This window comes from Spinacia oleracea, chromosome 4 (assembly GCF_020520425.1).
Source record: "Spinacia oleracea cultivar Varoflay chromosome 4, BTI_SOV_V1, whole genome shotgun sequence".
NCBI classification, from domain to species: Eukaryota; Viridiplantae; Streptophyta; class Magnoliopsida; order Caryophyllales; family Amaranthaceae; genus Spinacia; species Spinacia oleracea.
The window spans coordinates 114,096,097-114,157,625 of record NC_079490.1 but is presented as its reverse complement, the minus strand read 5'-3'; the positions used below and the strand labels follow the sequence as shown (position 1 = coordinate 114,157,625).

Genomic DNA, 61,529 nt, shown 5'->3' with positions numbered 1-61,529 from the left:
ATTTAGAACATGTTTGAATATGTTTTAGAACATGGTTGAATAATTTTAGAACATGCTTGAATAAATTTAGAACACTGTTGGATGAAGTTAGAACATGTTTGAATAAATATTGAACAAGGTTTAATAAAGTTAGAACATGCTTAAATAAATTTGGAACATGCTTGACTAAATTTTGAAACATAGTTGAATAAAGTTAGAACATGCTTGGATAAATTTAGAACACTGTTGGATAAAGTTAGAACATGCTTGGATAATTTTAGAACATGCTTGAATAAATTTAGAACACTGTTGGATGAAGTTAGAACATGCTTGAATAAATATTGAACATTGTTTAATAAAGTTAGACCATGCTTAAATAAATTTGGAACATGCTTGAATAAATTTTGAAACATGGTTGACTAAAGTTATAACATGCTTGGATAAATTTATAACATGCTTGGATAAATTTAGAAAGGTTGAATAAATTTAGAACATGCTTGAATAAATTTAGAACATGCTTGAATGGATTAAAACATGCTTGAATAAATTTAGAACATGTTAAGGTAGATTTGAGAAAAGCATATGATTATGTTGAATGGCCTTTTCTCTTCATGGTGTTACAGGAGCTTGGCTTCCCTGGGCAGTTCATTCAGTGGGTGCACTCCTGTGTTACTTCTGTGAGCTATTCAATTCTTGTTAATGGCAAACCTATGCTGCCTTTTCCTGCAAAGAAAGGCCTTAGACAAGGGGACCCTCTCTCTCCTTTCTTGTTTGCCATTTGCATGGAGTATCTGAGTAGATGTATGAAGAACTTGGCTACCAATCCTGATTTCAATTATCATCCTAAATGTGAGAAGATCAAGCTCACTCATCTCATGTTTGCAGATGATTTGTTGCTTTTTGCTAGAGGTGACATTATCTCCCTGCAGCTTATGTTTAAAGCTTTTTCCTGTTTTTCTCAAGCTTCTGGGTTGGAAGCTAATATGGAGAAAACTGAGATCTATTTTTCTGGTGTTCCTCAGTGGGAACAAGATGCAATTATGGTTTCTCTTGGTATTTCTAAAGGCAGTCTTCCTTTTAAATACTTAGGAGTTCCACTTTCTAGTGCCAAACTTACCATTAACCAGTGTAAACATCTCATTGATAAATTCTACTCTAGAGTTTCTTCTTGGGTTGCTAAGAAATTGTCCTATGCTGGAAGGTTACAGTTGGTGAAGGTGATCTTGTTTAGCCTTCAAACCTACTGGAGCCAAATATTTATGCTCCCAAAAAAGGTTCTCAGAGAGATAGAAAGAATTTGTAGGACCTACCTGTGGACTGGTGACACCAAAACCTCTAGGAAAGCTCCCATTGCTTGTGATTCAGTGTGTAAACCTAGAGTTGCTGGTGGGCAAAATGTGAAAAACTTCTATCTTTGGAACAAAGCTGCTATTCTGAAGCTTTTGTGGGCTTTGGCTTTCAAACCTGATGCTCTATGGGTTAAATGGGTCAATGCATACTATATCAAGGGCAAGGATTTGTTCACCATGGCTCTGCCAGGTTCTGCTTCCTGGGTTCTTAAGAAGATTTGGGGGTGTAGAGATTTGCTGGAAAGGGATCCTATGTGCAAGCAACTGTTTTTTGCTACTGGTGGTTACTCTATCAAGAAGATGTACCTATGTTTGTGGGTCAGTTTCCTAAAGTTCAGTGGAGGAGAGTGGTTTGTAATAACTTTGCTAGCCCTAAGAGTCTCTTCATTTTGTGGCTTGCTGTTCATGGGAGGCTTTCTACCAAAGACAGACTCTTGCAGTGGGGCATAGTTACTGATGGTGTTTGCAGTTTATGTGGTGTTGATCCAGAATCAGTGCAGCACTTGTTCTTTCAGTGTTCGTATGCTAGACAAGTCTGGCAGAAATTCCTGCAGATTCTGAATATCAATAGGAGCAGCCAAGCTTTTGATAAGGAGCTCCAATTTGCTATGAGGATGAGTAAAAAATGCACTGCTGTGAGCAAACTTTTCCTTGCTGGTTTTGCTGAAGCAGTCTATTGCCTGTGGATTCAAAGGAATCAAAGAGTCTTTGCTGGTCATGTTCAATCAGCTGAGCAAATTGTTAAAGAAATTGTGTTTAAGGTTGCTTGCAGATGTAGAGATTCAGACATTGCTTTGTTGCTGTATTAGGCCTGTTGCTGTCAGGTTCTAGTCTAGGTGGTTCTGTTTTGTTCCTGTTGGGGAACTAGTGCTCCAGTTGTTCTGGTGCTTGTAATATTTGAGCTGTTGCTCTTTCCTTTTGGTTAATAAAATGTTTATTTGCCAAAAAAAAAAAATTTAGAACATGGTTGAATAAATTTAGAACATGCTTGAATGGATTTAGAACATGGTTGAATAAATTTAGAACATGGTTGAATAAATTTATAACATGTTTAATAATTTTAGAACATACTTGAATTAATTTAGAACATGAGCTTGAAATTTTAGAACATGTATATATGTATATGTGTTGACTAGGTTCTCATGTTCTAAATTTAGAATATTGTTAAAAAAAAAATTATAGAACATGCTTGAATAAATTTAGAACATGGTTGAACAAATTTAGAACATCGTCGAATACCTTTAGAACATGCTTGAATAATTTAGAACATGAGCTTGAAAATTTAGAACATGCTTGAATAATTTTAGAACATGCTTGAATTAATTTAGAACATGAGCTTAAAAATTTAGAACATCGTTGAATAAATTTAGAACATGATTGAATAACTTTAGAACATGGTTGAACAAATTTAGAACATCGTTGAATAAATTTAGAACACGAGCTTGAAAATTTAGAACATTGTTAAATACATTTAGAACATGGTTGAAAAAATTTAGAACATGGAGAAGGTAAAAGTGTTCTTACTGTAAGAAGTGTTCTTACATAAGGAGGTGTTCTTACCGGATCCCTTCCCTATATATATATATATATATATATATATATATATATATATATATATATATATATATATATATATATATAGGACCAGGTTCTGGTGAGAACCCTTCTTAAGATGAGAACCTTTTTATGATGAGAACCTCTAGCAATCATTGGATTGAGATGAAACGAGCGGCCGAGATTCAATCTAATCCAACTCCAAAAAAACACGCTGACTTTTTTCTTTCTCGGAGAACTACTGGTATGATTGTTTCTCTCTCTAAAATATGCGAATTCCCCCCCCCCCCCTCTATCTCTCTAAACACTACGCTCTTCATTTTTCGGAAAATCTGTCGCAAGTTTAGGTATAATCTGTCAACTAATAGCTACAATTGCACTTTATTTCTTCGCAAAATCAAAATTTCTAACGTTTTACATTGATTTTCCATCTTCAATTCGGGAGGTTGTCTAGATTTTTGCAGCAAATTTTGGGCTCCATAGAGATGATGCGAGCAAAAATTTGAGAGTTTTTAAGCTTGAATTCATCAGTATTGTTGTATAATTTGGATTCTTTCTAAAGTTTCTTAATGACAGAGGTAAATATTGCTAATATAGTTCAATTGGATTTCTAGGTTTTTTATTTCTGTAATTTTCATTGCTAATTTGCTTTGATATTTGCATATTGACTCGGCTTGAATTTTCAAGTTCATCAACCTTTTCGGCGAAACTCCTGAAGTAAAGGTAAGAGTTGTGAATTCAGTCTAAATCAATTTCTAGAATTTTCAATCTCTGTAAGTTTCGTTGTAAAATTAGTTCAAGCTTCGCATATTACTTGAAGACAATATATGTTTCTAATACAATAATCTTATTGAATTTTTGATCGATTTTAATTCTTGATAGAAGTGAACAAATTAGCTATTAAAATGTGTTGAAGTAAACAAAAACTGTGCTAAAGTAAGCTTAATATTGCTAAACGTAAACGGATTTGTTCCTGTGCTGATGTTTTGGTCTGTGTTTCCATGCTTTAAGTTGTTTTGCCAAGTTTAAGCCAAAAATTGTGTTTGTTGCTCAGTTTTGGTGGTTCTATTCTATTGCAATTGTGTTTTTCTTAATTTTTGGCCTTATCGAACTTTATTTTAAAAAGTAAATTAGTTAGACTCGTAAGTAAATAAACAATCAGTAAAATTAGATAAATTAAACTTAAAAGTAAATGATGGTTGGATGTTATGTACAAGAATTACATGTTGTTGATAGCTACTGATTATGGTGCCACTAGGTCTGCTATTATTAGATCAGGTGTTGGTTGGTGGTTATTGTGAGTCAAGTGTAGCAAGTTGACCAAGGTTGACTTTGTGATGTTGGTTTCACTAACTGTTGGTTTTACCTTAGTTGACTAGGGGTCTGTGCACAATGTGATATTTGTCTGCAATGGCTATAGAGTTGTCGTGGCTTGTTGTTTTGTTTTGCAGCGTTGATGTCAAGGTAAATTTATGTGTTGTTCTGCGTTGTTGTGCTACTGCAGTTCTGCTTCTGTTAGACATTTATTTCTGTTGGAATGGAAGCATGTAAAGAGAACTAATGACATAGGAGGGGAAACTGGGAGATGAATGCAACTGAATAATAAGGTCTGTCATCGATTTTTCTTTTCAAAAACTACCTGTTGTGCTGCTTAGATGATATTGTTCGATCAAGACTGATGAGAGCGGGGTGGATTTAATATCGGATTCTCTGCAACAGTGGTTTTCATTTTTTTAATTCTGTTTTCTGATTTGAGATTTTTAATTCTAAACTTTCTGGTTGATTTGTGTCAAGGATTGTTTCTTTTGGTACTTGTTACACTCCCTGCATCAGAATTCCCAAATGAAGTCCAATGTTTAGTTGTTGCCTGCTGAAGTGCTGGGTGTATATTTGATCTTCTAAAGTGCTGGGTGTATATTTGATCTTCTAGGGACTGTTTTGCAGTATGGTTTTTCTTTGCTTTGTTGTTGGTCTGCTTTGTTGTTGGTCTAGAGTCAGGCATCAAATACTCTTTTCTCTTATTTAAAAAGTAAATGGAAGTTTGGTAAAAGTAAATAAATTAAGACCAGAAGTAAATTCGTTAAAGTTAACTAAAATTGTGTTAATGTAAGGTTAAGCTCTCTTAAAGTAAACTAAATATCAAGATCAATCTGTATGTAAAACTTGGCTTTTAAAACTGTTATGCAGACAATTAAGTATGAACTAGCAAGAAGAAAGCCACCATTAAAACCTGATACTTGAATACATTGATTAAAATTGTGATGATGCTCAAATTATGTTTTTAAGTAAGTCAATTAGATTCTAATGTCTAAGTAAACAAGAAGTGTGCAAAAGTAAACTAAATCGCTCTAAAAGTAAAGTTAATAATAATGGAAGTTCAATCGTAATTTTTTCTTAACTTTTTTTCAAAAAGAAAACCTATTAGCTCAAATGGTAGAGAAATGTGTCATTGTACATGGATGTAGGTTCAAATCCTACATAGGTTTACTGAAGAGTAAATAAAAACCCAAAAGTAAATTAAAAAAACTCAAAAGTAAATAAAAATGTTGAAAAGTAAATAAGAAAAACTCTTAAACAAATTTTTTTAAAAAAAACTGGAGTTTTTTTTAGCTTAAAGAACAAGAAACTGCAACGAATTAGAAAAAGAAACAAGAGTAACAGAAGCTGTAGTAGTGAGAGAGTGAGCCCGCTGAGCCCGCTGCATTGGAGCCCTTTCAACTTTGGTTATGCTGCAGTATTCTAAACCTTTCCCAATTGAGTGAATCTTCTGGATCGTCCAACTGCATCCCTTAGCATCTCCACCAGCATGTACGAGTCTGAGAGAACCCTAAGTGAAGCTATGTTCCTGTTAGCAGCCCATTTCAGGCCTTTAAGACACGTAATTTCCTAAGCTTGCAAAGCCGAGTCCGCATACCCAAAAAAAATTATCGTAAAAGTAAATAGAATCGATTCAATAGTAAATTAAAATTGTTCTCTATTTCATTATCATCAATTGAAATAAAAATAAAAATATAGTTAATCTCTTTGCTCTACTACAATTTTACATGATTTTCCTTTACAATTTAGAAGTAGATAAATAACTTGTAAAAGTAAATAAATTTGGTTCAAAAGTAAAGAACCATCAAGAAATAGAAAGTGTTCTATGTTATTTGTGTTGTTGTGCTGCTGCAGTTCTTCTGCTGTGAGGCTTTTGTTTCTGATGATACTTTTTGTGTATGTTCTAAGCTTGGGCTGCAGAGGTGGATTGTGAGGTTGTTTGCACTACGGCTGCAGAGGTGGATGGTGAGGTTGTTTGCACTGCTCTGAAATGTTCAACTTTGTTTTGTTGTTCAGTTGGTGCGGATGTCTGTTATGTTCAACGTTGATCTGCACAATGTTATTTTTCTATTGGTACTGCCGATCTGCACCAACATGCAAAACAAAACAAAAAAAGTAAACGCTATAAACTCAAAAGTAAATAAAGTAAACTAAAAGGTAAATTTGAAAAACTCAAAAGTAAATATTACTAACTCTATAAACATGAGACGTTATATCCTATCTGTATTATCATAAGAATAACATCATTTGGGGACATAACATGACGTCTTAGTTTGAAGTTTGTTCACGGTATTGAGGTTTTCAAGGATAGTATATAAGGTCAAAGTAAAGGTTTTCCAATTAAAAGTAAATAAAATAATACAAAAAGTAAAGACGAACCTACGTGGAATTCGAACCCACATCCTTTGTGCATTTGCACAATGCTCTACCAATTGAGCTAGTAGGCTAATGTTTTTAAATAGAATAAATAAAAGTAAAGAAAATACCAAAAAAAGTAAATCAAAACAGTTCAAAAGTAGAGGCTTCGATTGTACATGTGTGAACAAGCACCAGATTCCGTCGACAAGAAGTTGCTGCAAATCTGCAAAACCGAGTTAGAAGTTGGGGTGAATCAATTTTTTGTTGGCTCGTCAAGCTCAGCAAAGGAGAGAATGTAGTGCCAGCTGAATTTCACTCACTAACCCCTACCACATTGACGAAGACCCACAAAGGGTCACAAAGCATCCTAACGATGGGTGTGCCAGTATCTTCTGATGCTGCACCCACCCACCGTGAGCCACTCTTCTCCCGCCAACCAGATGATTATACCCTTATGGCAGCAGCTCCTCCAAGGTGGAACAACCCACAGGAGGCTTTAAGGCCATCAAGAAGGGTTGTCTTGTGATTTCAAGGCCCAGGGCCAGCTCCTGCAGTTGGGCTGCGTCTAAGACAGGGTGACTACCAAGACAGCAAAAGATCACAGGCCCAGGACCGAACCTGGCTAGCTAGTCAACCTGGTGATAGTGGCTCCGGGCTTGCCCATGGAGATTCTCAGGGATAAATTTCCTCAGTAAGCCTCTTAAAGGGTTTAGAGAAAAATTTGCAGGCCTTAATAACTTTCTCCAAGTGATCATCAGTTCTGTTACCACTAAATGTAGCAACAAAAATACGAGCACTACTTCCACGAACCCAAGAGGCTCACAACAATCTTCTACAGCCTAGGAAGCTATACTTGTGGCACGACTCTGAAAACTTGAGTTCACACTGACATCAAAAGCTCTCAGCCATGTACAATTCAGAGGAGCAGGATAAAGAACTGATTTTACCAAAAGAAACCCAAGACCTAACCTTGTCAATTAGATCCAGAAAAAGGGTTGCTATTAAGCACTCCCACCCAAAGAACTCACCAACCAAGCTATAACACCACCCTAATAACCTTGTCAAGCAGCTTAACCAATAAAAACATCTCTTCCACTAGCATCAACTCAATTCAACTAAACCACCTAGCTAATTCCAGAAACCAAAGGCATCTGTTTCACTACTTTCTCATACCTCAGTCTAGAAGCAATTAATATTCCACGCCTACTTCAACAATGAGTCCAGGGAAAGTGACAACGATTCCAACAGCATCAAATTTCCATAATCAGTAAACACCTAGCTAATTCCCAAAAAAAACCCTAATTCGAATGAATGAATCAAAGGAACTCAATTCAACAAAACTAATAATTCAAAGAAATTAAATGAATGCGAATGAATTAACCTAATTCCACAAAATCAAAAGAAAACCACAAATTCGAGAAAAATGAACTCGGAAGGTTGAATCAAATGCATATTCAATCAAAAGATTAATCGAAGAAAATATACAATATTAACCAAATAAAATTAACTTACCAAATTACTGATTTTTAAGAACGATGAAGGAATTGGATCTACAAATTTTGGCAGATAAGACATAAAGAACAGAGGAGAACGATTGAAAATGGCGGAGGATGTTAGAGAGAGAGAGAACGTTCAATTCGCAGGAAAGGAGGGAAGGAAGAGAGAGAAAGATATTCTGAAAATTGGGGGGAGTGGGAGAGGTCATTCAAGGCGGAAAAATTACTAAACTACCCTTACTAATTTCGGTTGGTCGGGTAGATCTTTGGCCGTTGTATTGGTTTGATCGACGGCTGAGATTAGTTCTCGGTTCTCATCTTAAGGGATGGTTCTCACCGGATCCTGATTCTATATATATATATATATATATATATATATATATATATATATATATATATATATATATTTTGGAGTTTTTCAAGAGAGTTGAGAATGTCCACGTAAGATTTTACATTCACCATTCAACACATTCAAAAGATAAGAATACTGAATAAAGGTCAAAGAAATTTATCATGTCAAATGATAAAATCTATACTATTATTAAATCTCCAAGGCAAATCATGTCACGCCGTCATGTGTCACCTTCTCTAAATATGACAAGGCGACACATCAACAATGACATGGAGGATGTGCTTTTTCTATATTGGTACACAAAATGTTTTTTGTTAGGGTACGAACATGGAACCAACAAGAAATATCGTAGAAAGATGACCATCTTAGCTATACTATTATTTATGCATTGTAACTCTATTCAAATATATTTAAGTAGAATAGGATTAGTGTACGTGTATTTACATTTTTTTCACACGGTTTATGTTATTAATTTTCTAATTTCACCACATTGTGATTGCAAGAAAAATTAATTTTGTTAACATTATTGAAATTGGTTTTGAATAATGATTGCATTTTTAATTTGTCCATTTTCTACATATAATATAACACGTTTTTTCATTAATTAGTCAACAATTGTATTAGCATATGTGGATCATACCATATACACAAAACATTTATTAGATATTGGGCATGATTTACAAATACTAATTAACAACCCAAAAAAGGAAGAACTGTATGACTGAAAATTGATACGTACTACATACAATACATTACATCCAAATAAAATAAACGATCTACGAATAGTTATTAAGAAAAGGTCAAACTCGCATACGCAACACATATAAACAATGCGTAAAATTTTTGTATGTTATCCAACATTGTAATCGGGGCATCGCCCAGTACTAAAGTATTATCGTATAACAAAAGTGAAAACGAGTTGCATGTCGAAACGCCTTGTGTAAAGTATGTAACGTTGCAAATGTCTCTTGAGTCTCGAGAACAATGCAAACTTTTATCACTGGGTGCTCGAACAAATCAAGAGAGTTATTCTTGACATTATAGGATCAGATCATTGAGCATGTCCTCTGGAAGTGATAGAAAGTTACATGGAATTTCGTTTTCTATTTTCGTTTTCGTTTTCTAGTGTGAAATTAAATTTATTGGTTAACTTCAATGTTGTTAGAAACAAATTCCTTAAAATTATAGGGAATCATGGCTTGGAAAAAGGAGAATAATCGAGCAGGAATGGGATGGTCTTTAGAAGTCATGTCTGGTGACCCTTTACATACAACAACAAGGTGCAGCTGGGGAATGACTCTTTCAGCGGCTCAAGCTGAGGCTTTAGCATTTTTACATGGAATGCAGTGGGCTAAGTACAATTCTATTAACTTTGTCCTAATCCTGACGGACTCATCGGTATCGGTTACTAATTTACATAATCAACACATGCAAGATGCTCAATAGGAATGAATAATAGCGATGATCTGAAAATGTGGTAAGTTCTTAAACCGTTGCGTTGTGCACAAGGTAGGTCGAGATCATCCAGAACGCGCATAATCTGGCCAAGAATACTGTTCAACAGAGCTATGCAAGGGTTTTGTTTGCCAGAGAGCAGAGTTAGATTTTTATTTATTTATTTATTATATTTTTATATTTTTAAAAGATAAAATATAAAAATAAAATTTTAAATGATGATAGAAATTTATCATATTAAATTAATTTATATTTCTATCCAACTGAATCTTTCATATTTATCTTTATTTATTAAAAATAAAATATTTATCTTAGGAAATATTGTTTGAATTTAAATTTGTATACATGAATTTACATGTTAAGCTTCACTTTCCCTTAAGCTTAGTTTTATAAATTTTGTCATTATAATAATGTAATTTCGTTAAAAAAATGTACTTACAATAATACAATAAAAAATACCTAACTCGTGCATCGCACAGGCTTTAAACCTAGTTAGGAATATTCAAGTGTTTTTGTAACTGATGTTGAAGTATTGATGATAGGAAGTTTAGTGGTATTAGGAGTTTAACATTTATTTCCTAATTCAAGGAGTTACGCATAGATACTTAGGCCCTGTTTAGTTCACCTTATTTCTCCTAATCTGGTCTAATCTGATCTGGTTTGATCTGGTCTGATCTGGTCTGACCTGGTCTGATATGAACTTATTTTTTCTGATCTGATCTGTGATCAGATTTTTCAGAATTAAGTTTAAACAAAAATCTACATTTATTAATATTAAACTGTTTACGTGTAAAATAAATGGTACACAAATTTATAATATTGATATTACTTATTTGACTTTTCTCATAGACCTAGACATGATCTAGATAGAGGGGTTATGATCTGGACATGTCAATTATGATTTGGATATGATCTGTACAGATCGGTTCTAATTTGGGGATGATATGTACAAATTTGGTTCCGATTTGGATATGATCTGGGACAGAACAGTTCTAATATGGACATGATTAGTACAGATCTGGACATGATCTATACAACGAAGTTTTGATCTGGACATGATTGGTTCTAATATGTACATGATCAGTACAGATCTGGACATGATCTATACAACGAAGTTTGATCTGTACATGATCTGTACATACAAGTTCTGATTTGGATATGGTCTGGACATATCGATTTTGATCGAAATTGATTGGTTCAAATTTGGACATGACCTGGACATATTGATTTTGATATGGACTTGACTTGACAACTCAGTACAGATTTAGAGATGATCTAGATAGATCGATCCGAATATATGGGTTCTAATCTACACGCGTGGGTTCTGATTTGGACATATCGGTTCTAATCTAGACATGATCTTTGTATATCAATTCTGATCTAGACATGATTTATACACACCAGATCTGATCTGGATATGATCTATACAGATCAGATCAATTCTAATCTGGATATGATTTATACATATCAGTGATGATCTAGTCATGCATGATCTTTACATACCAGTTATGATCTGGGCATGATATGTACAAATCAATTCTGATATGGACATGATCTCTGGAGATCAATTCTGATCTGCACATAATCTGTACAGAGTCGATATCTAGACCAGTTCTAATCTAAACATTTCGATTCTGGTCTGGACATGATATGATCGGTTCTGTAAGGATCGGTTCTGATCTAGACAAGATCTTTGCGGATCTAAACATGATATGGATATTATGTGATCATACCGGCTCTGGTCTGAATAAATATTGGTTATGATCTGTAAAAATCAGTTATGATATGGGCATGATTTTATCATATTGTTTATGATATGGAGTTGATGGTTTTAATTTGGACATGATGAATTTGAATGATTTGTTAATGTTTTTTACGCCTTAAATAATAGATTTTAATTGCACCGACGACAACATTCTTTTTTATTAATGCAATTACAGTAATAAAATAATAGTAATAATAACAATGATGTAAATGTATAATAATAGTTATAATGTCTGATCTGATCTGAACTTATTTTTTCTAATTTGAACATATTTTTTCTAATCTGATCTGATCAGATTAAATTTGAAATAAGTAATAAGATCCTGAAATAAGGTGAACTAAACAGGGCCTTAGTATTTGGTTGCCCATAATATTTCTGAAAATTATTAGGTGCATCCAAGGATATTTTTATGTCCATTGGTGATCTCTACCACATTTTCTCTTTATATGTGAGGATAAAATATGAGAGTGTGCACCGTGTACATTTTCTCTTGTATAAATATTGTTGAGAATAATAAGACATTCAAGTTTTGAGCCTTGACAGATATTCACATGAACTTGACAAGGGTGAGATGGCTGGACGGGCAGGACGAAAACGGATTGCTAGTTGGAAAGTAGATATGATAGTGACATATGGTGGTGGTGCTTGGACATTGGTGTTTTTTTTTTGTTGGTGAGTGAGAGGAGGTAAACCTTTACTCTGTGCTCGGACATTCCCACAACTAGATTTCGTCAAAACTGATCACCCATGGTGTTTATACAAGTATAAACTTTAAGGTGACTCCGCCATATCAACCATTCATAAATATCCGAGTGGGTAAAAATCTAAATCATTTTCAATTAATCACCTAAGTGAATATTCACAACCAGATCTGATTATTATCAGTCAGCCTCATATACTATAACCACCCTAATATCATTTCCATTTCCACTCCATTTAGGGCAGGTGAAATCACTAGTATGCAAGATAAAGGATATCAATTTGTAATTAACTCTATAACAATTGGTTTAGTCATGAAATAAATTTGTGTAATTCACATATTTTGAATTAGAAAACCAAAACAGAAACATATGCAAAATAAGGCGCTAACAAAACCACCCATAAATCAAGGATGACATGAAATCTTAGTCCAAAAGAATGATCCTTCTCAATATAGAAATTGTTAACTTAATTTGGGATTAATCAACATTATCAATCTTAATGGTCGGTCATTATGTGGGTCCCAACCCCATTACAAACTGACACACTATGTCTATATGGAGATTGAGATCTAATTCACATGACATTAGTTCTCATTGTCCCATTGCCAAATTCATTACAATTAATTTATAATAAAGATATTCATCTTTAAACATATACCAAGTACATTAGAACTTGAAGAAATTAATTCAGTGTCATGTTTCGAAAGTTGCCCATTCCTCGATAATCAACTTCAAAATGTGGATGACAATCGCCGGCTAGTTTCGAGTTATGCTTATTGTCTAATAGCGAGGTTTTAATTTGAAATTACTTAAGGGGGCATTTGATTCGCGAGTTCTATGTATGAGCCTATGAGGTATGTGTTTGGTTAATAATTTCAAATTTTTTAAACCCATAACTCAAAAACCCCTAAGGTATGGAGTTTAAAAACTTAAGTGAGATGTAAGTTTAACTCATACCTTTACTCCATGTATTAAAACAAAAGGGAAAAAATCATTCCAGGACTGAACAAACACATGATCTTGAGAAATAAATTTCAAATCTATACCATCTTGATATCATTCATGATTCAAACCATATACCAGTGTGCAAATCAAATGATCCCTAAGAATATTGACAATGTAGTTTCTCTTTGCACATTAGGGGCATTTAGGAGGCATGGAGGCCACCAAGTGTAGATTTAATGTAGTCAAACAACTGATTAACTGACAATATTTAATTATGAACATTGACTCCTGCGTTTTAATTGACAATATTTCTCACTAGGGAAAAAGAAATATTCCAAGGCATTTGGTTTCAAGTCAATAAATTAAATTTAACTACTTGGCCTATGTCGATAGTCATTTTTTTATGAGATTTATTGTTATGAATGAATTATATTTATAATCAATGAATACAAAAAAAACGCATTACCTCTATCGACAATTTATACCAACTTCTACTCTATGAGTAACTGTTTGACATTAATTAATTGTTACCTTATGTCAAACAATAATAATGAGTAAGGCTCTTATGAAACCATGATAAGCATAAGATGAATGATAGTCATCATCAAAAAAAAAAAATTACTTATACAATAATAAAGTGTACTTGTTTGATTAGAAAATAGAAGTATTTGCTTGATCATAATTATTGAAGATAACTATTTGATCATAATGTGTAACTATTTGATTAGAAAGTAGGAAGTATAATTATTTAATAAGGAGTTGATATTATATACAAGACCATCATATATAAATGTGTGTAAATACTTCAACTTATCTCCACCACCAGAACCACCACACCATTTAACGAAGTTATACTATACTATATATTATAAAATATTCGGCAAAAAATAGAATCAGACGTCCTAAAAAGAATCCAACGATTATTTAGTGACAAAGGGAGTAGAAAGCAATAGGTTGGCAAATATTTACTAGAGAGGTTGTCAAGATTCCGCCAGAGATTAAGAACATGTACATTATTGCTAAACATGTTGGTAGTTAGGATTAATCATGTACACTTTAATAGTTGAGATTCTTCATTGGTTGAAATTCCTTGAGCCTTTAGACAAAATCATACACATGCGTTTAGTATTACTCCGTAAGTTTTAACTACTAGGTAGACCAACACTAGATTGGTACGAAATGAGCACTATTAGCGAAGCACCACCCAAATTTATGAATAAATGATTGACTAGTCAAAATACAAAATACAAAATACAAAATACAAAATACAAAATACAAAAAAATAAAAAATAAAATAAAAGGAGTGGTCCAAATTCCTGTCTTGACTGTATGAATGAATTGATGAAAAGAGAAAAACAAGATGAGATGGATGTAACCACCTAGTCGATTCCAATGTGTGTACAAAAGAAATAAAAGCAAAGCTCTTTAATGGGGACACTGCGTCTACGTTGGAAGACAACAGTTAGAAATGAATGCCCTCATCAACCACCATACTCAGCCTCAGCCTCAGCCTCAGCCTCAGCCTCAGCCTCAGCCTCAACCTTCAACCTCCCATTCATTTTTATAACATTGAAATCACTATTAACGCATAAATTAATTCTAGGCCGGAGTTTATATATTCTGGGGGGAGGGGGGATTTTATTGATGAAAATAATTGAACAAAGTAACAAGAAAATAATTATAATTTAAGAAAACATTCATTTCATCATATTCATCCTTTCTATTCACTAACCCATGAAATTACCCACCATACATCCAATCTCCATCATGGCCTTGAATTGTATTTTTTTTGTTGTTGTTGTTGTTGTATATATCTTCAACATATATACATGTACAGAATCCCTCTTTCCTACTAGCCAGCCAGCCCACCTCTATTATGTCTTCTCGCTTGTTCTCGAATGCGCCTAACTGAACTGAAGTATACACACACACACATCTTGGTTTTCTATTCTTTCATTTTCAAACAGAGATTTAAGGCAAGGGTGGGATGAGTTTTACAAGAATGATGCATGCTGGCTTAGAGAACATGAAAAAAGAAAAATATAAAAATCGAAAAAAGGGGCAATATGGGGGTAGTAGATGAGAGTGGGAACCAGAGAAGGTGGTGGGACAATGAATGAATAAATTTTATAAAGAAGGTGCAAAAGGAAGGGAGGGGGGGAGGGGGAATGTTCTAAGCTATCTCCTCTTGTTCCTCTGCCATTGGCTCTTCAAATGGGATTATTGTGCAGCTCGGGGTTTTTATGTCACATGTGAACTAGCAGTAAATCCTTACATGGATGGAAAAAGATTTGAGTTTTAAGTTTTAAGTTTTGTAAGTGGTAGGACTCCTGACAATAAGTTTGTGAATGAGAGGGCATTCATTAAGGTTGTTTGGGTCGGCAAGAAGAGAAGAGAAGAGAAGAGAATTTCCGGAAAACCTCTGGGTATAAACTATACCAGTCATGTCTGTGTGTTAAAGACTATAGTGTCTCACCGTAGCTTCCAAAACGTCACTTGTTGGGTTTACAATCTCCTTCACCCGACTACCATTCTTGTATATCTTGAACGTCGGTACGATCCTCACATTTTCAGCATTTGCTACATCTGTGCTTTCCTCAATATTGACCTTTAAATATTTTATAAAAACAAAAACAAAGAGATAAAAGAGCATAAGAGATTTCTCAACGCTACTTAATGTATCCCTCCCTAACTTCTATAGCACGCACAATATACAAGTATTATTCACATAAGCAAAAGCATAATGAAACCATCATCTGGAGACAAGATTACTGACCTTGAGGAAATTGATAGCAGGGTATCGACCACACAGAACATCCAAGAAAGAAGATATGCGCTTGCATTGTGGATTTGAAGGAATTTCAAAATGAACCACAGAGACACCTACAGCCCCAATGTTCGTTCAATGGTCAGATCAAATAAAAATGTACTACATATCTGTCTACATCACACCCAACATTATTATTATTATTTTTATTATTATTATTATCAATGTTTCTAAAGAACGACAAAGGGACACCTGGCGAAGATATCGTAGCTCTGTATTGCTCAACGCATGAAATTTCCTCTACTTCACCACCAAACTTCATGTTGAATACCTCTTCCCCACGTGATTTCCTCAATGCAACTTGAGCATGGAATAAGGATTCAGCAACTTCATTGTCTTGTGGAATTTTTTTCCTCAAAATTTCATAATCTTTAACAGCATCAGCCCATCGTTCAAGCTACAACAAACAGAAACCAAAAAAGTTCAAACATGCAACTAAAAGAAACTCAAGGACGAGAAAATATTAGAAGCAATTTTACCTTGCTGTTTGAGGCAGCTCTTCGAAGAAGTGCCTTGGTGTAATTAGGGTGGATACGAAGAGCAAAATTGCAATCTTCAATGGATTTCTCCCACATCCCAAGTTTAAACCAACAGGCAGCTCTGTTGCAAAAAAGAACCGAGTTGGATGGGTCAAGCTTCAAGCCTTCTCCGTAAGCTGCGCAAGCTTCTGTAAATCTTTCTGACTTAAAGAGATCATTTCCACGTGCACGAGCTCTTGCCGCTAGCCTCACATTGTTTAGCAGTTTTCCAACTTCAACATTCCTAGGATCAATCTTCCCGGCTTTCTCAGCACAGGTAACTGCATTCTCAAACCTGCAAGATATCCATCATCTGTTCTCACTTTCCCTACAAATCTTCTTAACTTTTCTCTCCATATAATTAAGACTTCCTCTACTCACCTTCCAAGTGCCATCTCGATCTGGGCTCGGACATAAAAGAGGTAAGCCTCAGAAAGCATCCCAAAAAACTTACTATGTGAGCAGCAGTTCGGGGATGGTTCAACTTTCGGTATGTGCGACAGGATGTTATCTATGTCATCAAGTTGCTGGAGCTTTAAAAGGCATTCTGCTCTACATGAAAAAAGCTGGACATTCATTGAATCACTTAGTTTGAGTACCAAATTGCTTAATATCATGGACTTCTCCAAAAATAGTATGCACTTTGTTTGTTATATTCCAGTAACATACTGACAGTAAAAAAAAAAAAGTTCACCTGAGGACAATAGTCAGCTCCAGCAGCGATGGCAGCCTCTCCTTCCCGCAATGCGCTTTTCCAATCACCAATTTTCCGGGCATCAGAACATTTACTTAGATGCTTCTCCACTATTTGTAACTTGTGGAGTTCTGTTGCCTCAGGCTGATGTCCTGCATAGAATAGGTGCTTCCTAGCAACATCTACCTGTCCTAACCTAAAACCAGCCGAAGATGCAAAATACATTACTACATAAAACAGTAATTTCATAACCAAATATTTGATGAGAGTAAATCCAATGTGAGATTGCCAAGAGACTAACGTCATAGTAACATACTAGAAAGGAAACAAAAAAAACAGTGAGAAAATGATAGAAATTTATTACAAATTCCACTACCGTAATGAACAAATACTTAGGGTCCCTGAAGTAAATCAATCATCAATTTCCACCATCCGGAAATGATTTATGTTCTTTAAAGAAAAACGTCCTCACATATGCAAGTGTATAAATAATAAGAAACCGTGTGCAGAAAGGGCGGGAACTTTCCAATATAGCATCAGTGAAACTAATTGTGGCAACATGCTCTGCAGCAAATCATCGGGTGATAAGCGACCCAACCAAATGTTAAAAGAATGTAAAATCACATTGCCAATCAAAATTGTAGTGTCAAGCCAGCCTGAATGACAACTCAACATCAATTGAAAGCATATCCCTCCCTCCTCTATTGACAAAACAATTCATCGAATAACTTCTATAAATAACCCGAGCAAACGGACTTAATTTAGACAATTAGAAAACGAGAACTGCTGTAATCAAGCACCAATAGTTGGTGAATTATCAAGACATAATTGAGCACATGGCAACTAAGCAAGGCCCAAGGCAACACCATATGAACACCAAATCAATCACAAAACCAACCAAAAAGTTCTCTATTATGCTGAAAATGAAATCATGAAACATGACATTGTCAACACTGGCAACCACAAAAACCAAAACCAACAGCAAATCCAACTATGTTTTTAAAATAATTAAATACCAAACATCTTCAGCAAAACAACCAAAATTTAATCACCTCCACATAGACATAAACACAGATCTAAAAACAATAAAACAATCAACTAATATTCTACTGTAACTTAACAATGTACAAGAAAACCATTTACTAAAATCCAATAAAAATCAAATCATTCTATTTTTATAATATAAAAATAAATTCACAATTAAAACTCAATTACTCACCTAATGAGCAAAGACCCTAATCTCAAGTGAGCCCTTCCATAATCAGGATCCATCTTAATAGCATCCTCACAATCTCTTACCGCCTCAGAAACCCGACCCAAACCTGTCCATGCCGCAGCCCGGTTACTCCGGTAAGCGGCATTGCACGGCGAAAGCTCAATTGCTCGGTCATACAAACTCAACGCCTCAGTAAAATTACCCCTCTTATACTGCTCATTCCCCAACCTCTTCACCTCCTCCGGATCCGAGCTACCCATCGCCCGCTTCAATGGATCCCCACCGCCAGGTCCACCACCGTGCGGACCACCAACTTGCATTTCACCGGACCTTGGCGCAACATTTCCCGAACGCATTATGCTCCCGTGACCGTAATTTGCCTTCCCTAATCCTAACACATCCGGCCGCGAAGCCGGCCGGGCAGCCGCCATGCCCGTCTTTAGGGTCCTCCCCGGCGGGCAGATGTTTCCCGTCGGCAGAACATTCAGTGGAGGTGAATTCACCGAAGATCCACCCCCGCCGGAGTATATAAGCGGGTGGGACCCGGTCGACCCGGTCGAGTCGGACCGTTTATGACCCGGGCGAGTCCTCGGGGTTGACTCATTCAAACCGGTAAGCTCGCCGGAATGACCCTTCGCAACCGGATTCGAATCGTTTTTCCGACCCGTAAACGACCCGGATGAGCTTGACGAACTGCTGGTAGTCGTCGTCGTAGTGGTAGTAGTAGTGAGTGAACTCGGGGCGGGTCCACTCGCCCGAGCTGTCCGTAAAGGAGAAACGGGTGAGCCCAGATCGAGTTCTCGGAAATCGGGCTTATTACTATTGATATTATTATTGCTAAACGACTCTTTCAATCGATCTGAAAGGGTATCTATCCCTAGCTCCGAAACGGGTTTTCCTGTATTCGCCATTTTTTAATCTCCCCAAAAAGGAAAGTAAATCCTTAAAACAAAAACAAAATTGAAAAACTCGGTATAATCTAGAATCCTTAGAACAATGTGAATGCGAGTCAAGAAGAAGAAAGGAGAGAGAGAAAATGTCGAAAAGGGTTAGAAGAAGAAGACATGTAAGAAAGAGGAGAGAGAAAGATGGGGATCTCGTGAAAGAAAGCAAAGAATGTGAGTGTTATTAAACTAAGGAAAGGAAAGGGGGTTTGGATTTGGGGGTTCTGGGTGAGTGATTTTTACAGAGGAGAGTGAAAGGGGAGGAGAGAGAAAGAAAAAGAGGAAGAAGAAGAGGAAGAGAAGAAAAGGGGGTTGGGGTTAAGCATTTATTTCCGTAATTTCTCTCTCCTCTTTTGTATCTCCATCTTTCGTTCTTAGTTCTGCTGATTCACGAGACTGGTTTCACTCTTTCTCTCTCTTCCCATCCCTCACTAGTTACTCACTCCCCCCAACAACACTCGTTTTATTTCTTTTCCTACTTGAAAAATCAAAACAATAAAATGAAATTAGTGTAACAGTAAAGAAAAAGAAAAAATACAGCATGTCTATTAACTGATCTGAACTTTTTACTAAATTATGCGGAATAGTTTATTGGACCTTATTTTTCTAAACTTACTGTATCTAAACTTATTTATAAATTAAAATGAATAGTTGAAAATAAGGTAAAAAGAACAAAACCTAAATACATGTTAAAAACGGGGTAATAGAATTTTGTTACCCTTTCAGATCGATTGAAAGACGAGGTAACAAAATTCTATTAGTTAACCTAAATGCAATGAAAGGGTTCCACTTTGGTTATCTACAGAGTAATAGATTTCTTGTTGATATATTTGGTATTAGTAACGCCAAAAACAATTAAAAACGGGGAAGTATATCATAAGATCATGTGTTTTAGGTGTATTTCTTACGAGATAACCTTAAACTTAAAAATCGTTATTAAAGTTGATGGATTAGCTAACACAGTTAATTCTACTAAAAAAAACTAACATCATATATTGTTTTCATTTAACTTTTTAATTCTACTAAAAAAAACTAACATCATATATTGTTTTCATTTAACTTTCTATAAATTTAAAAATTCAAACAACTAACGGTATTAGCTCATCGTTAACCTTAATGATATTTTTGCAAGTTTAGGGTTAACTCCATAAATGGTGTAAATGTCAACATTACATTAAAAAAAACACCTAAAATACATGGTCATATAGTGTGAGGGGGTCGAAAAAGCACGAGGCTAATGCGTGACCTCGTCCCTCGTGGGTGTGACGCTTCTTTTTGTCAAATCAAGTGTAATTGGATTTCCTGTGAGTTTACACCCAATTGACTAGTAATATAGGAGTCGTCATTCAGTTTTTAACAACAATGAGAAAAACTGACAAAACCCGGTTATCGTGACATAAAGGGAGTGCAATTATGTTTGACCACGACGGCCGTAGGTTCCCTTGTGATCCCTGGTGGTGGGGATCGCTCAACGTACACCCGCAGGGTAGAGATTGAAGGTTCGGGGGACTGTAACTACCGAGAGGAGTACTCGCTCTTCGATAACTCCAGAGGCAGGATATCCTTACTAGCTCAGCATAAATAATTGAAGGGACATGCGTTAACTATTAAACTAATCTGAGTTGATTTTAACAATATGCAACATATAGTACTAGATTGAGCGCGATTATCTGATTTAGATTGTTTTAAGGGACCTAGCATGATAATCCAATTTCCCAAAAATATCATATTTATTAAGCGTGATCGAACAATCAGATTTAGTTAGTTTAACAGTTCATAAAAGGGCGAGGAAAGCAATTAAACCATGGAAAAGGGACACATTACGACGCACCCTTGAGAGGTGCGTCACGGTTCTCAGAAAACTAACCACTTTGACTTTGCTATTTCTCCTTTTATTTAACGAATCTCAAATTACGGGACGGGATACGTTCTGTTCGATTTATGGATCGATTGCGACAGAACGCGTGATCAGTTTTGCAGCGTGAGGCTTAGGCTTAGGGGTTTAGAGTCAATACTCAGAATAATAATTGTGTGTTGTTTTTTTTCACGTCGAACTTAAGGCCCTATTTATAGAAAAGAGTTCGTGGAAAGATAGAATTGTAGAACTCTAATCCACGAGGAATTAGGAAAAAACACGTACCAGGTATTTTCAGCGCCCAGGCCTGGGCGCCGAAGATTTCGGCGCCCAGAGCCAGGCGTTGAAAATAGGATTTGGGCTGTTTTTCTTAGTCAGATTCAGATTCCTAGAATCCGGAATATTTGAGATTTAATCGAGACTTTTAGTGCGTATTAACCTTATGACGGAACGCGTCTGGGCCCGTTACGAACTCTAGGCTCGTTAGGATTTTAATTAATACGTAACTCTTATTTTCGAATCGTATTAGGAATAGGATTCTCTCGCAATTTCTATCTCATTTAGGATTTATGTTGGAGTGCAACACCTAATTCTGACAGGTTTCTATCTTTTATGACTTGCCACTTTTAACAACTACCCATTACGGCAGTTACTATTTTTAGCAAGTTTCCATAAATAGCAGGTTTCTATAAATAGCAGGTTTCGGGTGAAATGAAAACGGGAATTGAGATTCGTTATTTTATAGGAGATGCGTTGTCAAGTGGAGATTTACGTTTTCATCATCGAACCTTCCCTTTCGGGAATGGGGACAAAAGTAGGTGTCTACAGTTAGCCCACACTTTGACTGAGTCTTGGAGTAAGACGATGGTCAAAGTATTAGACGGAGTGCGTCGCACAAGCCATGGTGACCTGTTTTGGCGAGGATCTCACGAGCCCCCGAGGGTCTCACGAGCCCCCGAGTGATAAAATTTGACTTAAGGGTCATCACTTGAAGTGTCGACATATCCCTCACGTGTCATTGGGATTTGTCAACGGATAGTATAGAAACTTCCTCACTTTGTCATTGGAAGGATCTAAAGGTGCGCAGAAACTCCCTCACTTTGTTATTGGGAGTAGCTACAGATGTTTTCGAAATCAAAGCTATAAAGTGTAATTGGGCCTGGCCAAGCCCAATCACGAGGTAAAAATATTTTTAAAGATTCTCATTTTCAGGGTTAGCTAAACGAGAAAACCCCCTTGTTTTTATGGGACGTAAAACGAAGGAAAATCCAGCACATCGTTCTTTTTTGGAAAAAACGGAAAACCAATCTTTGGAAAAAAGGAAAGCTACTCATATCGTTCTTTTTTGGAAAAACGGAAAACCAGAAAAAGTTATCGCTGCAGCGACTAAGGACCTGCGCGGTTAGTGACGCAGACCCCGCCGGCTAAAGATGGCGAGCCTGTCCGCTAAGGGTGGACACCCCGTCCGATAGAAGTGGACGAATCTATTTTTGAAATTTGAAAATAAGGACCTACGCGGCTTGTGACGTAGACCCCGCCGGCTAAAGATGGCGAACCTGTCCGCTAAGGGTGGACACCCCGTCCGATAGAAGTGGACGAATCTATTTTGAAATTTATTTTGTGTTTATTTTTTGAAAATGAGGACCTACGTGGTTTGTGTCGTAGACCCCGCCGGCTGAAGATGGCGAGCCTGTTTCATTTTGAATTTTGAAAATTTCATTTTTGGAAAACTGAGGACCTGCACGGCTAGTGACGCAGACCCCGCCCGCTGAAGGTGGGCGAGCCCTGTCCGCTAAGGGTGGACATCCTTGAATTCGTTTTTTCCTTGATTTGGAACTTGCGTGGTTTGCGGTGCGACCTTGCCTGATTGAGGTTGGCAAGTCTCTATTTTTTGTTCATTGTGATTTCTTTTGTTCATTCTTGCAAGAGCGAATTCTTTCGAGGGATGCTCGAATTTAGTTGTGACCTGAACGTGGGTTGACAACGGGTTCAGACGGACCTTTGTCTTGTGACCGTCTGCTTTCGTGGTTTTGGGCTAGTCTTTACGGCTTGATTTTTGCCACCACTTGGTCTTTGATCAGAGGACTATGTACAAATGTCAATGACGACCCTTTTCTGAGGTCGAACCTGTTCTTTTGAGATCATCCAAACATGGGACGGCGTATAGCGTAGCCCGGAAATGTGATTTTGATTGCGCGCTCTCTGTTGGAGTATACTTTTCGCGAGCCCCCAAGCACTCGGGCTTTGGTGGTCATTTTTCGCATACTTCATAACGTCTTTTAATCATGTTTGGGGTCGAGCTCGTATGTGCGAGCGACCTTTCATAGTGGTGTGCTACTTTGGCGAAGTCATGGGGTGCGACTTCAGTCTTCGGGCGACAAGGTTTAATATCATTCGGTTTAGCTTGGCCCGATTTAATCCTTTGACAGACAAACATTTTTTATTTGAGAAACCAACGACTTAACAACATTTTTTTGGTGTTTCGAAGAATGACCTTGATATTTTATATTTGTTTTGAAAAGTGTACATGTATGTTTCTTGAGATAAGTCTAAGTTTCGACCAAGTTTTACCATTCATTTTTGCTATTTGGGAGCTTAAAGGTGCTTTTGGGCTTGATCTTAATTGCAGTAGGGCCTCTTGTCTAGCAACGCGGTTTTAAGTCTTTTCCTGTTCCGCGTTATGTGAAATCTGGGCCTTGGGCTGCATTTTCGGCGCCCAAGGCTGGGCGTTAATTATTTCGGCGCCCAGATTCGGGCGCTGAAAGTCCTTTCCTGGCGAATTTTGACTTTCGGATTTCTTAACGCGTTTTCGAATGGGATCAGGATGTCACTTGATGCGTTCAGCCATATATAGGGGCTAGATACGTCCCTATTTTCCATCACTTTCAATTTCCTTCTTTCTTTGCTGTATTTTAGTTACTCCTTGCTTTCGTCATGTCGATTCCTACTTTCACACTCCAACGGGCTGTTAGGCGTTGGCTACGGGCCCTTAATCCTACAGAAAAGGCTTTGTTGAAAGAATACCACTTAGAGGCACTTTTAGGCTTACAACAAATTAACATTGACTATAATTTTCTGCACGCAGCCCTAAGCTTTTGGGATTCCGATCATCATGTTTTTGTCTTTCGGGGCAACGAAATATGTCCTTTGCCAGATGAATTTGCTGCGATCCTTGGTTATCCTACTAATGCTACCCCTGCCACTCCTGGCACTATTGAAGAGAGTAAAACAACCATAGGGGCTTTCCTAGGACTAGATGCTAACATGCTTGCTGAAGTTGTTGTAGGTGATGAGGTTAATTTGGCAAAACTTGTAAAACATCACTTTAGGCCTAGTAAGAATATGATCGAACAGAAATTGAATATTCGAGCCCTTGTATTTTGCTTGTTGAATCATTATTTGCTGTCGAATAACAATGGTGAGTTCGGTGACATAAGGTTGATCCCCTTGATTAGCCAGATGGAAAGTTGCTATTCTATTATGCCGTTGGTGGTTGCCGAGACTTTGCTGAGTGCGGATGAGTTGAAGAAGGACGCCAAATCTGAATATTTTAAGGGAAGCCCCCTATTACTGCAGGTAATCGATTTTTTTTGCGCACGTATACGTTTTTTTTTGCATATATATTTTCCATTCGTCCTGCCTTGGGGCTGAGTTTCAGCGCCCAGGTCTGGGCGCTAGATTATCGGCGCCTGGTCCTGGGCGTTGAAACTGCGCCCCAGGAACCGTTTTATTTTTGTTATTATTTTTTTTGATCGTACCCGTTTTTTTGCAGATTTGGCTCGTGGAACGGCTTAGGCTCCTGGAAGCTCCTGCCGATCCTAAACATTATCGTCCTATAGCCTTGGGTAACCGAAAATATTTGCACCGAGGCCAGGACGAGGCCGAGTGGGCCTCCTTTTTTACTCACGGTATCTGTTCTATTAAGTGGGTGGTACCATGGTGGGGTTTGACTACTATGACGGGGGGTTCTGATGTATTGGTTTATGTTTCTTTGTTGGGGCTATCTCGGCCCACTTATATTTTCCCTTACCGAGTCATGCGTCAATACGGTTTAAGGCAGACTATCCCCTTTTCTGATACGGTACCACCTAAAGTAGCGGCCTTTTCACAAGCACGGGTTCTAGCGTGGGCTAAGTGTAATATACCCCGAATATTTAAAACTTGATTTATTAAGCTTAATTATTTTTATTTAGCTTAAAACGTTTTAAATCTTAATTTTGAACTTTATTTTAATTAACGAAGTTTTATTTCGCTTGAATTTTTAATATTGTTACACGAATTACTATTTTAAAATTTTATAATTTAATTTCATATTTAAGAGCTTAATCTTAATATTTTCGGATTTTAAATAATTTCGAAACGTTCTTATCTTTATTCGAAAACTAAACTTATTTTACGTTAACGATATTTTTTTTCTATTTTAACAAAAGTTTTATGTCACGATTTATTTTTCAGATTATATTAATCTCGTATTTTCAAGAATAATTACGTTTTAAATACTTCGTACGTTTTCGTTAACGACTTATTCGGAAACTAAATTCAATTACTTGCACTTTATAAATATTATTTTTGGAAATTAATTTAGTCAAATTTTTTATTTTAGTAATTAAATTCTGAAAATTTCCCAAATTTACTAAAATGCCCTTGCAACACAAAAGTCAGTTTTCTTCCCTCTCCTTCTTCCTCACGCCATTTTCCATGGGAGTCAAAACTCCACTTTCTACTTGTCACCACCTTAAGGCAACTCAATCTACTTGTCATCACCTCAATACAACTCAAGCCTTACTCATCAAACCTACTTGAATATGTGGAAATCTAGAACTAGAATAGCTCATCTTAATCATCAATTTCTTTCCTTCAATCTCTTCCACTTGTCAATGGTATCAAGCTGAGTTGTTGCATCCATGGAGCCCCATAACAACTATAAATAGCTGCTCAATCATCCCAAAAGAAACACAACTTAGATATCAATTTCAATTTCAATTTCAATTTCAACTTCAATTTCAATTTCAATTTCCAAATTCAAATCACTTACCACCACCGTCTGCCTCGCCGGAAACCACCACCACCGCGACCAACCAACAGCTCCCTAACCTCCCAACACCACCACAAACGCCCAGAACCACCACGCACCCACCCCCTTTGTCGTCCCTCTCCTCCGCGCCAGTCCCCTGCCTCCCTCGTCTTTCCCTCTCGCTGCTCCACCGTTGCACAACCACCACCATTACCGACGCTTTATTGCGCCACCGTGCCTCCCAGGCGTCAGCCTCCACCTCCGTTTCCCCTCCCCCCTTCCTCTTTGTCCGTTTCCCTCCTCCCTCAGCTCGTGCCCTGCCCTCCTCTGTCTTGTTCGAAATTTCCAGGAAACAAGTTCTAGATTGGAACTGTTTCTTTTATTTCCCATAACCAAGCCCAAAATTGCTGGCCCAAATATCTCAAAGTGAGTTTACATTTCAATTCAAGCCCCTAAAATAATTACCTACTCTATTTGTTGATAATAAAAGTTTTAATTGATAAACAAATTTATATATATATATATATATATATATATATATATATATATATATATATATATATATATATATATATATATATATATATATACACTTTAACTGAAAATTCGATATTATTTCGTTAATTCATGAAATAAAATAATATTTCATGTAAATCGATTTATGAAATGTATATCTATATATTTTGATTGAAATTTCGTTTAATAATATTTTCAAGAATTTATAAACATTTATATTTTTATTAAATTCATCATTTCAAAATTCACTATCTATAAAATTGTTATTTTTGAAATATTGGTTTTAATTAAAGTATTTATCATTTTAATACTAATTCAATAATGTAATATTTTGAAAGAATTCGGACTCGGAGCTCAGGGAGAACGAACCAACGAAAAAGGCTTAGCAAATCGTGGAATTGAGGTAACGGTTATTGCTAGTACCCGCAATCCCTTCAAAATGTATTTATGTACGAATGATGTTATGAATGATTGATGTTTTATAATGATGTTTTATGATTTGCGGGATTACAAGTACGTTTTGATTGAATTGATTTACGATAATGCAGCTTTATGCAAAGTATTGATTGAATGACTTATTATTCCTGAAAGTAATGATTTTATGAAATAACGAGATTTAATGGTTTTATTGAACCACTCTGAATGAATGAGATTTTCCTGATTAATGTTCAACTAAAAGAAATGTAAACATGATAAATGAAAGTGTAAGAACTGGTCAAGTTCCCCTGATATGGAGCCCAGGCTCCCCCCGATAAGAAGCACTGGCTTCCCCTGATATGGAACCAAGGTTCCCCCTGAAATGAAGCACTGGCTTCCCCTGTTATGGAGCATTGACTCCCCCTGTTATGAAGCACTGGCTTCCCCTGTTCGTAGGAGAGGTCCTACCATGTTTTCCTGTAAAGTCCTGACGACCAGAATAATACTATTAAAAAGGAAAAAGGTTAAAGAATGATGTTCCTGAAATGATATTCCTGAAATGGTGTTCCTGAAATGATGTTCCTGAAATGATATTCCTGAAATGCTGTTCCTGAAATGATGTTCCTGAAATGATGTTCTTGAAATGATGTCCCTAAAATGATTTTACTGAAATGATGTTTCGAAATGATGCTTTTGAAATGATGATTTATTAAATGTTTTACTATATTCTATTCTCCCTGTTTATTAAATAAAATGAATTGAAACGATGTTACGATGCTAGGGTAACTCGTTACTGAGTCTTCGACTCACCGTTTTGTTTTCCGTTTTAGGTACTGCTGGGGACCCCGGAAACGAGTAGTGGCGAGGATTTCACTATTACAAAGTTCACCTAAGTTAATGTTAAGTTGTAACAAGTTTAAGTAAAGATTCTTGATTAAGTTACGTACTTTTATTAAGGAATTAAAAAGGATCATTATGTTAATTTTGGAGTTTAATAGCTTATGATTGATAGTTGCCTTGTAATTCCCAAGAGGGAGTTACGGCAGGTAATGTCCCGACCGAATTAGGTTAATTCCGCTGCTAATTATGCTCTAATAAGTGATTTAAAGGTCGGGGTGTTACAGTTTGGTATTCAGAGCAAAGGTTCTGGACCACAAGTGCTAAACCTTACGGGTTTTTGCGCGTAGTAGAATTCAATAGGCTTTAAGCAAAGAGTTTTAAAGAATAAGTTTAAAAGAATATGTTAAAATCATGTTAAGTTAAAATGAAATGAGTGTGAGTGTAGGAACGGGCTGAAAAGGGATTATTTTCCTATTATGTTTTCCTGATTGAGCACGTTATGCAGAATGTCGACTATCGAGGTGACTAACGATATTAACGGTGGAGCGCACAACGAGCACAACGTCCATGTCAACGATGACACTATCTACGAGGATGTTGCCGATGATGATCCCTATGACGATCAACCTATCGAAGATCACAAAGAAAGGATGGAACGATTAGAAACCGTTAGCACGATGTTAGCTGAATTAATCAAAGATTCTCAGAAACAGAAATCGACGAATGCAAACGAAAATGCATCAATGTTCAAGAAGTTTTCATCCCTAAACCCACCATCTTACGATGGCAAGCCCGACTCTGTAGAATTCGAGGATTGGATTAATCGCATAGATTAGTTGTTTGAAACCTTGCAATGTCCTAAGGAATGGAGAGTGGATTTCGCTGTGTTTTACTTAAGGGGTCAAGCAAGTTTATGGTGGAAAGTTAATAAGGAAATGAAGAATGAGCCTAGATTTGGTTGGACCGAACTGCAAAAGTTACTAAGAGATAAGTTTTATCCACCGTCAATGAGGAAACAAAAGGAAGACGAGTTTTTGCACTTGCAACAAGGAAAAATGAGTGTTATGGAATATGCAAACAAGTTCATGGAATTGTCAAGATTTGCACCGGAGTTGGTATCGACAGAGCAATCCAGGATGAACCGTTTTGAGCGAGGTCTTCATTTGAAGTACCAAGATAGGTTGGCAACTCAAAGGTTTACTTCCTATCAAGATATGGTTGATATTGCAGTTAATGTTGAACGAGTTGTATTACTTCGAGAAGCACAAAATGTTGGTGATAAACGGAAGAATGATAGTCAAAACCATGGAGGAGCTAAAAGGCCAAACCAAGGAAACCATAATTATAGAAGAGACCAAGGTTATAATGATAGAGCAGCTCGTAATGTATGGTGTGCTAAGTGTGGAAAGAGAAACCATATTGAAAGTGAATGTCGTGCAGGAACGAAGACGTGTTATCGATGTGGAGGAAAAGATCATTTTGTCAGGGACTGCCCTAAACCACCTCCCACGGATACTGAAAGAGCAACCTCGACCAATCATGAACGAAACAACAACAATGCTAGGGTTAATCATGATCCACCGCGACCACCAATATCTGGAAAAGCTTACATGATGAGAGCTGACAAGGAAGAAGATGACGCCAACGCTGATACTATTTCAATTTAGTTCTCATGTAAGTTTGAACCTAAGTGTCCTGTTTTAGATTTGAGTCATGTGATAGATCTTTTGTCAAGGACATGTTATGAAATGTTTAAGAATCATTGATGTCCTCAAGGAAGTAAAGTTTATGAAAGAATTAATAAAAGCATGGTTTTGTGGATATGAACTGTTTTAAGGAACTTTTATGTTTATGAATTATTTAAGGTTGATTGTTAGAGTACCGAAAGAGCATGAGTTTGTATTTAAGGTTGAACGATAGAGTACAAATGAGTATGAGTTTATATTTCATAAATGGAAAATCACCACTTAACTCAAGGTTATTAAAGGTTCAAGCGTTTAAGTTATGATTTATGGGTTATTTTTCCGCACCCTTCATAATGATTGTTTGTGGTTGTAAGTACCTAAGTGTATTTTCATGAAGCTAAGCTAGAATCTTAAAAAGTGATGCAAAAATATTATGTGATCGAGACCAAACATGATTTATGGTGAAAATATGAAATTGAGGCTACACATGGAGTTTTGAGGATTATACCAAAGGAAGTTATCAGGAATTAGTATGTCAGTAAGTTTGATGGTGTTTTTAGTATACCTTTCCGCATCATTTATAGGGATTGTTTTTGGAAAGAATGCTTGATGATCTCCATAAAGAAAGCTAAGCAAGGAAATGTAAGGTTTGCAAAAATATTATGTGGAAAAATATGATATATGGTGAAAGCATGAGATTGAGTTTGCATATAAGCTTTAAGGATCTTACCAAAATAAGTTATCGAGAATTAGTCTGTCTATCGGATTGATGATATCAATGAATATTATGAAATTCGAAAAGAATTATGAATGATTGAGGAATACGATGGAGTTGAGAATAGAAATCGACAAAATGACATGTCTGTAAAACCAGGTAGTCTGAACTAAGTTTATGGAAGCTTGATTGTTTATGATAAAGGCATGCTTGATGGATTTGCATTATCCGCCAAATCCGAGGTTTGTAGACTTAAAATGCTAAGGATAAGTAGCGAAGTTGTATGTTTAAGATGTATTTCCTGTCACGTGATTGGACTCGAACCCCTGCAACGAACGTAGTCAACGAAGTTACTTGGCGTAGAAGAAAAGATCGGAGATCGAAATCGGAACGAATCAAATAACGAAAGTCAACGATAAGATTCTTGCAACAAAGAAGCCAATAGGAAATGAAAGCGAAAATCTCTAATTACTCGCCCCTGAACGATATGATGTATGAATAACTATGTTTTCTATGAATGATGATGTTATGGTCAACCATGATCGTATGCTAGATTGTTCCAAGTATGATTTCAAAGAATATCGATTGGTCAAAGGTTCAACTGAGCTCCAGTTTCGAGGACGAAACTTTTTCTAAGGGGGTAAGAATGTAATACCCCGAATATTTAAAACTTGATTTATTAAGCTTAATTATTTTTATTTAGCTTAAAACGTTTTAAATCTTAATTTCGAACTTTATTTTAATTAACGAAGTTTTATTTCGCTTGAATTTTTAATATTGTTACACAAATTACTATTTTTAAATTTTATAATTTAATTTCATATTTACGAGCTTAATCTTAATATTTTCGGATTTTAAATAATTTCGAAACGTTCTTATCTTTATTCGAAAACTAAACTTATTTTACGTTAACGATATTTTTTTTCTATTTTAACAAAAGTTTTATGTCACGATTTATTTTTTAGATTATATTAATCTCGTATTTTCAAGAATAATTACGTTTTAAATACTTCGTACGTTTTCGTTAACGACTTATTCGGAAACTAAATTCAATTACTTGCACTTTATAAATATTATTTTTGGAAATTAATTTAGTCAAAATTTTTTATTTTAGTAATTAAATTCTGAAAATTCCCCAAAATTACTAAAATGCCCTTGCAACACAAAAGTCAGTTTTCTTCCCTCTCCTTCTTCCTCACGCCATTTTCCATGGGAGTCAAAACTCCACTTTCTACTTGTCACCACCTCAAGGCAACTCAAGCTACTTGTCATCACCTCAATACAACTCAAGCCTTACTCATCAAACCTACTTGAATATGTGGAAATCTAGAACTAGAATAGCTCATCTTAATCATCAATTTCTTTCCTTCAATCTCTTCCACTTGTCAATGGTATCAAGCTGAGTTGTTGCATCCATGGAGCCCCATAACAACTATAAATAGCTGCTCAATCATCCCAAAAGAAACACAACTCAGATATCAATTTCAATTTCAATTTCAATTTCAATTTCAACTTCAATTTCAATTTCAATTTCAATTTCCAAATTCAAATCACTTACCACCACCGTCTGCCTCGCCGGAAACCACCACCACCGCGACCAACCAACAGCTCCCTAACCTCCCAACACCACCACGAACGCCCAGAACCACCACGCACCCACCCCCTTTGTCGTCCCTCTCCTCCGCGCCAGTCCCCTGCCTCCCTCGTCTTTCCCTCTCGCTGCTCCATCGTTGCACAACCACCACCATTACCGACGCTTTATTGCACCACCGTGCCTCCCAGGCGTCAGCCTCTACCTCCGTTTCCCCTCCCCCCTTCCTCTTCGTCCGTTTCCCTCCTCCCTCAGCTCGTGCCCTGCCCTCCTATGTCTTGTTCGAAATTCCCAGGAAACAAGTTCCAGATTGGAACTGTTTCTTTTATTTCCCATAACCAAGCCCAAAATTGGTGGCCCAAATATCTCAAAGTGAGTTTACATTTCAATTCAAGCCCCTAAAATAATTACCTACTCTATTTGTTGATAATAAAAGTTTTAATTGATAAACAAATTTATATATATATATATATATATATATATATATATATATATATATATATATATATATATATATATATATATATATATATATAACTTTAACTGAAAATTCGATATTATTTCGTTAATTCATGAAATTAAATAATAATTCATGTAAATCGATTTATGAAATGTATATCTATATATTTTGATTGAAATTTCGTTTAATAATATTTTCAAGAATTTATAAACATTTATATTTTTATTAAATTCATCATTTCAAAATTCACTATCTATAAAATTGTTATTTTTGAAATATTGGTTTTAATTAAAGTATTTATCATTTTAATACTAATTCAATAATGTAATATTTTGAAAGAATTCGGACTCGGAGCTCAGGGAGAACGAACCAACGAAAAAGGCTTAGCAAATCGTGGAATTGAGGTAACGGTTATTGCTAGTACCCGCAATCCCTTCAAAATGTATTTATGTACGAATGATGTTATGAATGATTGATGTTTTATAATGATGTTTTATGATTTGCGGGATTACAAGTACGTTTTGATTGAATTGATTTACGATAATGCAGCTTTATGCAAAGTATTGATTGAATGACTTATTATTCCTGAAAGTAATGATTTTATGAAATAACGAGATTTAATGGTTTTATTGAACCACTCTGAATGAATGAGATTTTCCTGATTAATGTTCAACTAAAAGAAATGTAAACATGATAAATGAAAGTGTAAGAACTGGTCAAGTTCCCCTGATATGGAGCCCAGGCTCCCCCCGATAAGAAGCACTGGCTTCCCCTGATATGGAACCAAGGTTCCCCCTGAAATGAAGCACTGGCTTCCCCTGTTATGGAGCATTGACTCCCCCTGTTATGAAGCACTGGCTTCCCCTGTTCGTAGGAGAGGTCCTACCATGTTTTCCTGTAAAGTCCTGACGACCAGAATAATACTATTAAAAAGGAAAAAGGTTAAAGAATGATGTTCCTGAAATGATATTCCTGAAATGGTGTTCCTGAAATGATGTTCCTGAAATGATATTCCTGAAATGGTGTTCCTGAAATGATGTTCCTGAAATGATATTCTTAAAATGATGTCCCTGAAATGATTTTACTGAAATGATGTTTCGAAATGATGCTTTTGAAATGATGATTTATTAAATGTTTTACTATATTCTATTCTCCCTGTTTATTAAATAAAATGAATTGAAGCGATGTTACGATGCTAGGGTAACTCGTTACTGAGTCTTTTGCTCACCGTTTTGTTTTCCGTTTTAGGTACTGCTGGGGACCCCGGAAACGAGTGGTGGCGAGGATTTCACTATTACAAAGTTCACCTAAGTTAATGTTAAGTTGTAACAAGTTTAAGTAAAGATTCTTGATTAAGTTACGTACTTTTATTAAGGAATTAAAAATGATTATTATGTTAATTTTGGAGTTTAATAGCTTATGATTGATAGTTGCCTTGTAATTCCCAAGAGGGAGTTACGGCAGGTAATGTTCCGACCGAATTAGGTTAATTCCGCTGCTAATTATGCTCTAATAAGTGATTTAAAGGTCGGGGTGTTACACTAAGTATTATGATGGTCTCCCGCGTTGGGCCGTAGCTACAAATGGCTTTATGGGTCTTTCTGAAAACTAAAAGTTGTGGATGAGCTCCGATGATAAAGATGTGAGGAACGAAGCTCAAAATGGGGAGCCGGCTGAGCTTTTGATACCTCGTATTCGTGTTAAGTATGAGGGTCCTGATTCTGCCAAACCTCGTACCCATGGTATTAAGACTGTGAAAGCTCGTCCTGATCGAAAGCGAAAGGAAGTTCCTCCCCGTTCCAGTTTCAGGCCTAAAAAGATGCCTAACATGAAGGGGCCTGCTGTTGTTAAAAGAAATGCAAGCTCTCGCGGATGGGTTAGGAAGGCCCAGCCGCCTGTAGAAACAGTGACTAGTCTAGCTGATGATAATAATCCTTCTCCCACCATTGTCTGTGCCCTTGAGGCTGAGCGGGCTATAACTGAGAATGTTTCTAAAGCCTTGACATCATATCTTTGGAAGTTAGTGTCCCGGAGCCGGTTCTTATGGAGATTGATATAGGGGCAGCGCAGAAGACTGTGGGGGTGGGTCCTGCGAACATTGCCCTCTACAAGACTTTATTTGATGATCCGGAAGAACTAGAGTAGTGTAGTTCTTGCTAGGGTGTAGGTGCCCTTTATTTATTTCAGTTGTGTTTGTTTTTTCATTTCTTAGCACTTTGTTTTCCTTCTTATTATTTTTCAATAAAGGCGTATTTTATTTTTTCATTTTCATTTTTTGTTTCTCCTCCTTTTTTATATTTTTATATGTCTCACACTTTTTGCACAATTTATGTATGTTTTTTTTTATTGGACCGAATCCTTGGTAAGGATTGCCTACGTATCTTGTCAGAATCAGGTCGCGTGTAGTTCTAGCTAGAACAAGTTCTAGGATGCCAGATTTTAATAGATATGCCCTGAGGTGGTAGCATATTACTTAATCGGTTAAATGGGTGAAGTATTATCATTATTTCCGTCTGCCGTTTTTTGTTTGCCGTAAGTCGCGTAAAAAATGAAATTCGACTACTTTTTGTATGGCTATAATTTTTGGTGAGCCTATTTGGATACGTGCTGTACCCCCCAAGTGTTCGTTATTTTTCCGTTATGTGCGGATAAAATGACGAGCACTTCTAAATAAAATTTAGGCAGGCAGAGAGTTTCAACGCCCAGGATGGGGCGTCAAAGATTTCGGCGCCCAGCCCTGGGCGCTGAAAATGATTTGGGCGGTCAATTTTGACGCTTTGCTTCACGTGTTCTTGCATTTATTTTTTCTCTTTTTTTTTTGTTTTAGTGCTTTGATTTTTGCTCGTATTTAAAATCAATTTTGAGGCTACTTCGGAGACTTTTTTGACTGTTAGCGTGAGATGCATTTTTGTCCGGATTATTTTTTTCTATCCGTGACTCGAAACGGCTTTGAAAATGGAGTTAGGGTGTGAAAGATATGAAGATCTTTGTGTAGGCTTTTGAGGTGGGTTGAGGTGCGTGTTGATGCGGGGGGCGGTGTCTATTTTTTATGAGTTTTTTCTTGAGCAACCTTTGTATTGTTTGAATTTGATTTCCTTTTGATTTCTTTGGGTTGCGTGGGTTAGACCCTCATGTTTTGGTAATATGATAATGTAAATCTCTTTTGGGGTTTGATGAATTTCGATGTCACGATTCAAGACCGAGTGGGCCTTGTTTTATTGGGCCTAGAGTGGGCCGCCTCTTTGCAAGTACGTTTGGTGCTCGTTTAGTGTTAGAAATAAAGTTTTTTAGGAGGAATATTACGCCTTTATTAATTTGGAAAGTAAGGAAAACACACTGAAATAAACTTGACCTATATTCTAAGGGGTCTTAGGACCATCTAAAGTCTTTATTATTTTTCTATTAATCTAAAGAACTACTAGGCGCTTTTTATCAAGGTGCTCTATGTGGCTCAAGCCTTGGGTTTAGTCTCGTAAAACTTTGGTCCTTCACCAGTACTCATCTTGAATTCTATTCCTTTTGCATTGACCCACTGATATGTCTTCACCCATCCGTTCTCGATCTCTTTTAGTGTTGATGCAGGAGCGATTAACCGGGTTGGATCGAAACCTTCATCTTGTAAAGCTAGGGTAGTCATCACAGTCTCGTCCTCCATAGGCCTCGATTCGTTAAACAATGTCCATAGAGCCTGGTCGTCCAATATTTCAGCTGTTTTAGTCTTGGTGAGGTGGGGTGCCTCATCCAAGGTGTGGCAGTCATGGAAGGTTTCAAATCCTGGTTTTAGCAAGCCATCCTGAACGAAGGGTTCAGGGAAATCACAGCATGGGTGTCCTTCTCCTTCCCGAACGAACATCCCGTTAAGGGTTCTTTGATACGGGGGAAGGAGGGTGGTTTGTTTGGCCTTGTTAAGGCGTAGCCCAGACAGGCGGTCAGCAATATCTTCCTCCGTTGGTTCATAGCCTAAGCCAAAGGGAGTAGATTTGTTGGGTAAAGGATGGAATGTGCATTCCTTCTTCCTTATGCCCAATGGGGTTCTAGGGAAATAGCCTTGAGCTAACAGCATTCTAGGGATGACTCGGGATGCGTGCGGGTCTAGGAATGCTGGATCATAATCTTCGATAAACTGGATTGTTTCTTCCATTTGAAACCCGTAAAGGTCGTCTGCAGTTTCGGCCGTTCCAACCATAGTACAACTGACGTCGAGAGGAGGGGCGCAGATTTCTAGTATTACCCCGTTATGGTTAAGTTTAACCATTTGGTGCAAGGTAGAAGCCACACCTCCTAAGTCATGGAGCCAAGGTCTCCCCAAGAGGAGGTTGAAAGTGGGCTTGATGTCGATTATTTGAAACTCCGTGGTGCGTGCCACAGGCCCGGTTTGTATGGTAAGGTTGATTTTTCCCAATACAGGCCTTCGGGAGTTATCATAAGCTCGTACCCCTTGCGTGGATGTTTGGAAGTCATCGTTTCCTAGCCCCAAGCAATGGGCGGTTCGCAATGGGCAGACATTAACCGCCGAACCATTATCCACGAGCGCTAGGGGGATGTTTTGTCCTTTGCATCCAACTACTAGATAGAGGGCTTTATTGTGAGCACCCCCCTCTTTGGGAAAGTCTTTGTCAGTGAAAACTATGGCCTTTTCCCCGGCATCTCTCGTGACATGGCTAACCAATGAGTCAGGTGTGATATCTGTAGGCACCGAGATGAGGTCAAGTGAGCGAATAAGCTTTTCGCGATGTTCCTTTGAAGTATACATGAGATCCCAGATGGTGATTTCGGCTTTGGTTCTTTTTAGTTGTTTCAAGAGAGGATTTTCAGTGACTTTCGCGACGGTGGTGTGCCGTCCATTCTCAGGAGTTTGCCTAACTGGGATATCGTCCATAGGAGGTGGGCGAATATCTGGTTGGTATATTCTTCCGGATCGGGTGAGATTGTCGACTTCGGGTTCCTGAGGGGTGGTGTCAATGAGAGCATACCCGGGCCAAGTTTCAGTAAAGAGGTCCTGGCCCGATACTTGAGATAGGTAGATATCTTCAGCATCATCATCCCACACACCGCACACTTCCCTCTCGATTCGATCCATATGGACCACAGCGAGTGGTGCACCTTGAGGTGTAATATACACCGTAGGGTCGAAGTTCTCATTTTCTGGTTGGTCGAGAGAGACGTGACAAGAGCCGAGTGGGCTTTTGTTGTTGTTGGGTTTGCCAACGTTAGGGAGAGGTATCACTTCATCCTCTATCATGTCATGGATCGTATGTTTTAGATTCCAACAGTTTTCAGTGTCATGCCCATTTCCTTGATGGAATTTGCAGTAAGTACCTTCGACCCAATATTTGCCCTTGACAGGAGGGTCACGGGTGGGGCCTATAGGTCTCAACTTTCCTTGATTGGTTAGTCTTTCGAAGGCTTGTACCAAAGTTGACCCGAGTGGGGCGAACTTTCGGTCTCGGACCCATCTTCCAGGGCTTCTTCGGGCGGGAGTCTCCTCTATGGCATGGACTTCTTGGGCTTGGGACGTGTTTCCCCTGTTGTAGGTGTTGCTTTTGTATGCGGGTTTACTTTGTATTGTTTTTACGAGATCATCCTCGATCTTTATTCCCACATCATAAACTCTTTTGAAAGTGTCAAGTCCCAGGTACCTAAGGTGCTGTCTGTAGGCCGGGTCCAGGTTGTCAATGAGTTTTTGGACCAATTCTGTTTCTGGAGGTCTATTGATTAGCTGGGCCGCCTGATCCCTCCATCTAGCAAAGTAGGTTGTGAAACCCTCATTTTTCTTTTGGAAGAGAACTTCCAGCTCGCGCATGGTGACTTGAAAATCCATGTTTGACGAGTATTGCTTGATGAAGACATTGACAAAGTCTTCCCAAGTGAGGAAGAGCTTAGGGTCCTGGTGATAGTACCATTTGAGCGGCACAGGTTCCAAGGACAAAGGAAAGGCAGGTAAGTACATGGACTTGTCCACGCCTTTCAAGTTCATGGCATTCACAAAGCTCAATAGATGATCATGGGGATTATCCGTGGCTTTAAACTTTGGTAAGTCAGATGAACTAAACTTTTCTGGTAGTTTGCCAGGAAAAGGTTCAGGATCCAGGGAGAAGTACTTGCTCCCCATGGTTTGCTGTAGGACCATTTTTTCAATCCTCTTCTCGTTATCGAGGTCGTTTTTGGCTTGTGCAGCCGCTAAGGCTTCGTTTTCCATTTTCAGTTGGCCCATGAGTTGGGTCATTTGAGCCATCTGGTCTTGCAATTCTTCGATGGACATGTTTGAGGGTGCGAATCGAGGTTGGGGAAGCGGAGATCCTTGAAATGAGGGATGACGGACGGAGCTTGGAGTCACTAAACCTGGTGTTGGCGATGTATCTTCGAGGCGCACTAACCGTTGATTTCCTGATCGGCACCAAGTGGCAGGACCAGTCCTATGCATAAGATAAGCTAAAGTTTAGGTCCCAAAGTTTCAAGTATTACTTAGTCTAGACTTCGACTCTCTCTATTGGTTTTTCACTCTTTGTTTTGTTGGTACACTTTTTAGTTCTTTTTTTTGGTCATTCTTTGGATTTTCGAAACACTTGACCGTGTGACATTCCTGATTATTAGCATGTTCGATTTTAGTGCCGCGCATTGTCGTCGTAGGAGGCCTAACAACGACGCAAAGAGTTATTCTTTTTTATGAGTCGCTTTTAGAATCGAGTGCTTTTCTTACGCCCTCGTAGCAATTCTTTTTACGAACGGTTTTTTTGTGCTACGTATTTTCCTTTTGCGCGGGCACCGAGGCTGCTGCGCCTGACCAGAAGGCCAAGCAGCAACTTCAGCGCCCAGCGTAGGCGCGTGAGAAATTCTGGCGCCCAGCCAGGGGCGTTGAAAATGCGTCCCTGGCTGGTTCTCGTTTTTTGTTTGCGTCTACTTTTGTTTATGCGACTTCGATTTTGCGTGTTTGCCTAATAACGTCCTTTACGCGTTGTGCAGCGTTTGTGGGATTCGTTACAGGCCATCCCGAGCGTCGCTTATTTTTGTGGCGATCGTTCGGGTTTGCGGAACGCGTATTTCGGTATAACTCTTTGGCAAATTGGTTTATGAATGTTTGGGAAATTTTGAAGGTCATTGGTTTTTCTAGGATAGTTTGTCGAACACAATCATATATTTCGCTACACATAACTAACATTCCATCATGAGGCAATAATAATATGTCATGTAGTTTATGATAAGCTTCTATGGGTAGTTATTTGTGCCTGGCTTGGTACCGCTTCTATCGCAGATCCACCACATGCCCCGGTCGGGGTAGTGCTTTCAACAGACGAATTTCGTCCCAGGAGGCCAACCCGCAAGTGCAAGCCAAGGGGGCATGCAGGCGAGAGGGACCTAGTGGGCGAGCGATTGGGTTTGGGACAGGTGTACTACTAGCTAAAGTGCCGAGTGGACAACATTCGAAGCGTATGCACCCCCCGGTTGGCGATGGGTATCCTTAGTCCCAACTTCCGAGGTGAAACTCCAAGGGAGCCAAGATTCGTTATGCGGTTCTGTCCGTTCACATTAATATGCTGATTTTCAGGTCGTCCTAACTTCATGGGGAAACAAACGCGGGGTAGGATCGTTTCACCCTTCGGCTATTTTGATTACCTACAAGCACGAGTATTTCCTTCACTTTCCCCAGTGGAGTCGCCACTGTGAGGGGGTCAAAAAAGCACGAGGATAATGCGTGACCTCGTCCCTCGTGGGTGTGACGCTTCTTTTTGTCAAATCAAGTGTAATTGGATTTCCTGTGAGTTTACACCCAATTGACTAGTAATATAGGAGTCGCCATTCAGTTTTTAACAACAATGAGAAAAACTGACAAAACCCGGTTATCGTGACATAAAGGGAGTGCAATTATGTTTGACCACGACGGCCGTAGGTTCCCTTGTGATCCCTGGTGGTGGGGATCGCTCAACGTACACCCGCAGGGTAGAGATTGAGGGTTCGGGGGACTGTAACTACCGAGAGGAGTACTCGCTCTTCCATAACTCCAGAGGCAGGATATCCTTACTAGCTCAGCATAAATAATTGAAGGGACATGCGTTAACTATTAAACTAATCTGAGTTGATTTTAACAATATGCAACATATAGTACTAGATTGAGCGCGATTATCTGATTTAGATTGTTTTAAGGGACCTAGCATGATAATCCAATTTCCCAAAAATATCATATTTATTAAGCGTGATCGAACAATCAGATTTAGTTAGTTTAACAGTTCATAAAAGGGCGAGGAAAGCAATTAAACCATGGAAAAAGGACACATTACGACGCACCCTTGAGAGGTGCGTCACGGTTCTCAGAAAACTAACCACTTTGACTTTGCTATTTCTCCTTTTATTTAACGAATCTCAAATTACGGGACGGGATACGTTCTGTTCGATTTATGGATCGATTGCGACAGAACGCGTGATCAGTTTTGCAGTGTGAGGCTTAGGCTTAGGGGTTTAGAGTCAATACTCAGAATAATAATTGTGTGTTGTTTTTTTTTTTTAACGTCGAACTTAAGGCCCTATTTATAGAAAAGAGTTCGTGGAAAGATAGAATTGTAGAACTCTAATCCACGAGGAATTAGGAAAAAACACGTACCAGATTTCGGAGCCCAGATTCAGGCGTTGAAAATAGGATCTGGGCTGTTTTTCTTAGTCAGATTCGGATTCCTAGAATTCGGAGTATTTGAGATTTAATCGAGTCTTTTAGTGCGTATTAACCTTATGACGGAACGCGTCTGGGCCCGTTACGAACTCTAGACTCGTTAGGATTTTAATTAATACGTAACTCTTATTTTCGAATCGTATTAGGAATAGGATTCTCTCGCAATTTCTATCTCATTTAGGATTTATGTTGGAGTGCAACACCTAATTCTGACAGGTTTCTATCTTTTATGACTTGCCACTTTTAACAACTACCCATTACGACAGTTACTATTTTTAGCAGGTTTCCATAAATAGCAGGTTTCTATAAATAGCAGGTTTCGGGTGAAATGAAAAGGGGAATTGAGATTCGTTATTTTAGAGGAGATGCGTTGTCAAGTGGAGATTTACGTTTTCATCATCGAACCTTCCCTTTCGGGAATGGGGACAAAAGTAGGTGTCTACATATAGTATAATCTCAGGAGAAAAAATACTGTACATCATTAAAATGTTTCAGAAGTTAAATTGGAGTCAGAGTCATTAAAAGAAATATCATTTTTATTTTATGTTTGAAATATACTTTCAAAATTTATAAGATATTTTAAAAAAGTTTCGCCTTCTAGCGAGCATTGTTATATTATTGCGGGAAAATAATTTAATTGATTCAGTGATTCCTAGAAGGTGCAATTCTCCTAATTCTAGTTATTTTTCATACACATTAACACATACTTCGTATAAATATTTTGATTTTTTAAACATGTTTATCCCTTTTATTGAGTGAGCAAACACTTTCAATAGTTTGAAGTGCGATATATAAACATATCATATATAGAGATTATCCAAGGGTTGATCGGTTCACGTGGAGTTTATTCGGATTACTGGTAAAAAAAATTGTGACTTATACTCAACTTCCAGTGATACGGGTTGATAAGGGTTAATCCAACGAGTTTAACAACCTTTTTAATATGTAGTATACACTATTTTTCAAGTTTCAAATGACAAAATGACACAAAATATCATTAAATTGTTATACGTAATGAAAGTTGTAATACCCCATATTTTATTAATTTATAAATATATTTTATTTATTGATAAAATATTTTTAAAGCATTTTATGGTAATATTGAAGGAAATAATGCCATTGGTCCAAGTATGCATTTAATGATAAGTCTAATAAATGCGGTTCAGTATTAATTAACAAGTTAATAATTCAGTGAGATCAAGTGAGCTGAATGCCTAGCTAGAGGCCGCTTCAGTTCAAGTGGAATTAATTATATTAATCCACAGCTTACTCTTGACTGAACCCGTAGGGTCACACAAATAGTACGTAAACGGATCAAGTATTTAATAGCATTAAATACTCCATCTATGGATATTCGGAATCGACGGATCTTGGTTTCAGTGGGAGCTGAGATCGTCACAAGCAAGAAATGAATTTTCCGGAAACGATGATATTGCCGGAAACGGAAATATGGATCGTATCGGAAATATAAATATTATCCAAGTCGTAGATGTTTCCGAAAACGGAAACATGGTACGTATCGGAAAATATTATCGGAAATGGAAATATTGCCGGAATCGGAAATATTGCCGGAAACGGAAATATTGTCAGAATCGGAAATATTACCGGAAACAGAAATATTGTCGGAATCGGAAAATAATTCCGGAATCGAAAAATAATTCCGGAAACGGAAATATTAAATATTTGTTCGAAACGGAAATTAATTCCGGAATCGGAAATGTTAAATATTGTTCGTATCGGAAATGAATTCCGGAATCGGGAATTTAATCGGAAGCGCATCGTACGAATTAGCATCGGACGAGACTTGCTAGACGAAGGCCCAGCACGAAGCCAGTCCCGCGTCCAGCAAGCCATGCGCCCAACACAAACGCTACCAAAGCCTCGCCAGGCCCAGCACAAGGCCAGGCCATAGCGCGCGAGCTCGTGGGCTGCGGGATGTGCATCTCGCCAGGGCCTCAAGGCTTGCGCGGGCTGTGCGGCTCGTGCTCGTGCTCGTGCAACGCTTGTGTTCAATACAAATCCTAAAGCTAATGGAATTCGTTCTATGATTAAATCCTAATCCTAATCCTAATAGATAGAATTTGTTTAATAGAGTTTTAATGAGATTCTAATTAAACTAATTGGTGTCCTAATAGGATTCTAAATCCCCTTCCATAGCCCTATAAATATGTGCCTAGCTTCACAATTTATGGACGTTTTTTCAAGTATTCAAAGGTAATATTTTCAAGCAAAAATCATCCAAACACTTGCCACATATTAGCCAAAAATTCTAAGTACCTTAAGGGCGATTCTAGTTGGTCAAGCTTAAGGCGGATCCGGACGTGCTGTGGACTTTCTACGGAGGGACGACACTTGGAGTCCTAAAGACTTGTTCTTGTTCGGTTCGGGCGCAGCTAGGGAGGGCACGCTACAAAGTGTATGCATCCTAGACTAATTATATGATTATTTGCAATTAATATGATTCCTGGCATTAAGGTTTTTCCGCATGATTTATGTTGTTCATATGTATCATAACCTAACAGTGGTATCACGAGCCTCTTATTATTTGCATAATCTATTATTGCTTAACATGGTTAAAATTTTACAAATTTGCAAAGAATTAAAAGGGGTGATTAATTTTCGTAATTGTTAATTAATTGCAAATTGCGTTTATTTAATTATATGTACGCAGTTTTTCGGCAGTTTCTTCGTTACTCAACCAAATCGAGTGATTTTTGTGTCAATTCCGCATGTAAAAGGCATTCTAAAATTTTGACAAGGAAACTTATGTTTCGGCCGAACCCAGAATTCCCTAATTCGAAGCCTAACTATGACTTTTCGGAGGTTTTAGTTTTTTGAACGCAAAAGTTTGTAATTTTAAGATGTTAAATTGAATATTTGCGATTCTTGTTGTTAAATCTTGAATTTTTGATTGACCTACTGTATATGTTTAACAATTTTGAATCCTAAGCTTGTTAATTATACAACCTAATTTGTAATTGTAATTAATTTGTTGAAATTCGAATAATTTAGAATTTGATTTGATTTTCATAATTAATTGGCGATTTAATTAGGTATCCATGATTAAAAACCACCATAAAAATTGTTAATTTGTGATAAATTTTAAATTTTTATGACCTAGATTTGAATCCATGTTAATCAGAAATTAATTGATTAATAAATTTTTGATTTTTCGCCCTAAAATTATGAAATTAATATGATTTATTAATTTGTCGTTAATTTTAAATTAAAAATTTTAATTTTTTATGAAAATCGCTCATGAATGTTGCACGCACAAAGCAATGGTCACTACGTGTTACCCTTAAGGGGTGTTGTATAGTGCGGGCACGCGACGACGAGCAAGGGAGCTCGTCGTCCGTGCGATACGAATGCAGCGAGCAACATAGCATGGCGCGCGCGCGAATCATTGGTGTTGGCCGTGTATGCTATGCGATGGGCGAGGGCGACGAGGCAAGGCACAAGCGACGAGCAAGACGCGTGTGGGCAGCGATGGTGCTGCGCCACAGCGCGCCTAGCTCACCCAAGCAACGCAGCAGCAGACGCGACACAGCTCAAGGCTGCGCGCAGCGTGGCCAACAATGGCTGCGTGTGCGTGTAGCGTGTGGCGTGTGGCTGTGTGTGCCTTGTGCAACGATCGAACGTACGGGACGCACAGCCTCGTGGCTTGATGGGGCTTGGGCGTAAGCCCAAGTGCCTCGTCTTGCGACGATTGATACGCTTTGATTTTAATTTGAGATTTTCAGTTCGGAAATAATTTTAATTAACTTTAAAATTAATAATTTAAATTGTTTTCTCGGAATTTAATTTTGATTATTATAATTATTATAAATTTTAATTTATACTAATTATTTTACTAAAATTAAACCTTGAATTAATTTAAATTCGTTTAATTCAACTGAAAATAAATTAAATGGATTCGATTATAATTTTATATGAGCTTTAAATTTTAATTAAACTTGTATGTTTCCGGTTAGACTAGGAAATACATTTTTATGTTTAAAATTAGTAAAGCATATAAAGTTATTGGTTTAAGTGGAAGCCTTTAGTCATAAACTCTTGATTAGGTCTACAATCCTTTAAGGTTAAAACAACTTGATTAGAATTAATAAGGACTGAGTAATTGGTAGATTATTGGTGCCCTTGATTAATTGCTGCAAATATTTAAGTGATGCATTACAATGTGTTTTTTTAACTAACCAGCGATGTGGGCCATTCATGATAATGAATGGGTGAATGGTATATATTATATATGTACTGTTTTACAAGTTAATGAAAGTGACTAGTATGGCCCAAATATGATAGTAAATATGGTATGCGTACCATTAATTTGAATGTAATATTGGTCTAAAGTACCAAATTTTATTGCTTTTAAATATGGTCTGCGTACCATCAAATAGTTGTAATTAGTTTAATTATAGCTGATCCTATTTGAGGAAAATGGCGCCTCCCATGGTCAAAATTCAAGACGGAGTTTCCAATCCATTTTCAAGACGGACTTTGAAGTTGAAGCTTCAAGATGAAGTTGGGCCATACTAGATCACATTTATCTTATTCATGCTTTAAGTTATTTATTGCTCTTAAATATGTCTTAATTATGCATGAGATTATGGCTTGATTATGTTGCATGATTAAGGATTTTAGTTCACTTAAAATCTAACCAACATAGTAAGAGCCTTAAGTTCCAAACTTAAAAATTGAGTTAAAAGGTGCCATGCCAAAATAACACTTACTTGGATAACCTACATCAATCTTAGTAATAGTTTTCCGCCATAGCGAGGTGTTACTTATTGATTCTAAAGGGGTAAGGTACACAAATAATTGTGAGTACATGTTAGTTTTGGTGAAACTCAACGATATAAGTAAGGAGTCCTTTGATGTCGTGGCAAAATTCGATAGGCTTACCTAATAAGTTCTTAGACGTACCTATCAACCAAGAATAGTTTCTAGACTATTAGGAAAAGGCTTTTGCTGACCTAAAAGATTTTAGAATTGAGTCTAAATACATAATGTGCTTAATTCTTCAATGGATTTTAGGGTCTTGGAATCATTTTATTCACACCTGTCGGAATACATAACTTGAATAAAATGCTTAATGAACATTAAATTATGCATGTATGCTAGAATTTGAGTTTATTAAGAGAAACTGTGAATGATTATTTATTTGTTTATTCTTTTTCAATTGTAGTTTTAAACTATGGCAAACAATAATTCATTCAACATTCGATCAATTCTCGAAAAGGAGAAGTTGAACGGGAAAAACTTCCTTGACTAGCAAAGGAACTTGCAAATAGTTCTTATGCAGGAAGGAAAGGAGTATGTCCTGGAAGAGGCGATGCCCGAAGCCGCAAGCGAAGGGGTCACTCAGGCAGCCCTCAATCGTTGGATTGATGCCAACAAGGATGTGAAATGTCTAATGCTTGCAACCATGGGTGCAGATCTGCAGAAAACGTCCATCAACTCAGATGCTTTCACGATCATCAGTGAGTTAAAGAACATGTTCCAAGATCTGGCTCGAGTCGAAAGGTTCGAGACCCATAGGCAAATTCTTGAGACCAAGCTTAAGAAAGGCGAGCCCGTAAGTCCACATGTTCTCAAAATGATTGGACTCATTGACAATATGTGTCGGCTGGATCAGCAATTCTCTCAGGAAATGGCTGTAGACACCATCCTCCATTCTCTTTATAGCGGGTATGATCAGTTCAAGCTGAACTACAGTATGAATAGTCTGGACAAAACGCTTACTGAGCTTCACGGTATGCTGAAGACAGCTGAAAAGACGCTCAAAGGTGATAAGCAAGATGTGCTTATGGTGCGTGGGGGCAAGTTCAAGAAATCTGGAAAGAAGAGGAATGCTAAGAAAGGTGGCAACAAGGCCAGCCAGACTAAGCATCCAGGCGTCACCAAATCTAAAAAGAAGAAGGTGAGCCAACCCACGTCTGAATCTGAATGCTTCTATTGCAAGAAGAAGAGGCTTTGGAAGAGAGATTGCTTGAAGCTAAAGGAAGATCAGAAGAACGGAACAGTCGTTCCATCTTCAGGTATTTTCGTTATAGACTGTATACTTGGTAATTCAACTTCTTGTGTATTAGATACAGGTTGTGGCTCACACGTATGTTCCAATTCACAAGGACTAAGAAGAAGTAGAAGGTTAAGCAAGGGTGAAGTCGACCTACGAGTGGGAAATGTAGCACGGATTGCTGCATTAGCTGTAGGAACTTATTATTTGTCGTTGCCCTCTGGGCTAGTTTTGGAACTGGAAGACTGTTTCCATGTTCCAAGTCTAAAAACATCATTTCTGTTTCTTGCTTAAATGCTAAGGGATTTTCCTTTTTAATAAAAGACAATAGTTGTTCGTTTTATTTTAAAGAGATGTTTTATGGATCTGCTAGATTAGTCAATGGACTTTATTTATTAGATCACGACAAACAAGTTTATAACATAAATACCAAAAAGGCCAAAAAGGATGATTCAGATCTCACCTATTTGTGGCATTGTCGATTAGGCCATATTAACTTGAAACGCATTGAAAGACTTCAAAAGGAAGGAATTCTTGAACCATTTCACTTAGAGGATTATGGTAAGTGCGAATCATGTTTACTTGGCAAAATGACAAAGCAACCTTTCTCTAAAGTTGGAGAAAGAGCAACTGAACTATTGGGTTTAATCCATACAGATGTATGTGGACCAATGAGTACAAATGCTAGAGTTGGTTTTAGCTACTTTATCACTTTCACGGATGACTTCAGTAGATATGGTTATGTCTACCTAATGAAGCATAAGTCTGAATCCTTTGACAAATTCAAGGAATTTCAGAGTGAAGTAGAGAATCAATTAGGCAAGAAGATTAAGGCACTGCGGTCTGACAGAGGTGGTGAATATCTGAGCTATGAATTTGATGACTATCTGAAAGAATGTGGAATTCTATCAGAATTGACTCCTCCTGGAACACCACAATGGAACGGTGTGTCGGAACGGAGGAACAAAACCTTGCTAGACATGGTTAGATCAATGATGGGTTACGCCGAACTTCCAATAGAATTTTGGGGACATGCACTAAATACAGCTGCACTCACTATAAATAGAGCTCCGTCTAAAGCTGTTGAAAAGACTCCATATGAGTTATGGTTTGGAAAGCCTCCAAAAGTGTCTTTTCTTAAGATTTGGGGATGTGAAGTATACGTCAAACGATTAATTTGAGACAAACTTCATCCAAAATCTGACAAATGTATCCTTGTGGGCTACCCAAAGGAAACAAAGGGGTATTACTTCTACAATACATCTGAGAACAAGGTGTTTGTTGCTCGAGATGGTATCTTTTTGGAAAAGGATCAAATTTCCAAAATGACAAGTGGGAGAAAATTAGACCTCGAAGAAATTCGAGTCAAACAACAAAATCTAGAGAATGCTCAAGATGACATTCAGGATGAAACTCAAAGATCTTAGAATTATCTGGTGAGGATCAAGGACCATCTAGAAATGTAACCCCGCGTAGATCGCAGAGATATAGATCTCAACCGGAAAGGTACTTAGGTATTTTGACGAACGAGAGCTATGATGTTCTATTACTTGAAAGTGACGAACCTGCGACTTACAAACAAGCTATGACGAGCCCTAGCTCCAAGCAATGGCATGAAGCCATGCAATCTGAATTAGACCCCATGTCTGAAAACCAAGTTTGGGATTTGGTCGATTTGCCAGATGGCTACCAAGCCATAGGAAGCAAATGGGTTTTCAAACTGAAAAAGGACAAGGATGGGAAACTTGAAGTTTTCAAAGCTAGATTGGTTGCAAAAGGTTACAGGCAAGTCCACGGTGTGGATTATGATGAAACCTTTTCACCAGTTGCAATGCTAAAATCTATTCGGATAATGTTAGTAATCGCTGCATATTACGATTACGAAATATGGCAGATGGATGTCAAAACCGCTTTCTTAAACGGCGTTTTAACAGAAACTGTGTTTATGACACAACCTGAGGGTTTTGAGGATCCAAAGAATGCTAAAAAGGTATGCAAGCTTAAGAAATCAATCTACGGATTGAAGCAAGCATCAAGGAGCTGGAATATAAGTTTTGATGAAGCAGTCAGTGACTTTGGTTTCATCAAGAACGCAGACGAATCTTGTGTATACAAGAAGGTAAGTGGGAGCAAAATTGTTTTTCTAGTATAATATGTCGACGACATATTACTTATCGGAAATGACATTCCTATGTTGAACTCTGTCAAGATTTGGCTTGGGAAATGCTTTTCGATGAAGGATCTAGGAGAAGCACAGTACGTACTGGGCATCAAGATTTACAGAGATAGATCTAAGAAGATGATTGGACTTAGTCAAAGCACTTATATCAATAAGGTACTTGAAAGGTTCAAGATGGCAGACTCCAAGCGAGGCTACCTACCCATGTCTCATGGAATAACTCTAACCAAGACTCAGTGCCCAAAAACACTTGATGAGCGTAGACGAATGAGTGGGATTCCATACGCATCATTGATTGGTTCAATAATGTATGCTATGATATGCACACGCTCGGATGTTGCGTATGCACTCAGTGCTACGAGCAGATACCAGTCAGACCCAGGAGAGGCACATTGGACTGCTGCCAAGAACATTCTGAAGTACCTGAAAAGGCACAAAGATGATTTTCTGGTCTATGGTGGAGATGATGAATTAATTGTTAAAGGCTATACGGATGCAAGTTTCCAAACCGAAAAAGATGATTTCAAATCACAGTCTGGGTTTGTCTTCTGCCTCAACGGAGGTGCAGTAAGCTGGAAAAGTGCTAAGCAAAGCACCATTACGGATTCTACAACTGACGCGAATACATTGCTGCACATGAAGCAGTAAAATGTCTAAGGAAGTTCATAGGTGAACTTGGTGTAGTCCCCTCCATTAAAGGACCAATAGACCTGTATTGTGATAATAATGGAGCTATTGCACAGGCAAAGGAGCCTTGACACCACCAGAGAGTCAAGCATGTACTTCGTAGATTTCACCTTCTACGAGAGTTCGTTGAAAGAAAAGAAGTCGAGATAAGCAAGATTGGAAATGATGACAACATCTCAGATCCATTGGCGAAGCACAACTCGCACACTGTAGCTATGGGAATCAAGCATGTTGGAGAATGGCTTTGATGTCCTTATTTAATGTTTTAAAGTTTTAGAGTTTAATACTTTGTAAAACAATATTGGTTAATCATTCACATAAATGAATAGAATTCATTTTTCCATTTAATTTGTGGTTTATTAAATGATGAGTCCCTTCAATTTGACGAAATATTCAAGATAGACTGTTAGGACCAGTCCTGTGACTAAGAAATATCTATCAAGTGAACTTGAATGTCAAAAATTGAAAATGGTCCCTGGTCGGAGTTTTCTGTAAAGATGGACGTATAGAAAACGTTAGACGACTAGAATGCAAGATGACTAGTAGTTCTGTTTCTTGAACTATGTGGACATGGCAATGTCGTAATCATTTGCATAAATACTTACTTTGGGAAGACTAGTATCGGACAGACCTATGAAACTTTACTGTAAGAGATGAAAATCTGTCATAAGTAAATTTCATTAAAATTATTAGACACTAATCCTCAATACTTGAGTGATTTGAGATTACTTGTTTGAGAACTGCTTACTTTGACGTTGTCAACCGTCGCACCGTAAAAGGAGGCTATAAAGGCAACACTCAGGTAATCACCTATTGTAATACCTCGTATTTTTATAATATTTATAAATATATTTTATTATATTTATAAAGCATTTTACAATTTATTAGCATTTAAATAATATTTAAATGTATTTAATGTATTTTAATTAATTAGAATATTTATTATTTTAATTAATTACGAAACGAATTTAATTCTTGAGTCGGGAAATTAAATGAGTTGCAAATGATTTTTAAAGCTTCGGGTTTTAAATAAAAAGTCCAGTTCGTTTTATTAATCAAGCCCAATCCAAACAGTTTAATTTAAATCCTAAGCTAGCCCAATTCATTTAATTCCTAAGCTCAACTCAAATATCCTAAGCCTAGCCCATCAAGGGATTAGGGAGCCTATAAATAGGACTCCCCATCATTAAATAAACCCCTAAAATTTCATAAAGCCCCTTTTTGATTTCTTACCCAACACTCCTCTCTCTCTCTCCTCTTTGGTTCGGTCCGCCCGCACGCATAACACGAGCACGATCGTGCCTCGTGTGTTGCTCGCCCCTCCCTCTTGCTCGAGCCCAGCCAGCGCGCCCTCGCGTTACTGCTGTGGTGTTGTTGTTGCTGCTGTGTGCGTTGCTCGCGCGCCAGCGCCCACACTCGCCCTCTCTCGCTCTCTCCTCGCACACAGCGCGCGCCTGCAGCCCTCGCGCCCAGCCCCTGCGCGCAGCCCCTGCTCGTCGCCCCTCTCGCCCGCGTGCGCGCATACACGACGTGTTTGTGTGTGTGTTGTTCGTGTTCGTAATTCAATTCCTTTTTCGCCCAATCACCCTAATTCGTGATTGTTCCGTGCTATAGGCCGGATTGGTATAATTCTCTTCTTCCTTACCTATTCTATTTATATTCCGTATTTTAAATTATTATATTAATATTGTTTTTAGTAATTAAAATGCTGGGAACCGGTTATCAATACCGTGGTTTGAGGATTTGTGTGTTGTGATTCATTAGGTTTGTTTTAATTATTAAAGGATGAATTTTGAGATTTGTTTATTTAATAAAGCATGGATTTTTATGATATTAAACTAGTATTATTGGGATTTTCAAGTTAGGGTTTTAACCTAGACCTAATGAGTCAATTGATTAGCATAAAGGTTGAGGGTTCAAGTCCCTCCTTCCGCTCTTGGCTTCGTTAGGTGATGATTTTAATTATGATAATCAATTATATTTTCAGATTTGAATAAAGGTTTAAATTGTTGATTTTTATTGATTTTAAATGCGGAAAAAGTATGTTTTTGTACTAGGGATTGATTTTGCAAATTGAGACGACTTTATTATTGAAAAACGATTGAATTCTAAAGTCTAAAGGAAGTTTTAATTCTTATAAAGTTGCTGGAAATTTAATGAACATGGAAATAATTTATGTTTCATTATTTTGATGATAGGAGGTGATTTCTAGTTGAGTGCTCGTTATTGCAAAGTGACCCTTACGCTTAGGTATTCAAGGTACGTACAAGTCTAGGGCGATCACACCTTTTTTTCAAGGACATTACATGATTGTTGATGATGTGAATTACATTATGTGGAATCATGTTTATTTTGATGAACGAGCATGTGATTTGTGATGTTGGATTTGTTGGATTAATTGTTGAACAAGCATGTTGAAATTATTATGAGTATGGATTTCATTGTCAATCATGTTGTTCAATATTTATGCATGTATGGTTCAATTCACATGCAAGGGATGGATTATTTATTTGTATGCTATTGTACGGGATGTCTAGCATACTTTGAGCCATTTATCTGTACCTCGTTGTACTATTTATTTTACCACATGTGAAGGGTTAGCTCACGTAAGCCACCGCACATGTAGGGTTCAATTGGGAATATAGTGTATGAAATGAATTAGGATTTGTCGTACAAGGGCACAACCCTCATGTTAATGTGCATGATGTGGAGTCTCACTTTGGTGAGGAGGAACATGGTAGTAATATCACAAGTGTCTTGCTTGGTTGATCACAAGTCCTAAAGCATTAAAATAAGATTTGTTTTGGTTGTTGTTTATTAATTGTATGTATGCATGTTGTCGAGTCTTGAGTTCGCCTTTAGTAAAATATTAATAAACGTAAAGTGCAACCAGAACAAGCTTCAAAACTCTTGGAACGTATATACCTTGAGTATGAACAATGGGGGGAGTCTTGCCGGAAAGCTCGTACTCCTACTAATGATACAAGACGTTGTTTCATTTATATTATGCGCATGAATTCCATCGGTATGGCCCGACACTCGGTATGGCCCGATTTTTATTATTATTATATTTGGTGTATGGTTGGCTCCCATCACCTTTTCCCTTTGTGGATTATTCTTTTGGCCCGTTCGAAGCTTATTCTAATTAAATTGTGAGTCAAGAGTCGAGTCACGAGTCGAGTCTTGTATTCATGATTGGTTGTTAATCATTATATGGCTTTTGCATGTTGATTAGTACTTAGTGAGTGATGCATGTATTAGTTTTGTTTCACTCTATTCTTGTAAGTACTCAGCTTTTGCTGACTACGTGCTTTGTGTGTTTCTGGTCATGGCCTTTGCCTTAATGACCCTATGATGATCCATCATTTGCACTTGCATTGTTGGGGAGTAGATTAATATAGCAGGTTGGTAGATCAAGTACGATCGAAATCATGTGGCTTGGGATGATTGAGAGAGTTGCATGTTTTCGTTCTTTGAAACTATTTTATTTAATATTTTAATTATGTTTGAATTATTTATACTTTGGGTTTTGGGCCATTATGGTTCCAAATTGTAGGAGGCCTCGATATTTCATTTATTATGTTTTAAAAGTTAGTTGACATTCAATTCCGCTGCGTAATTCTGGTAATAGCCTTAGCCGTTATCACAATGGCGGTAATACTTTAGTAATTCCTTTATTTTAAGTTGGAATTGAAAATGGTTTTATAGAAGCAAGGAATTATTAGGGTGTTACAAAGTGGTATTTGCAGAGCTCTAGTTTGAGAGCTGCTTTGTATTAATTAATAGTGCAAAGTGGTAAATCCTTAAACTACGATTGCGGAACTTTAGGATTTTCGAAAATTATTTTCCTAAAGTCAAAAACGTATTATTTTGTGTACTCAATATTTTAAAGGTCAAATACCAATTATTTTGGGTCGTTTGAAATAAGTTTAAAAGTTTGGATTATTATTTAATTTAATTAATTCTTCCGAATTTATTTTTATTTATTCGAAAAATTTCGAATTAAATTCGAATTTATTTTCTTAATTTCGGAAATTATTTTATTTAATTATCCGAATTATTTTAATTATTTATTATTCTATTTATTTTATTCGAATATTTTTTTTTCGAATTTATATTTTAAATTTTTTTCGGATTTCTTTTTTATTTTTAATTATCTGAAAATTATTCATTTATTTATTTAATTAATCGATAATTTTTATTAATTTTCGATTTTAATTTAAATAATTTCAACTAAGTTAGGAGTTATTTCTTAATTAATTTCGAGAATTAATATTATTTTCAAGTGAGAAATGGGTAGATTAAGAAAGGGCATATTAGTTTAAGTATGCATTTTATGTGATTATGTGGATTATTAATTGCCATGCATATGTTCTAATCATGTTTTATCTTGCTTTATATGATTAATTGCATCATATTTCATGTTGAGCATATATTTGTGCATTGAAATTGTATGGCTCCACGAACTATTTATTGTATCCTTTTTGGGGTTGGAATTTCTATGGAAACGCGTTACTAAGACTTTTGAGTTGTGAATTTTCAGGAATTAAGGATGCTACCTTCTAAGTTCACCAGTTTAGGATACTTAGAGAAGATGGATAATGAGACTCCTCGCACGTATGTTCAGAAGATCGTGTTTGCTTGTGACTATTTGGCTTCGACCAAGAACATGCCCCACCTTAGGCACAAAGATATGATGGCTAGTATGATTATACATTGTTTACCCCATAAGAACCCTTACATAGACCTCAAGAACAGGTTCAGTGACATGCATTATGGTGATGGTACCCCTAATTGGTACAAATATGGGACTAGTGATGGTAGGTGGAAGTATGATTCTGAGGTTCTTGCTACTATCCTAGAGGTTGCGGAAATTAGCTATGAGGATGGAAAGTATTCTGCGGGTTTTGGTATGGGCTATGGAGGAATAGAAAGTGATGGTGAGGATGGCATGATCCATGATGAGCAAGCTAGTGATGTTGAGGAGGATAGTGATGATGATGTGGTAGAGATTGAGAATCCTAACCCTATAGTTCCTGAACCAACCATTGAGATATCCAGTGGATCTGAAGATGAGCTTGAGGAGAATAATGTGGTTGATAGTGAGCCACAGCAAGATAATGAGGCTATGGATGAAGACTCGGATCCGGAAGAAGACTTGGATGATCCTAATGATCAAAACTTTACTCCAGAGCAATACAAGGAAAGAAATGATCGTCGTGATGACGTTAGTCTCTAGAGAAATGTAATCCTTAATTTTATTTCTTTTTGTTCTTTCTTTTCGTTGAAGTAATAAAGTGGCAAAGCTACTATTTATGGTTATAGATATTATAGTTGGAGAATAAATGTTATGGCATTAGTGGATGTAAGACTTATTCATTGGAGTTTTAATAAAAGAATAGAATTTCCTTTTTCGTTATCGTTTAAGTTTAATTCTCAATTCTAAGTCGTGTGGGTATCGCAAAGGGATTATTTGTTATTTCTTCAATGAAATTTTATATGCAAGGTGGTTTAGTAGCTGTAGACACATACTTTTGTCCCCATTCCCGAAAGGGAAGGTTCGATGATGAAAACGTAAATCTCCACTTGACAACGCATCTCCTATAGAATAACGAATCTCAATTCCCCTTTTCATTTCACCTGAAACCTGCTATTTATAGAAACCTGCTATTTATGGAAACCTGCTAAAAATAGTAACTGCCGTAATGGGTAGTTGTTAAAAGTGGCAAGTCATAAAGGATAGAAACCTGTCAGAATTAGGTGTTGCACTCCAACATAAATCCTAAATGAGATAGCAATTGCGAGAGAATCCTATTCCTAATATGATTCGAAAGTAAGAGTCACGTGTTAATTAAAATCCTAACGAGCCTAGAGTTCGTAACGGGCCCAGACGCATCCCGTCACAAGGTTAATACGCACTAAAAGACTCATTTAAATCTCAAATACTCCGGATTCTAGGAATCCGTATCTGACTAAGAAAAACAGCCCATATCCTATTTTCAACGCCTGGCTCTGGGCGCCGAAATCTTCGGCGCCCAGGCCCGGGCGCTGAAAATACCTGGTACGTGTTTTTTCCTAATTCCTCGTGGATTAGAGTTCTGCAAATTCTATCTTTCCACGAACTCTTTTCTATAATTAGGGCCTTAAGTTCGACGTGAAAAGGACACAACACACAATTATTATTCTGAGTATTGACTCCAAACCCCTAAGCCTAAGCCTCACGCTGCAAAACTGATCACACGTTCTGTCGCAATCGATCCATAAATCGAACAGAACGTATCCTGTCCCATAATTTGAGATTCGTTTAATAAAAGGAGAAATAGCAAAGTCAAAGTGGTTAGTTTTCTGAGAACCGTGACGCACCTCTCAAGGGTGCGTCGTAATGTGTCCCTTTTCCATGGTTTAATTGCTTTCCTCGCCCTTTTATGAACTGTTAAACTAACTAAATCTGATTGTTCGATCACGCTTAATAAATATGATATTTTTGGGAAATTGGATTATCATGCTAGGTCCCTTAAAACAATCTAAATCAGATAATCGCGCTCGATCTAGTACTATATGTTGCATATTGTTAAAATCAACTCAGATTAGTTTAATAGTTAACGCATGTCCCTTCAATTATTTATGCTGAGCTAGTAAGGATATCCTGCCTCTGGAGTTATCGAAGAGCGAGTACTCCTCTCGGTAGTTACAGTCCCCCGAACCCTCAATCTCTACCTTGCGGGTGTACGTTGAGCGATCCCCACCACCAGGGATCACAAGGGAACCTACGGCCGTCGTGGTCAAACATAATTGCACTCCCTTTATGTCACGATAACCGGGTTTTGTCATTTTTTCTCATTGTCGTTAAAAACTGAAAGGCGACTCCTATATTACTAGTCAATTGGGTGTAAACTCACAGGAAATCCAATTACACTTGATTTGACAAAAAGAGCGTCACACCCACGAGGGACGAGGTCACGCATTAGCCTCGTGCTTTTTCGACCCCCTCACAGTGGCGACTCCGCTGGGGATAGTGAAGGAAATACTCGTGCTTGTAGGTAATCAAAATAGCCGAAGGGTGAAACGATCCTACCCCGCGTTTATTTCCCCATCAAGTTGGGACGACCTGAAAATCAGCATATTAATGTGAACGGACAGAACCGCATAACGAATCTTGGCTCCCTTGGTGTTTCATCTCGGGAGTTGGGACTAAGGATACCCATCGCAAACCGGGGGGTGCATACGCTTCGAATGTTGTCCACTCGGCACTTTCGCTAGTAGTACACCCGTCCCAAACCCAATCGCTCGCCCACTAGGTCCCTCTTGCCTGCATGCCCCCTTGGCTTGCACTTGCGGGTTGGCCTTCTGGGACGAAATTCGTCTGTTGAAAGCACTACCCCGACCGGGGCATGTGGTGGATCTGCGATAGAAGCGGTACCAAGCCAGGCGCAAATAACTACCCATAGAAGCATATCATAAACTACATGACATATTATTATTGCCTCATGATGGAATGTTAGTTATGTGTAGCGAAATATATGATTGTGTGTGACAAACTATCCTAGAAAAACCAACGACCTTAAAAATTGCCCAAACATTCATAAACCAATTTGCCAAAGAGTTATACCAAAATACGTGTTCCGCAAACCCGAACGATCGCCACAAAAATAAGCGACGCTCGGGATGGCCTGTAACGAATCCCACTAACGCTGCACGACGCGTAAAGGACGTTATTAGTCAAGCACGCAAAATCGAAGTCGCATAAACAAAAGTAGACGCAAACAGAAAACGAGAATCAGCCAGGGACGCATTTTCAACGCCCCTGGCTAGGCGCCAGAATTTCTCACGCCCTACGCTGGGCGCTGAAGTTGCTGCTTGGCCTTCTGGTCAGGCGCAGCAGCCTCGGTGCCCGCGCGAAAGGAAAATACGTAGCACAAAAAAAAAACCGTTCGTAAAAAGAATTTCTACGAGGGCGTAAGAAAAGCACTCGATTCTAAAAGCAACTCATAAAAAAGAATAACTCTTTGCGTCGTTGTCAGGCCTCCTACGACGACAATGCTCGGCACCAAAACCGAACATGCTAATAATTATGAATGTCACACGGGTAAGTGTTTCGAAAATCCAAAGAATGACCAAAAGAAAGAACTAAAAAGTGTATCAACAAAAGAAAGAGTGAAAAACCAATAGAGAGAGTCGAAGTCTAGAATAAGTAATACTTGAAACTTTGGGACCTAAACTTTAGCTTATCTTATGCATAGGACTGGTCCTGCCACTTGGTGCCGATCAGGAAATCAACGGTTAGTGAGCCTCGAAGATACATCGCCAACACCAGGTTTAGTGACTCCAAGCTCCGTCCGTCATCCCTCATTTCAAGGATCTCCGCTTCCCCAACCTCGATTCGCACCCTCAAACATGTCCATCGAAGAATTGCAAGACCAGATGGCTCAAATGACCCAACTCATGGGCCAACTGAAAATGGAAAACGAAGCCTTAGCGGCTGCACAAGCCAAAAATGACCTCGATAACGAGAAGAGGATTGAAAAAATGGTCCTACAGCAAACCATGGGGAGCAAGTACTTCTCCCTCGATCCTGAACCTTTTCCTGGAAAACTACCAGAAAAGTTTAGTTCATCTGACTTACCAAAGTTTAAAGCCACGGACAATCCCCGTGATCATCTATTGAGCTTTGTGAATTCCATGAACTTGAAAGGCGTGGACAAGTCCATGTATTTACCTGCCTTTCCTTTGTCCTTGGAACCTGTGCCGCTCAAATGGTACTATCACCAGGACCCTAAGCTCTTCCCCACTTGGGAAGACTTTGTCAATGTCTTCATCAAGCAATACTCGTCGAACATGGATTTTCAAGTCACCATGCGCGAGCTGGAAGTTCTCTTCCAAAAGAAAAATGAGGGTTTCACAACCTACTTTGCTAGATGGAGGGATCAGGCGACCCAGCTAATCAATAGGCCTCCCGAAACAGAATTGGTCCAAAAATTCATTGACAACCTGGACCCGACCTACAGACAACACCTTAGGTACCTGGGACTTGACACTTTCAAAAGAGTTTATGACGTGGGAATAAAAATCGAGGATGATCTCGCAAAAACAATACAAAGTAAACCCGCATACAAAAGCAACACCTACAACAGGGGAAACACGTCCCAAGCCCAAGAATTCCATGCCGTAGAGGAGACTCCCGCCCGAAGAAGCCCTGGAAGATGGGTCCGAGACCGAAAGTTTGCCCCACTCGGGTCGACTTTGGTACAAGCCTTTGAAAGACTAACCAATCAAGGAAAGTTGAGACCTATAGCCCCACCCGTGACCCTCCTGTCAAGAGAAAATATTGGGTCGAAGGTACTTATTGCAAGTTCCATCAAGGAAATGGGCATGACACCGAAAACTGCTGGAACCTAAAAAATACAATCCAGGACATGATAGAGGATGAAGTGATACCTCTCCCTAACGTTGGCAAACCCAACAACAACAAGATCCCACTCGGCTCTTGTCACATCTCTCTCGACCAACCAGAAAATGAGAACTTCGACCCTACGGTGTACATTACGCCCCAAGGTGCACCACCCGCTGTGGTCCCCATGGATCGAATCGAGAGAGAAGTGTGCGGTGTGTGGGATGATGATGCTGAAGATATTTACCTATCTCAAGTGTCGGGCCAGGACCTCTTTACTGAAACTTGGCCCGGGTATGCTCTCATTGACACCACCCCTCAGGAGCCCGAGGTCGACAACCTCACCCGATCCGGAAGGATATACCAACCGGATATTCGCCCACCTCCTACAGACGATATCCCAGTTAGGCAAACTCCTAAGAATGGACGGCACGCCACCGTCGCAGAAGTCATTGAAAATCCTCTCTTGAAACAACTAAAAAGAACTAAAGCCGAAATTACCATCTGGGATCTCATGTGTACTTCAAAGGAACATTGCGAAAAGCTTATTCGCTCACTCGACCTCATCTCAGTACCTACAGATATCACACCTGACTCACTGGTTAGCCATGTCACGAGAGATGCCGGAGAAAAGGCCATAGTTTTCACTGACAAAGACTTGCCCAAAGAGGGGGGTGCTCACAATAAAGCCCTTTATCTAGTGGTTGGATGCAAAGGACAAAACATCCCCCTAGCGCTCGTAGATAACGGTTCGGCGGTTAATGTTTGCCCATTGCGAACCGCCCATTTCTTAGGGCTAGGAAACGATGACTTCCAAACCTCCACGCAAGGGGTACGAGCTTATGATAACTCCCGAAGGCCTGTGTTGGGAAAAATCAACCTTACCATACAAACCGGGCTTGTGGCACGCACCACGGAGTTTCAAATAATTGACATCAAGCCCACTTTCAACCTCCTCTTGGGGCGACCTTGGCTCCATGACTTAGGAGGTGTGGCTTCTACCTTGCACCAAATGGTTAAACTTAACCATAACGGGGTAATACTAGAAATTCGCGCCCATCCTCTCGACGTCAGTTGTACTATGGTTGGAACGGCCGAAACTGCAGACGACCTTTACGGGTTTCAAATGGAAGAAACAATCCAGTTCATCGAAGATTATGATCCAGAAAAATAATAAAGACTTTAGATGGTCCTAAGACCCCTTAGAATATAGGTCAAGTTTATTTCAGTGTGTTTTCCTTACTTTCCAAATTAATAAAGGCGTAATATTTCTCCTAAAAATTCTAACACTAAGTAAACACCAAATATACTTGCAAAATACAAAAATAAAGAGGCGGCCCACTATAGGCCCAACAAACGAGGCCCATTCGGTCTTGAAATAGTGCCATGGGAACCAGTTCCCGAAAACCCACAAAATAAACCACACCATCCCCATCATATCTCCAAAACATAAGGGTCTAACCCGTGCAACCCAAATAAACAAAAAAAATCATCAAATCCAAACAATGCAAATGTTACCAAAACAAAAAAACAGATTCATAAAACATAATTCCATCATACCCTTCACTAACAACGCGCACCTCAATCCACCCCAAAAGCCTACACAAAGATCTTCACATCTTGTGCACCCTAACCCCATTTTTAATGCCGTTTCGAGTCACGGATAGAAAAATATAATCCGGACAAAAATGCATCTCACGTTAACAGTAAAAAAGCCTCTGAAATAGCCTCGAAATCAATTTTTATACAAGAAATAAATGCAAGAACACGTGAAGCAAAGCGTAAAAAACGACCGCCCAAATCATTTTCAGCGCCCAGGGTTGGGCGCTGAAATCTTTGACGCCCCAGCCTGGGCGTTGAAACTCTCTGCCTGCCTAATTTTTTTTTTTAGAAGTGCTCGTCATTTTATCCGCACATAACGGAAAAATAACGAACACTTGGGGGGTACAGCACGTATCCAAATAGGCTCACCAAAAAATATAGCCATACAAAAAATAGCCGAATTTGATTTTTTACGCGACTTACGGCAAACAA

General features: G+C 37.9%; 1 protein-coding gene across 2 annotated transcripts; it reads right to left on the bottom strand.

Moving 5' to 3' along the window:
- Positions 1 to 14,881: 14,881 nt before the first annotated feature.
- Positions 14,882 to 19,908, bottom strand: LOC110787033 (TPR repeat-containing thioredoxin TTL1). Of its 2 annotated transcripts, none has more exons than XM_056827769.1 (7): positions 18,530 to 19,908; positions 17,311 to 17,506; positions 17,071 to 17,182; positions 16,578 to 16,897; positions 16,291 to 16,495; positions 16,048 to 16,154; positions 14,882 to 15,879 (listed from the first exon to the last, which is right to left on the bottom strand). In XM_056827769.1, exons 1-7 carry the CDS (start codon positions 19,435 to 19,437, stop codon positions 15,727 to 15,729), a joined length of 2,001 nt encoding a protein of 666 aa, XP_056683747.1. In that variant the 5' UTR covers positions 19,438 to 19,908; the 3' UTR covers positions 14,882 to 15,726. The 2 variants fall into 2 exon arrangements, with proteins under 2 accessions (XP_056683747.1, XP_021847302.1); XM_021991610.2 differs by having other exon boundaries at positions 16,578 to 16,911; positions 16,998 to 17,182; positions 18,530 to 19,906.
- Between the last annotated feature and the right edge of the window lie 41,621 nt (positions 19,909 to 61,529).

Excerpts from the sequence above, each read along its gene's own strand:
- LOC110787033 (XM_021991610.2), bottom strand. The coding sequence starts at position 19,437 with ATGGCGAATACAGGAAAACCCGTTTCGGAGCTAGGGATAGATACCCTT. Across the intron at positions 17,507-18,529 it reads TTAGGGTCTTTGCTCATTAG|GTTAGGACAGGTAGATGTTG; the intron begins GTGAGTAATTGA and ends GGCTGGTTTTAG. Across the intron at positions 16,912-16,997 it reads ATCGAGATGGCACTTGGAAG|GTTTGAGAATGCAGTTACCT; the intron begins GTGAGTAGAGGA and ends GATATCTTGCAG.